The sequence below is a fragment of the Equus przewalskii genome, chromosome 4 (assembly GCF_037783145.1).
Source record: "Equus przewalskii isolate Varuska chromosome 4, EquPr2, whole genome shotgun sequence".
NCBI lineage: Eukaryota > Metazoa > Chordata > Mammalia > Perissodactyla > Equidae > Equus > Equus przewalskii.
Window position 1 is genome coordinate 49,822,316 of NC_091834.1, and position 72,089 is coordinate 49,894,404.

Genomic DNA, 72,089 nt, shown 5'->3' on the forward strand with positions numbered 1-72,089 from the left:
ATTATAGATGTCTCAGTGAATTTAAGTCCTGAAGGACCAAAACTAGGAAAAAATACATATACACGTATATTTTTGGGATATACATATATCCCAAGAAAGTCTCAAGGAAAAAAGCCAATGGAGTGAGTCCTTTTAGGAGAGGCAGAAGAAAAGACTCATTACAGGTCTAAAGGGCACAGAGGAAGACACAAACAGAAATGGAGACAAGAGTGAGAAGCCAGGCTGAAACCAGAGAAAAGGAAGCAAAGTCAGGAAATAGTAATGGATCTGAAGAGCCTTGGTGTCCTAATGGTGGCTGGGCATGTGGGCTCGTTTAAAGGTGAAAAGTCTCTTGGCTTCACAGATGCAACAACAAATATTTCTAAAAGAAAGATGATAAAAAGGATTATTTTATTCCTCTAGAAAGTATGAGGTCAGGGAACACAGAGCAAATTTTCCAAATCTGCTCAAAATCTTGACAGACATAGAGTTATGCCTGCCAATCCATTTCCACTTATAGAATTAGCCACAGTGCATCTAATTATTACTATCATAAAAAATGTAACAATAGGAAAATATAAAATTGAAGTGAAAACTATTCATTTCAGTTATAACAAAGGCATCATTCAAACTCATGGACATTCTTTAGAACTAGAGATTTATAATATCTAGATACTTATTGAATATGCAATTGCTTCTTCTGTGTTATTTGCCCAACAGAACCAAACTAAAATGTGTTTAGAACAACATTATCTGAGTAAAATTAACGATAGGAAAATTCCTTGAGGCAATTTTGACAGCTGCTTGTCATATCATGAATACCCATCTTTCAAAAAACAGGAAACAACATTAAATATACTTAACTAGTATGATTTGGTCTTCTCAACAATGTGAAGTATGAGTGAAATTTGCCTATGTGTGTATCAACTGGGGTTCAGAACAGGAAACAGAATAAGCTCCAGGTACTATCATTAATACAGGGAATTAAAAGCTTACAAAATAATTAGAAAGGATAGAGATAGAAGCTCTAGGCTGGGCATCCAGGAATGTTTCCAGAACACTGTAGAACTGACCTATTAAGGGAATTATTTCTGCTTCAGTCAGAAAGGTGAGGAATCCGTAAGTCACTATGGAATTTGCTGAGTTAAAAACATACTACGGTAGCCACAAGTAAGGGATCAGGGAACCCTCACTGCTGCCCCTGCAACAGCCTCTCAAAACCCACGAAACTAGAACTGGGATGCTAGAACCTACCACACAAAAATCGTGTCTTCACAATCCCGGCTATTAGCAGAAAACAAGGCAAGCAGCAGGAAGATGACCTCCACTTGACTTCTGCCTTCCAAATCTCAGCAAAAGCGTCTAATTGGCTGCACCTAATTTGCATCGGCAACTTTAATTGCACCAAAATCTGGGAAATGCAGTTTTTAGCTTTCAGCCTCTGAGGTACAGAATTGCACACTATAAAGTGGGGAATGGTTGCCAATTGGCCGTATCCACCATACTCTGATTCAAAGACTTTAGAATTTCTTATCCAAGGTCACAGAGCCAGCGAGTGCTAGAGCAACAAACTTGAATTCAAAGATTTTGGCCACTTGCCCAGTGCTCTTTCCACTACATCAGTCTACAGCACTGATTACTCTCTGAAGACATTTGCCAAAGGAGACATATTTTCAAATCTTGTGCTAATTATATTTTTCACTGAAGCATTAATTCAGGCATCTGTGAATATTGTTACCTTTTAGTCTTATGTCAAATCTAGTTCTTCTTCCAAACTCAGACTTAATCTTATTTTACAGTACTTACAGTTAAACCAACACTGCAAGGGTTTAATACCTTTGAGTATTTTTCTCAGCAGGCTTGCTGCTTAATCCATTTAATGTCAGAACAACACAAACCTTCTTATTAAAATGGGGGAAAGGACATTATTAGAGACTAATGGCTTTCTTTCTGCTGGGTAAAACCTGCCAATATGACAATATTTGTACCTTATCCTTTTTTTAATTTGTGTTTTCTACTAACCATTCAAGAAAAATATTTAAAAAGGAAAGATTTGGGATGTAAAATCCTCTCGCATGTTAATCATACATAAAAGAAAAATAGAAGATGAACGTTCTCTTAGAAAAATCTCTGTAAATTTGTACTTCAACACTAAAATTAAAAACATGGATATGCAAGTGATATATCTGGATAAATTAAAAAATTTTAATGCATCAGTAATATCTCATTAATATCAATTAAATCATAGCTTTCATCCCAAATTCTTTTTAAAGCAATTTTAGGAAAATATTTTTATATGTACATTTAATGATTTAAGTACGCAAATTCTTTATCTATACATTAAAAGAATATAAATTATTAGATACATGTCTACTTAGACTTCTCAACAATACTATGTAAAAATTAAAAGAAGGGGTTAAATTCATGTTATTGCATACAAAATTCACTTCTTGCCAAAGTTAACATTTAACTCTGAGCTGTTCAAGAATACCCAAAAGAGTCAAAGTTTGCATTTTAGATCTTTCATACACCTTCCAAATACAATGAAAGCACTCTAGCAGAATTCAGACTGCTGTTTTTACTAATATAGGTGTATGCTGACATTTTTTTGGTGGTGGCGGTGGTGGTGATTTGCTTCAAAGAATCACAAAAAGTTGGCATAAATCTGAGCACTCACAAAATCTTAGTTTAATAAGTATGGGAAAAGTAAAATATCTAATAAATATTTGAAAACCCTGGTTTCTGAAGAGTTTAGATAAAGATTGTTTTCATTATAATATAATCTGGTTGGTATTCCTTTAAATACTGATGTACTCCAAAATAATTATTTGATTTCCATGCTTTTTTTTCAGACACACATTTGCTTTATGCGATTCTTTCTTTACAGACTCAGACAACCAAAACAGATTCAACCCAAAGCAGGGACTGAAAGAATGTAAGAGATTTGTCCAAAAACTGGGAATCAATTGAATCCTTCTAACCCATTTCCATCAGGACTCCTTGCCTCTGTAAAGGCAGACGGGAAGTCGATCTGTCTTCAGGCAGGAAAACAACTCAACTGAAGTTTAACATTTTACAAGAGAAATTCTTCCACCCTGCCTTAGGAGGGAAGGGTGGAGAACCTGCCATTACACAGGACACTCCACCCTCAGCGACATCCCCTTGATTAATTATGTAACCAGATCTGTTTCGTCCTTATCAATTTACCAATCAGGTAATCGCAGCTTTTCCTGACGCTTGAGGAGAGTCCTAAGGCACTTACTTAGTACACTTGTTTTGCACAGCATTAATGTGACAAGATTTAACTTGGGGTGCAAGTTAATATTTTTCCCAAAAGATTTTTAAAAAGCTATTGTTTTAGCATGAAAGCCTTACAGATATAAATCCTGACTACTGATGCTTCATAAAGTCTTACATAAGTCAGGGAGTATATGAAAAAAGTGGATAAAGAGGAAACTTCAAATTTATAGTATAAGAACAAGTCAAACTATTAGCATTTTAATCTGTATAACCGAGTGGTGAATACAGCAAAAATGAATAATTTGTGGTTAGCACAAACCAGCTGAATTCTTGAAATGCACAGCTATTCTTCAGCCCACAATGCACAGAAATTCTTCAGCCCACAAATGCTGCAAAATAGGCATTTGGACCTCTAAGTTTGTTCTCAAACTGGAGAAGCGCAGAAATTTCATTTGAATCTTCTTTCACTTACTTCCATCTGTTTCCTGGAATATCAAGGCTTAGAGCAAGTTCTAAAGCTTTATCTTACATAAGAGCTGGGTGATTAATATATCAATCGTGGCCTCACCTGTCACTGAAATAGTTATCAGGCTTCAAGTAATTATTTTGTCTCTAAATTCTAAACTTGAGGGTAAATGGTTATTTGCTTTTGCTCTTATTCTTTTCCCTTTTTATCATGAAAATTGTCAACATATGGAAAAGCTGCAAGCATTTTACAACAAATACCTGCATACCTTTCATAAGTGTGTGTGTATGTACATATATTGTTTTTCTTATTTATTTATTTATTTTTGCTAGACTATTCTTAAGTAAGTTGCAGACACCAGGATATTTCATGCTTAAATGTTGCAGGATGCACTTCTTGAGAATAAGGATCCTCTACATAACCACAACATAACTATTACTTTTAAAAATCCTGACGCCAGGCCACCACCAATATCAACTAAATCAAAATCTGGAAGAGGATGCCAGGCATCAGTTTTTAAAAACTCCCAGGTGATTCAATGTACAACAAAGTTGACAACCACTGTTTACAGATGGATTAAATTCAAGCTAAACATTTTCAAGAAAGAAAAAATTGTCTTTGTTTCTTAATATGCATAGGAATGTGCTAGTCTTTTGGTTTAGCAGATCTAAATTATAGATTTCAGGTCAGAGCATTACAATAATTTATATTTCCTTAAGTTTTTCTTATCATGTTAAATACTTTTAAAATATTTCTTTAATATAAATGTATTTGATCTTCATTTCAGTTTCTTCTATTATAATTTGAAATGCATAAAATACGTAGTTATATAAATTCCAAATATATTTATCTCTTAAGCTAAATGACTTTAAACAAAAAATACCTATACATATGTTATTTCATAAAATGTTTATTAAATCAGATACGAATCCTAGCATATGAAACATAAAGCTTCTTCATAATCTTTCCCACAAATTTCACATTTATAAGTATAAAATTTCCAGCAAGCAAAAATCAAAATCTAAACCTAATACATGTTAATATTTTGACAGATAACATTCTTGAATTTGTTAAAAATCTTGATGTTTCTTACAACAAAGCATTATCCCTAAGTAAATAAAAATAATTTTTACTCATAACAAATTATTCCTTCATTTTATTGTAGTTTCCTTCTCAGTATTCAGACTAGCATTAGCTTAAAGGGTATTTCCAGAATTCTTCAACACCTATTAATTACCTTTATTTTTGTCTTCTGACTCTTACACTGTTGTAGAATATCCAAGCAAGGAAAGAAGGCATTAAGCGTTTAGAAACAGCCCTTAGATATTTATGTCCGTTCTTTAGTGTCAGAGTCAAAGCAAGCGATGCATAAACTGATTATTTTTAAGAAATGAATCAAACCAGTTCAAAGTGAGATAAATTACATATTTTGACTGGAATAGAAGTCACAAGACCTGAATTCTAGGCTATAATGAGCAGGCCTCTTTCTCTCCCTGGGCCTCAGGTGTCGCCTCTGTTAATGAAGGGTAGCTATGCTAAAGATTCCCAGACTTTCCCAGTTCTTGGTATTATTAGTGTCTCGGTAATTTTTTCATGTAGTCGCAGGCTAAAAGAAACACCTAACAATTCCATTTATTAAGTAGTTAGGTCCAAACGTATCATGTATGTCTGTCCTTACAACTTAGTAGCTATCTAAAAAAAATAATTCACATACATTTTTTAAAAAATTATATCATTCTTAATGGGATGTGTATGTCTGTCGGGCACTTTACACCTTCTCAAACCTCACTTCCTTTCCCACACTCATTTTACCATGGTCCTTGTGTTTTATAATAGCAACTTACAAAAACCCAGCCTCAGGAAGATAAGATGCCATCAAAAGGAACAAGTATAATTTAATGTGGAAGTTCTTAACTACCTGGAGCTAGTGGTTTGCATGGTGTCCAAATGATGTCACTGTGTTGACCTTGAAAATGTAAATATCCCATGTTGGTGCCCCTTTGAGTTTGTTGGGGTGCCCTTGGGGTGCCTCAGTACACAGTTTGTGAAGCATGGGCTATGTGATCTAAGATATTTGATATAACTATAATGTGTGATCTAAGTTGTAGAAGCAGAGTATGACTGAAATAGATCATTCTGAAGGCCTACAGTAAGGAGCTGCAGGATTGAAGAGGAGGCAAAAATTGTGATAAATGTTCTGTCTGCATGGAATGCACCTCCTTCCCTACTTTACTGACAAAATGCCTACCTATGCCGCAGAATTCAGATGGAGCTTCTTCAGGGCAACCTCTCCTAACCAAGTCAAATTCACCTACCACACATTCTCAGAGTACACATTTCATAGTACTGATTACAGCTGCAATTAGACATCTAGTTGTACAGCTACTTGATTAATTCTTGTCTCTCTCACTAGAATGTAAATCCTAAGAGGCTAGGAATATGTCTGATATCACAACTGTATCTCACAGTGTCTGGTATATTATAGGAGTTAAAACCTCACAGAATAAAATGAATGAAGGCATGTACTGTAACAGAATAGGGTACCACTCAGTTTAGTTATTTTCCTTTATTCTAAAACAGCTATTATTTATAATAGCATTCCTTAAACGTACTTCTTTGTCTCATAATATTTAGCAAGAAAAAGGAACCCATAGACATATAGTTGCATCAGAAAGTCATCTCACCTCAACTAAATAAAAGGATAATGGTGCTTTGGATAAGGCAGTCAAATACTCATAAACATTTATAGGGAAATTAATTGTTATAAGAAAAAATCATGTTATTACATAAAAATTGCTCAGAGAAATTTTAAAAATTTTAGTGATGGCCACAAACCACACTTTGAGAACCATGTTCTACAGTGGTGCTATTAGAACAGAAAGTGATAGTTTCTAGGAAGCAGCACCTCATTCTTTTTTCTTCTTTTTTTGGTAATGGCATTATACTAGAAAGACTGATTTTATTGACATACTAAGCAAAAATTTCAAGGGAAGTGCATGGTGTCACTATTAAAATAAAACGAATTCTGAAAATCTTATTGATATTCTATTCTAATCTTGGTACACCAAGATCAATTACTAAACTAATTCTAATATAGTATAGCATGATAAGATTTCTGGATTATGAAAACACTCCTAAAGTAAAAAACAAAATAAGGGTACGGAAGTAGGACAAAATAAGATAGAGAATGATTGTACCAAATAACCAAAAACCTTAAAAAGGTGGACATTTTTTTAAAACACTAAATTAAGATTGATTCATGCAATTCAGTACATTTAGTATATCCCTTTTCTGAAAAGGAACTTTAAGCTACAGAATCAATAAATTATGTTTTGACATGCATTTTTCATCCTTAAAGTTCCTATGCTAGGAGGAAATTATTTCTTTAGACTTTATACATTTTAGATAGAATGGCTATGAATAAGAATACAGAGATGAAGAAATCAAGGAGAAAGTATGACAGAGACTACGGTTAACTCTGTGCCCCTGGAATTGCTAATTCATGAACAGCGAACTCCCCGCCATGCACCGTCTTCTTTGGGAGCTTGCTCCATCCTTTGCCTTAAACTGAAAACTGGCTCTCCCTGAGGCTGTTATCTCCCATACGGTACCTAATTATTTTTTCTCATCATACATCCAAGATATAGGGTTAATGTCCACCTAGTTCCCTGTTGCCACATCCTGCATCACTTTTACTTTATAGTCTTATAAAATTACAATAAAACAAAAACCATCAACCACAAAACACATCTGCTCCTTCGTCAGTCTTGCTACCCTCCTCATCACATCTTCATCTTTCTGATCCAAAAGTACCCCAGCCCACTCCATCTCACCCACCATCATCTCTTCCTCCAGCTTCTGTAGAGCAATACTCCTCAAACTTCACGTACATTTGAATCACCTGGGAGATCATGTTAAATTCAGATTCTGACTCAGTAAGGATACCAGAGGTTCTGCATTTCCTATCACTTCCATGAGAAGCTGTGGACCACTTTGAAGAGGAAAGCACTACAGGAGTTCTTTCTGCTATTATCTAATCTAATAATCCTAATTCCCCCTTTCTTCTTTGGCACTCATTCCCTCCTGCCTTTACTATTTTTAATTAGTATCTATTGTTCCTTTACTATTCTTTGTCTTTCTTACGCGGTCTCAAGCTCTCCCTCGTCTCTCAACTGCTTAAGTATCCTTCATTAAAAACCAAACCAAACCAAACCCTAATTTAACCCTTTACTCCCCCTAGCTACCATTCTAGGTCTCTCCCTTTCACAGCCAAACTTTTAAAGAAAGAACTGTCTGTGCTTGCTGATGTCATTTCTTCATCTCCAATTCAATGCTGTACCCACTTCAATCTGACTTGCAGGGCCACCAGCCCACCAACATAGCGTTCACTAGAGTCACCGATGACCTCGTGTTGAGAAGCCAAAAAAGACGTTTTCAGTTCTCATCTCATTTGAACCTCTCAACAACATTCACTACTGTGAACCACTCCCAACACTCTTCCTCTTTGGCCTCCATAACACGATAGTTCCTTTACTTTCCTGTGATCATTCTAGCAACTCTTTTCATTCAGTTTTATGGGACCATCATCTTCTATCCAGCAATTAGATATTACATATTGAAGTTCTTTGGGGCCCACTCCTTCTTTTCTAGTATATATTCGCACCCTACAACCTCCACATTCTCATCACCTAAATGCAAATGACTTCTGAATTTATATCTCCAGTTTATACATCCTCTTTGAGTTACAAGTATATTCATGGCCTACTTGACATCTTCTCTTAGCTATCTCAAATGTGCTTCAACCATTAGAGATCCAAAGCTAACTTAATATTTTCCCACCAGTACATGCCATTATCACATAGCCAGATACATAGTTCAGAACACTATTATTGTGTTTTTGACACATCCTCTTCCCTCACTGTCATAAATCTACTCCATCTTCCAAGATGCCCCAAATATCTATGGAATCTATCAATTTTCTCCATCTCCACCATCACCTCCATCCTAGTGTCAATAATTGTCATCTCTTGGCTGGGCTACTGCAAATGGTTTCCTAGAGTATTACTTCCACCCATTCCACCCTGCTCCTCCTTCTTTAATCTGTTCTACATCCTGCAGATACAGTGATATTTTTGAAACACACATTTGATCATTTGTACCTTTCTCCCCCGCTCATATTGAACTTGTTTTAGTCCCTCATACCTGCCAGGGTCCTTCCCACTAAAGGGACATTGCTTGTACCCTTTCATTGGCTTGGAGTGCTCTTCCCCTGCTTTCTCCCAAGTAACCCTACTTTATCCTTCAGACCTCAGCTCAATCACCATCTATCTTTGCCTCAATGACAAGGTCAAGTTTATCTACTACCAGATTATACTGAGTCATGTACTTCTCCATTATAGTATTCCCTGAAAGCACACGACATTTCTGGGTTTGTTCTTTTACTATTTTTGGTGAGGAAGACTGGCCCTGAGCTAACATCCGTTGCCAAGCTTCCTCTTTTTGCTTGAGGAAGATTGTCCCTTAGCTAACATCTGTACCAATCTCCCTCTGTTTTATATGTGGGACACCACCACATCATGGCTTGACAAGTGGTGTATAGGTCTGTGCCCCGGATCTAAACCCGTGAACCCTGAGCCACTGAAGCAGAGTGAGCAAACTTAACCACTATGCCACCAGGAATGCCTGGACATTTCTGTTTTTGTTCACCATTGTCCCCTCAGTCCTAGAACAATTCCTGTTACATAGGGGTTACCCTCAAATCTCTCGATTGAATTAATGTGTGGAGGGGATAATATCAGTTTAGGAATCCCACATGGTATGGCATCTGAGCTAGGCACTCTCTCTCTGCTATTATTGAAGAATAAAGTGGAGGGAGATGAATTAGGGATATTGCAGAGAACAAAATTTAATAGTATTTCTTGGCTCCCGCCTGGGGAAGTAGTGGTTAAGATCCTGTGCTCTGCTTTGGCGGCCAGGGCTCACTGGTTCAGATCACAGGCGTGGACTTAACACCACTGACCAAGCCACACTGTGGCAGCATCCCACATAAAATAAAGGAAGACTGGCACAGATGTTAGCTGAAGGCCAGTCTTTCACACCTCATCTCTCCCCTCCGCCCCCCATTTAATAGTTTTTGCTGGAATAGTTAGAAAATTTGGAATATTTAGAATTTGGAATATTTCCATTCTGGAAAATTTAGAATTTGGAATTAGAAATTAGAAATTAAAATTACAAATATTTCTAATTTGGAATATTTAGAATATTTGGAAAATTTAATAGCATTTGCTGGAATATTTAGACATAAGTATCAGACAAGTTGAACATGATTCATAGGTTGATGTGGAGAATGGTAGAGCCAATGACAAAGGTTCAGCTAAAGAAAATGATGAGTTTAATTTATTGATGCGCCGAAGTGGAGGTAACAAATTTACCAGGTGGAAACAGCTTGAAGTCATTTTAAAACGTTGGAATGGGTATGGTGTGAGATGTCATCCAGATATCTTAATCTGGACGCCCTTCTGCTCCTGAAAAGCAGACATTCTCCTCTGTGTTCACTATCTTGGTTAACAGCACAGAATTCTTGTCAGAAATCTTGAAGCCGTTTGAGATTGCTCTCTCTTCCCCTATTTTCTTATCCTTTTCTATCATCATCTGAATCTTCTCTCTTCTCTCCATCCCCACTGCCACTTCCCGGGGCTTTTGCCCGGACTATTTCACCAACTGCTGAACTACTCTCTCTGCATCCACTACTGCTCTCCTGTAATCGTTTGCCCTTTCCTCCTAGAGTGACTTTTCCAAGAAACCAGAACGTCATTTTTCCCGCTAAGTATCTTTAAAAGGTTTCCAATGCCTACAGAATAAAATCCAAACTCTTTATCAAGGCTCTATGATTTGATCATAGAATTCCAGAACTTCACTTCTATCTCCTCTGTCCAACCATACCAAACTACTTATCCCCAAATGCCACGTGCTTCCCTTCTTCCTTGCTTCTTTCCTTTCAACCTTATTGAAATAACAAAGTTATTCTGGCTAAGGAAGAGATATATTGTTTAGGATGGAGACAAGAAAAAAAAGCGCCAAGGAAACTCCTAGCCTTCTAACTCAGATGTGGCCTCCTGAAGCCTTCCCCTCTAGGAAAATTGAGAGTCCCACTGGTTATCCGCCAGCTCACTGCAATCCTTAGCCAAAGGTTAGCTGAGTCACTGACTCTCACATAGGTGAAGTTAAGCTCACTATCCGGCATGTCTATCCTTGAGATAATCTAGCTACAAAACGTTTGGCCACAAGACGTAACCTGTTGTCACACCTCTTTCCGGGCTGCAAACGTGGCCACGGAACGCTACTCCACGACCTCAAGAAGATGGCTACTGGGGGGTGTCGTTACGTCTTACGTAACCACGTGCACGGAGGGTGGGGCCCTCAAGGGAGACGGAGTGGAAGGGCGGGGCCAATCGGGAGGGGCGGGGCCACGAGGGGCTGGGCGGGGCCGGAGAGGGGTCGGGGGCGCTGCTGCTATTCAGCCGGTGCGCGCGGCGGCGGGAGGCAACGCCGTGCGGGTGCACTCGACGCTCCATCCCGGGAGCGTGCCCAGGACCACTGGCGCAGACCAGGGGCAGCTGCGTAGCAGAGCGGAAGCTGGTGGCACCGGGAGTGGCGGCCGGAGTCCGAGCACCGCGGGCGGGAAGCACCCAGGATCGGGGAAGCCCCAGGAGCAGCGCGGCGGCGCCTCCCTTACCCAAGGGGCCGCGGCGACGGTCACGGGGCGCGGCGGCACCGCGCGCGACCCAGGCCGGCATTCCAAACAGGCTCCTCCTCCGCCCGGGCCGCCTCACCTGTGGGCAGCGCCGCGCCGCCTCCGCCGGTGTAGAGGGCACCTGCGCCGCCTCGCGCCCCGGTATCCGCCCCTCGCCCTCCGGCGCCAGGCCCGGGCGGCTCACCTGGGCGCGCGGGGTTGCGGGAGCCAAGGCGCGCGGGGCGCGGCGTCTTCGCCACCGCCCGGGGAGGACGCAGGTGGAGCGGCGGGAGCGGCTTCGTGGAACTCGGCGCCGGCCGCCGCCGTCCGAGTCGCCGCCGGGTCCCGGGGACTGGGCCGTCCGCACCCGCGCCCGGGGAGGAGCCGCCGCCGGTCGGGCACCATGAACAGCAGCAGCGCCAACATCACCTACGCCAGTCGCAAGCGGCGGAAGCCAGTGCAGAAAACGTGAGTGGCGGGAGCGCGTCCTCGGCGAGGGGTGGGCGCGCGGGTGCCGGGGGCGGCCGCCCTCCGACCCCAAATCCCCGCGGGCTGGGGATTAGGTCCGTTCCGGACACAGCCCGTGGAATCGAGATTTGGAGGCCGGTTGAGAGACCCAGGCCTTGGCTTTTCCCTTTTTGAATTATTGCATTTTAAAAATTGTCCCGCCTGTCCCCAGCGCACACGCACCCTCTGACACCCCCACCCATTTGCTGCTCTCTTCTCTCTGCTGTGGTCCTAATTTGTTGACAGCTCTGGTCGGCTATGTGGGGCTGGTGGATTACTTAACCTAAGTCCGGCTTGAAATCCCTTTCCACTTTTAATATCCTCATCGGTTAGGTTAGAGGACGGTCATAATTCTCGTTCCCGGTAGGGCGAGATGTTTTAAAGAGCTGAACACGTGCTGTGTGCAGAAAGGGGCTGGGTGCCTCTGAAGGTATTTTTTGGGCCAGTGCACCTGGTTTTCCGTTGGGCTCTTATTTACTTATTTGGCAATAATTTTGTAGCGCTCAATGTGACCATATTGGTAAAATGTAGAGAGATGGTATCAGGTGTGAGTGAGTATAATGGACAGGATACAGTGGGGGATTTGTGTTTTCAGCCACCTTTGTAGGGAGCTTTCGTTTCATTTTTGGGGTAGTGTTAGGGTGTGTAAAATACAAGATTTGGAACTGGAATTATTGAAACAGACGTTTCCTTCTAAGCATCTTTCTCTAATTTGCTTTTCCCCTGCTGCAAAGTTTTGTCAATTCTAATAGAACGATGACAAACTTAGATTTTTTGTTTGTTTTGGTGAGCTATTTGTGTGAGATGGCAAATAACTGTAAAATAATTTTTTTTTCAGAAAAAAATCCGTGCTTGAGACAGGTTCACTTTTGTTGAGTTGGCTGTATTCATGTGTTTATTCCTATTACTTTACTTCCCATTTTTCAGATTTTCCTAAACAATTTTAAGAACATGTTAAAGGTTTGGTCAGAGCAAGTCAGAAGTATGCATTTTGCTTAAAACTTAGGTCACTAATCCAAACCAGAAAAATAACAGTTTAAGATTTCTATTTAAAATCAGTAACTTGGTTTAAAAGTTTCATTATTCCGGAGCTTTCATTTCCTTTTAGAATTTCAGTGATCACAGTTCTTCAGAACTAGGCTTGGCATTAACAGAGGATATTCATCTATAAATAGACTGATTAAAATTTGGAAGTCTTAGCCTGCAGTGTGGCTGACATTAGGAATACTGCCGAGTCAGCAATTTTCTGTCTTGGCTGTTCTGTGACATTGGTTTACAATACATGCATTTTGTAGAGTGGTTTCTTATATAAAAATGTATTTGCCTAATTTGACTTTAACCTTGATGGTTATTTAACATTGAGAGGCATTACAAATGCCTGTTCTATGTAATTACTAAAACAATAGCATAATACATAATAGAGGTATCATGGGTTTTATGTGTGTGGTCAGAAAACTTGAAGATCTCCCTGATGGATTTTTAAGTTAGTGGGTTTCAGTCAGTGTTGCAAAAGGACCTTAGGTGACTTTTTTAAGAAAAATCAAAAACCTTAATTTTTTATTCATTATAAAGTTTATTTTTGGCTCCTAGTTAACCTTTTATTAAAGATCTTCCCTTTAAACGTATTACATTTTCTTTTTAGGTAACATGTACCTTTTATTATTTCATCTTAACATCTTAATATACTTCCTAAGACTTTAACATATTGTATTTAATAATCTCTTGTACTACAATATAACTAAAACATTTCCCACATTTACCCTCATTTTGTTTTTTTTAGTTAGTATAGACGTTTATCAGATCTTTATTGAGCACCATGCATTACTTCTAATCATATAAATGCATTAAAATGTCACTACATTGCTCCATAAGAAACGCTTAGTGCTGGCATTTACAGAATCATGTGGAATTGTTTATCAATTGTTTTTACCCAAATGAAAAATAGTTAACTTTATAAACAGTTAATCAAAGTTCATTTTAGGAATGTGACCATTAAACTCAATATTAAGTTGAATATGAACTTTTTAGCTAAATTACAGCTTGGAGCTAATGGGGTCTAAAATATGCCAACGTTGTCAGAAAAATACATCTTGTTTAGGCTAAAAATGCTATTGAGATCTATTTAACTTTGACCCCTTAGATGATAGCCATTTTATTTCCTGAAAGAGAAAATATATTGTAGCATAATTATGTGACTGTTAGTAAGATGGCCATTTGAATATACAATTCCATAAAATTTTGGAATCAAGAAGATGACAATTTTAACCTGAAGTTCTTCCAATCGTCAGTTGAATTATATTAAACAAGATAAACTCCCCCTAGTGGCAAGTCTGACATTGAAAATTATCGTATTAGTAGGAAATACATTCTAAATGTGTTAGATTTTATCCCACTAAAGTATCTTGTACCTAGTAGATACTCAGTAAATGTTTCCTTTTTCTTTTTGGAGTAATGAAAGTTAGGAAATTTAAGGATCTGAAGCAACCTTGCATCCGGTACATGTTCTTAAAGAAATTTTCAAAGATACCCTTAGGAATAGATTCTGCTATAATTTTCCTTAAAATGTTGTTCTGTACTTAATAACCTTGATCAAAAATAAAAACAAAACAAAATAAATTTTGTGTGTGTGTGTGAGGAACATTCGTCCTGAGCTAACATATATTGCCAATCCTCCTCTTTTTTCTTCTTGAGGAAAATTAGCCCTGAGCTAACATCTGTGCCAGTCTTCCTCTGCTTTGTATGTAGAATGCCTCCACAGCATGGCTGATGAGTGGAGCAGATCTGCACCTGGCATCCGAACCCCGGCCCGCTGAAACTGAGCACTCAGAACTTTTAACCACTTGGCCACGGGGCTGGCCCCCAAAATACTTTTTACTTAAGTCCTGGTTTTATTTTACTTTCTTTGGAGATGAAAGCATTTTTGTTCATTTGTTTAGTTATCTTGTCTCTTGAAGATAGGTATAGCAGTACTTCAATTTACCGTATTTCTGGAATGTTAGTACTGAATGTTGGCAAATAGTAGGTTTTGAGTAAATGACATTTACACTTGAAAAATTACGTCAGCAATAGTGGTGATCAAGCCAGCAGCCATCATGAAGTGTCAGAACTGGAAATAACTTCCCAACCTTAGCTGATCCTTTTTACTTTGTTAACATACTCATAACATTAATATAATATAAAAGCGTTGTCTTCTTTTCTGTATTTTCTAAATTGTTGTTCATTCTATTTAAACCTCATGAATCTCATTTTATTCTACTACGTAGAATAATGTTTCACTGAAAATGTTTCACTGAAAATGTTTCATATAAATATACTGTGATATTTTCTAAATAGCTTCTAAAATACGCTAAGTTTTTTCAGTTAGATAATTATTTCTCCACCATCATTTTTCTTCAAATAGCTTTACTTAAATAGTTTATACCTAGTGACTATCTTAGAGGCTCTTACGAATTGGAACTATGAAATAAGTCAAAGTGTTTAGTTATGGGTAACATTTATAAAAAATAAATGGCAGGGGCTGGCCCCGTGGCCGAGTGGTTAAGTTCGCGCGCTCCGCTGCAGGCGGCCCAGTGTTTCGTTGGTTCCAATCCTGGGCGCGGACATGGCAACGCTCATCAGACCACGCTGAGGCAGCGTCCCATATGCCACAACTGGAAGAACCCACAGCGAAGAATACACAACTATGTACCGGGGGGCTTTGGGGAGAAAAAGGAAAAAATAAAATCTTTAAAAAAAAATAAAAAAATAAAAAAAAAATAAATGGCAGCAGTAGGTCTAAACTAAAAGGTGAAGTCTACTTCCCTTGCTTTTGCAGACCTGAGCAAGTGATTGACCAGTAAAGCAGGACAGTCAGCACTTACACTGACACTCTCACAGCTAAAATTAGCAGTGCAAAAGCATTTTATAAATTATGAGGACTGCTAATGATAGAAATGAAACAGAGACACAAATTCTAGTCTTTAAATAATTTTTGTCTGTGATTATCACAGACAGTCAATTCTCCTGTGAAACAGTAAGAGGCAGTATATGATTATGTTCTCAATTACGGGTATGGCTGAAATATGCTACTCCACTGGCAAATAAACTTACATCCCACATGCTTATTGATGGATATAATTAAGCAATTACTTGGAAATAAGTACCATGCAAATCTTTAACAATGGTAACTTTCTACTTCCACACTGCTTTTACAATTTACTTTTTTGCATAGTGGTTTAATATAAAAGAACTACTGTTTATTAGTACTCACTGTGCTACAAGCATGCACAGTACCCTACATACATCATCATTTTATTTCATTTTTATAATCGTGGTATGAAAAGGTATTGTTTCAGTTTTCTAGATAGGGACCTGAGGTTCAGATTCACTTGTCAGGTAGTAGATGAAAAAGCTGAGTTTGAATATCGGGTTGCAGGTCTTTGGCTCCAAAGCTTATGTTCTTAACCAGCTCCACGGTACTGCTCAGGTGATGAAGTTCAGTGATGCATATGGCACACCCATATTCTAGGCAGTTCTTTCCTGTCCACTGTTTCTTCTCAAATGGTTAGTGTTCTGAAATAAATTATTTACCATTTCCCATGCATGATTTGTGCTTGCCTATCTGCATACTTGCATTGGCGCCCTTTCCTCCGAGAGTCTTTTCCTCCCTCTGATTGATTTGCTACATATGTCGCCTCCTTTAAAACATTGTTTTCAATGGCTGTGTAGTCCTCTATTCTGTTAATGTTCCACAATTTATTTCGCTATTTTTCTTTTGGGGAAAATTCTGTTATTTCCAGCCTTTTAATATGTTAACTAGTATTTCAGAGAATACCCTTGAGATATATGAATTTCTATGCAAGTTATTAGTTATTTCTGTAGGAAAAATTCTGTAAGTAGAATTTTGGGGTCCAAAGGTAACTTTTAAGGTTGAGTCAAATATTATGCTCTGGAGCATAGTGTCACATTACTCTACAAAAAATTTACATTCCTATTGGTAGCCTGTAGGAGTGCCTATGTCTTTGCATTTTTGCTTTAAAAATATTGTCAGTTTCATAGGCAAGAAAGATGGGGTAGATAATTGAACTTACATGTTGGGATTGTGTGTGGGTGTGCGTGTGTATGTGTGTGTTGTATTAGTAACAGTGTGTGTGCACGCAGACTTTTCTGCTCGAGGTGTCCTTTACATTTTGATTTGCTTTGTCATATATCTTTCAGTTTGCTCTTTTCCCCTTTTTTGATTGAAATATTGTTTTGAAAAGTATTCCTATTAAATACACATGCACATGAAAAAAGTCAATAATATATGTATAATGCTGTCTTAAGTTCAGTGTATTAGGCGTTATCTGTTGGCGTGTTATTTTGATAGCTAAGGTTATTAGCACTATTTCATCTCTCCTTCACCTTTCTTTATCCTCCCAATATAATTTTATCACAATTTTGGATTAAATCCGTTTTCGGTGTTGCATCTATAACTGTAAATATTGTTTACTGCTAAGCAAAGTAATACACTACTGATAACATTTCCTTCTGTGATGTCATTGGTTTCTTTTCTACCAATTTTTCATCTTCATATTATTTATATCTGAGTTTAGCTGTCTCTTAAATTTATTGGAGACAGACTTTGTGTTTCTGTCTCTTTGTTTTCCTTGTTTTTCATGATTTTCGGGAAGAGAAGGGTAGTTGCAAAAAACTACGTACTCTGCCATCATGAGACCAGAAGCGCCTTACCTGTCTTTTAAGACCTGATTTAGATGCCACATCGCCCTGAAATCTTGCCCCATTTCTCTACCTGTCCATGAGCTCTGACTTTCATGACTTTTATGGCACATACGTTATTGAACAAAACATTATGTTTGATTTTGCCTTTTTATAGAATGTATCTCCTCCTAAGTAAGAAAGATAAGCTCTTTAAAGATAGATTTATGTTTTATTTGTCTCTGTAGCAACCAGAGCTTCAAAGTCTGTGCACATAGTAGGTATGTGAGAATTATCTACTAATTTAACAGTTAAGTACCACTTAAAATTTTAATGTTTTCATGATTTTGATATACTAGATATATTTTATGTGAGTTTCAAGGGAAATACTAAAAAAAAAGGTGTACGTTCATAGAAGAAAAGGAAAAAAACGAACATTCTTAATGATTTTTTTTAGGATTTTGGAAGTAACAGTGCTTTCTAGGACATATTTCATGTTCCAGGTTTTCACTGTTAAAGTCTTGTGCTAGAGACTATGTGCTTTTTATACCTTAATAGCTTCTCCTTAGGAGTAGCAAAAAGAAGGGAAAAACCCATCACAGCTGTAGAGTGGCAGCAGGAGAGTGGTCGCCGGAGAATTCTAACTCATTAAAAGTGACTTTTAGCCAAAATTCTCAGAAGTTTTTGTAGATGTTTTTTGCCTCATATAAGGAAATAAAATATCCAGCTGGATTCAGCCTAACAATGATATTTGACTTTGTGTCACAGATCACTTCTCCATTATTACATTAAGCATGTAATTTATGACTGTAAGCATTCAACATTTGTATTCAGAGATAAATAAGTACACACTGAAGCTGCCGTGGGAGGGAAATGAAGAATGAGTGGGTTTAAGAGTTGGGCTTAATTGGGTGTAGTTGGTATGATAGATTTACTGAGGAATACTTCAATTTCCTAGTTGTTGGATTGAGAGTAGTACCATAGTAGATGCAGAGAAGGGAGTGCCCAAATTCTGGAAAATATGAATGAGAGGACATCCAGGTACAGAGCCTGGAAATAAAGATAAACAAGTAGACTGAAGCTGTGGGAGTAGATTAAATCGCTGAGAGGAAAAAGCTGATACAGCAAACGCAGTACTGTGATAGGTAATCTCTGTTAGAAAATGTCACTTTAATCTCATAGGGTTACTGAAACTGTATGTATCTTTGCATGTCATTTGAGGTTTTATGATAAATGTCATATAAAAATATAAACATTTACAATTACAGTAATTTATGATTAAACTAGGTGGTTAAATTTTCCACTTTGTTTCAAACACTGGGCACAAGTGGTGAGCCTAACAGACATTTTAGATTGGGATATTAAAAAGCCTTTAAGATAGCATTCAGACTGGCATTGGACACGCTGTTGGGCCTGTCACCACCAGTACTCACAGCATGCCGGGCTCCTAAAACACAAATATGGCCTGCAGTCAGCTAGAGTCTTGATTTCACAACAATTTTGATTTACAGGTTGGGACAAGATTTTTGAGGTTTAGGTTTAAAAAACTAATAAATTGTTCCTTTGCTTGATGAACAGCTATGGTGTCTCATTTCGGCCGATGTTTGAACACCAGATCTCCAAAATCCAATCTTACAGGGATGTTTGTTTATATTTCAAGTGTAGCCTTCTATTTAAAGCAATTTTTGTCAGTATATTTTGTCATAAACTTAAAGTTAATACAAAAGTAAAAGTATTAGCATAACCCAAGTCAAGTGTGATTGATGTAGGGTTACTCTCTATTTTTTAATTATTCTGTGTATCTTCAATATGTGTGGCTAAGTAGGAAACATTTTCACAAAATATTCTAAATATTTCTCACAAAATCAGTGAAAAAGTGTGTTAAATCTATTACTTTAACAACAGTGGATTTGAAACACCAAGTCCAGTGGGGACTTCTCCGCCCTGACCTTACTTAATTCTCTGTGCATTTGACTTTATTTTGTGGTCTCCAAAATATTCTACCCTGGTTCTTGTCTGTCTTATCATTCCTCCCCTCGCCTCTTCCTCAACCTTGTATCTAAATGTTGGTATCATTGAGGTCTGTCCTCAAGTCTCTTTTTCTCTTAGTTTGGTGTACCTTCCTCTAGGAAATGTCATTGTTATCCTAAGCTACAAACTCCAGTTATTTGCGCCCTCTTCTCACTCAATGTTTTCGTCTCCCTTACTTCCTATACCTAGTCAGTCAGCAAGTCAGTTCAGTTCAGTGAACATTTGAGTCTGGCTATGTACCGGACTTTGCAATAGGCACAAATGCAATGTTTAAGTATCTCAAGCCAGGCCTTACTTACTATTCTTACATCGTTTCCGTTGGTCAGCTCCAGTCATTTCTTTTCTGAATACTCCTAAGCAGTAGACGTTAATCGAGAGTCCACTCTGTGTCAAGTACTATGCTGAGCACTGGGGATACAAAAATACTTGTTTACGTAGTAATAAGAGCAACAGACAAATATAAGCTTATAGGTTACATAACACTTGACTTAGGAAATTTGATCTCATGCTAAATATTCCATAGTGTGCGCAATAATACATTAGAGCTGTGGACAAGTGTCCATTGTGTAAAGAAACAGTCTCTTCTAGTGCAGGGTTGAATACTGCTGAAAGCCAGCACAAGATAGGCAGCAACACCACGTGGAAGAATACCTTTAAGCTTCTTTCTCATACTGTTACTGTTACTTCTCTCTGTGTCATGTCAGCTTGTATTGCTTCAGTGTTTGTGTTCCTCTCTTCTCCCCAGTGTTTTGTAATCATTACTGGAGAGCTACCAAGAGTGCAAGACTGGATTTCATTTTCAATTTATGGGAAATGCTATCTGCACAGAATATTCCTTAATGGAATGGTTGTATAAGACATTTACATTAAATGCGTAAGATACAGATGTATATGGAGAGGTATCCTTTGTGAGTAGGCCAGGGAGGACTTTAAACAGTGTTCTAGGGGCCGGCCCCGTGGCCGAGTGGTTAAGTTCACGCTCTTCGCTTCGGTGGCCCAGGGTTTCGCCTGTTCAAGTCCTGGGCGCGGACGTGGCACTGCTCAGCAAGCTATGTTGAGGCGGCATCCCACATGCCACAACTGGAAGGACCCACAACTAAAAATACACAACTATGTATCGGGGGCCTTTGGGAGAAAGAGGAAAAATAAACTCTTTAAAAAAAAAAAACTGATCTAATTAAGCAGGACTTTGTAGCTGGTGAGACAGAACAAGAGATTCTGGGGAGTAACGTGTGAAAGCACCACAGTACTTATTGGTAACTAAGTAATCTGTTCACTCTGGAGTATAATGGACAAGGAAGGCTTTAGCTGGAGGAAATGAGGCCAGAGGAGTAGTTAGGGGCTGTAGAAAGATCAAGAAGGATTTTGTTTGCTAGGCTAGACAAAGTGGACTGTGTGGAGCTACTGAAAGGTTTGAATCAGAGGAATGACATGGATTTATATTTTAGAAAGAACTGCTGGCATCATTGATGTCTGCCCTGTGTTCCATCCTCTCCATCACCAGAGTCAGCTTAGTAAAACACAACACTGGTCATGTAAACCCGAGCTAGAAGCTTAAGATGACTCTTAGATACGAAAGTCCGACTTTACACTGTTTCTGGGAGGAAACTTGCTGTTTCCTCCGGCTTGAACATTTTTTCATCAGACACCCACATGGCTCACTCCTGCATCGTATTCATGTCTCTGCTGAAACATCACATCAGAGAGACCTCTGCAGGCTATCAAAACCAGCAGCCTCGTCACTCCTTAGTTTCTTATCTTGCTTTATTTTTCTTCTTAACACTTACCAGCCTGAAAAGGTATCTGTTTGTTTATTTATTGATTGCTTTCTTTCTTTATGTATCCTCCCGCTGGAATATAAGCTTCCTAAGAACAGGAGCCTTTAGTGTGTTTTCTTCAGTGCTAAGTGTTCTGTGCTTGGCACCTGGCCGGTGCTCAAGATTTGTTAAGACAGTGTGGCCCCAACCAGCTTCCCCCTTCTCCTGTCTCTTGCCACATGTGCCTCACGCTTCACACAGGGGACTTCCCACAGTTCCCCATTCCTTCGTCATGCCTCCTCCTGAAATCCTGTTCATCTTTCAGGACCCATCTCAGATATCACCTTTTGTCTAAAAATCTTTTTTCAAGCAGTTGCTCGCTGTACTTAGCTCTCATAACCCTTTTTGAATATTTAGGAGGAGTGTTTTCTTGGACTGCCCAGGACATGATAGGGGCAAATAACTATTTGTGTTAACAAGTGGTTAATCAGTGGAGAATTATTCAATGAGGGAGCCTTGCATTATAGGTAAAAGGTGAAATTCAGTTGATTAATTGTAGAAATGTAGTCATTAGGAGTAACTTGAATTTGATTGTAAATGGAATATGATTAGGGGAAGATAGCTGGAGGAACAGTCACCAATGTCTGTTACGTGTGCAGGTATGCCAACAGTCTGGAGAAAGTGTCTACTGACTTATTTTGTATATATGCTACTTTACCAATTTATTACCCCTACTTTTTGCAGAAATAACGTGAACTGTAATAAAAAAAATAGAAATAGACAACTTCTGAAGAAATGACTTGGTAGGGACAGCGTAAAAATCATGCTAAAATTTCATATTTGCTTTTTATCATCTTTTTGCATAAAGTATTACCTTTCCACATATAACGTTGGAAACGTAAATTATCTAGAAATGTTTTGCTAGAGTCAAATTAATATCACCGTGCTCAAGCCAATTTCTGCTTGTTAAGATACTGTAATTTACAGTGTCAAAAATGTCTTTGTCTTCTCAATAAAACTGGGGAAAAAAATGTCTTCATCATAAGAATACTCCAGATAATTCTTTATTTTTATGGCAAAAGAAAAGTTGCAGAGGCATGATCTAAAAATTACTTCGTTTTTTTTTAATATCTTTATTTATATTTCAGCATGGGTGTCTGAAGAGCTGTAATTTTACTTTAAATAATAAGTTCTGCTCTGAAATCCTGGCTACTGCCTTTATGCGAAGTCCAGTTGCTCACTTCTGAACTCAAGTTCTGTTCCTAACCATAAATATCTTTTCTCCCAGATGAAAGTCATGCTAAATGTTGGAGTTTCACTGAATTTTCTGAAACAAACAACTGTGAAAGCTAATAGTCAAGTAGAATTACTGACTAGTCATAAAAGCAAAATTTGCCAGGAATCACTAGTTAACCTCTAGTCAGTCAACAAGTGTAAAGAACTAAAGTCAAATTTTTTCTTCTTTAATATTGGAGGACCTCACTGGCTGGTGGGAGGATCATCTGGAGGTGCCAGAAGGGCTTTGAGAAGTCGTCACTGACAGGTTGAAAGTTAAATATAGGAAGCTGGGGATGATGGAGATAAGCTTTTTATTTAGAGTCGCTCTTATTTATCTGTAACATAAATGATTCCAAGATGCTTCTTGTGTGAAGACAGCAAAGGAAGCATAATTGTCACATAATTTATTGCAGATTTCGTTTTTTTCTTCCCCTAACAATGGCTGTGTTTGAGGGGGAAAAAAAGAGTCCTGGTAGACTTTTAATTGGGAGTCACTACACCACAAATGGATGAAGTAAATGAAGTATGAAGTCTATACGACGTGCACTGCATTTTCCCATGATGACTTCCTAAGCTTTTAATAAAACATTTTAAAGAATTTTATGCATTCCCTTGTTTTTCTTAAGATATAAACCAAGCATTTTGAAGGGATTTATGTAAACTTCAAGTAGATTTTAGATGTTTGTTTTATTAGAGAAATATTTGAGATGTTGTAATGCAATAGAAATTTTTGCTTTATATATTTTAAAGTATTTCCTGGTGTTTTTTTGTTTTTCAGCGTCAAGCCAGTCCCAGCTGAAGGAATCAAGTCCAATCCTTCTAAGCGGCATAGAGACCGACTTAACACGGAGTTGGACCGTTTGGCCAGCCTTCTGCCTTTTCCACAAGATGTTATTAATAAGCTGGACAAACTTTCAGTTCTTAGGCTCAGTGTCAGTTACCTAAGAGCCAAGAGCTTCTTTGATGGTAAGACAGAAGGGTTTAATTTTTCCGTAATCGCCTACAAAATACTTAGGTTGAATATGGCTGTTTCTGCTTCTGTGTTGAAAACTGCAAAAATCAGCCATATGTGAAAAAGTTTTTTTTATTGCTGTGTGGTAAAACTTAAGTGGCAAAGCCAAAGTTTTAATATTTCCAAAAATCAGTTTTCCACAGTCATTCATCAAACAGCTGCTGCCGCTTTAATGGTATGTGGTGTCATTCTTTGAAAGTCTTCTGTTTGGAAGTTATGCTCAGAGTAAGTATGTCAGTTTCCAGTTCCATTTCTTCAAATTCAGTTTTTTAAAGTCTCTCTTTTTATGGAAAGAATAAACCACATTAACTGCTATGATATTTTTTACTGGGTTTCCATCAATATGTTTTTATAGATGTCATTTCATTTATCCTTCAAAATTATATATACTTCTACAGCTTTATATTAACTGTATATTTACTCCAGGAAAATGTAATTAAAAATCTTTTTTGCACTGGAAAGAGCATTTCATTAGAATTTCAGTAAAATTGGATTTCAGTCTCCATTGTACCACTGACAAACTATTTGACTTTAACCAAACCAGTGAACGTCTCTGTAGTACCTCATTCACTCAGCTGTAAAGTCAGGCATTTGAGCTAGGTGATATTTGTTACCTTTTAATCATACTGTATTTCATAGTCATAAAGTACTTTAAATGGAAGTTTTTATTTGAAAATAATGTTTCGTTGTGTCTTCTCATGTAAAATAATTCCTCAGTGTCTCTTGTTTATCTGTTTATATGTCAGAAATAGATTTTTTCAGGAAATGATCAGTCTTTTAAATATATCATGTTATTTTACAAACACTAGTAAAGGATTAATAATAAAATCTCAGTGGCCTGTATCAGTGCTAATGTGCCTACAAATCACATAGAGATCTTGTTAAGAAGAAAGGGGTTTAGGTATGGCGAGATTTTGCATTTCTGACAAGCTCTCAGGTGCTGCTGATACTGCTATCCTAGACGCATTGACAGATACTTGAGTTTGTAATTTGTGTTTAGAGTATTGCGAAACAGTTTTTTCCCTTTAGGTTTATATTTAGATGGTTTGACGTGTTTAGTCTGAGCATCTTTTTATTTATTTGTTTGTTTGATTGCTCTATGTTCTTTATTTTGGATAAAAGCTGTATTGTTTAACAATTGTGATCTGAGTAATATCCACTGATTTGAGGATAATAATTTCAGGGAAGATTTTTGTTTAAAGGTTCATAGTAGACACTTAAATTTTCTCTGCTCTATATAAAAAGTCTTTGAATTTTCACTTTTCATCTATTCTAGACCCATCATCATCAAGATGAGTTATGTGATGATATTCGGTGGTGTGTCTGTATCAGCTGTATAGTCAATTTGTGAGAGAGCTGGAGCTAGACCCGAAATTTCCAGATTCCCTATATTGTTTTTCCTGACCATATGTCAATTACTTCTCTTTTCTAGGAACCATTTATATCTAACAAAACCCTGTGGACTTTTCTCTAGATGTGTGGTTCTCAAATGTAGTCCCCAGACAGGCAGCATTAGGGATCACCTGGGGACTTGTTAGAAATGCCGGATCATGGAGCGCACCATAGACTGACGGAATTATCAACTCTGGTGGTGGGGCTGGATGCATGTTGACGTTTGCGAGCCCCTGTTGTAGATTGTAACCTCGAGGCCGCTCCCATCTTCATGGAATGCTGTCCTGATCCTCAGCATTTATTCACATGCTGTGCTTACTGCTTGATGCCATGATAGTGGGGGTTCCATGACATGTAAGATGTGGTCTCTGGCCTTAGAGAATTTGCAGTCTAGAAGCCAAGGAGGCATTCCTTGACTCTGGTAAAGATGTATTGACGGAGTCATTTTGCCTTTTCATTTCCTGCTCATTTATAATGGACAATCAAGCTAGATAGATGTGTTAAAAAGAGAAAAAATGTATAGGTTACTCCTGTTTAGAGGTAGTGGAGCCGAACTGAAGCTGCTTAGAGAGTAGCCAGTGTGTCACTTAAGTACTAATTACTACTTTCTAGGCAGTGTGTGCGTATGTCTGTACATATGTGTGCATATATGCACACACATTAATATATGTATATTTAGTGTATACATTTATATATGTGTGTGTGTTTCATGATTAGACGTGTGTGTCCTGTTCAATTCCTCAGATACAGGAAATTCCAAAGTCTGCCTGATAAAGAATGTCGTAGTTTAGTGGGGCTCATCATGCAGTTCTCACTAGTTAGCAAGTATTTTCTTAGCTCTTCATTAAAGAGTTCGTCTGTTTTTTATTCTGGTTCAGTGTATTTGACAGTAGGATCTGATTACCCTATTTGTGTCATTCCTTCATCAATTATGCTATCTTTAGTTTTAGGTCCTTTGGATTACTGATTTTAAAGTTCAGTGTACGTCGGAATAACCTAGAAAGCTTGTTAAAATGCACATTCTAGGACATGCCCCTTTTATGCTGATTCTGTGTAGGTTCTGTGTAGAACCTGGGAATCTATATTTTCATTAAGCATCCAAGGTGAGTCTGAGGCAGTGATTTAACCTGGCCTTGATTATGCCCTGATTACTTTTGAAAAAAAAGTTTTCTTTGCCTTCAGAAAGACAAATCCAAATGTACAAAATTGTAGGGCGACTGTAAATGTGTTTGCTTGGGTTTCAGTGGAGTGCGCACCCTAAGCAGTTTCTTAAGTTGTTCAGTACAGGAGCAGGGATGGAAGGTGAGGGAAATAATCAGTAAAAAAGCTCCCAAAGTCTTCTCCAGACCACCAGGGGTCTAGGAGACAAAGTAATATTTTGAGAGGACACAGAGAATAACATTTTCAAGATAATCCTTATGATCTGAACAAATAGCAAATGCCAACAAGGAGACATGGAGCATGCCCACAGTGAGTAGGATTTTGTGTGCAGTTCAAACCACTCTCACACTGTTAGGGAAACAGTATAGCGAGGTGAAGGGAAGCTCTGAGTGAATAACAGGATGCAAACAGGGGGTGTGTGAATTCCTGCGGAAAGAACAATATAAACGAGTAATCATACAATCTTGTTAGAAAGGAAACTCAAGTTTTACTGTAACAATAGATATTTTTCCAAGAAAATACATCTATTTATTGCAAGTTTAAATAATCCAATTTGGATGGATGTTCCTAAACTTTGGAGCCATGACTATATGCTATGACTGTCTGAAAAGCAACACTCAAGTGCAGTATTAATATTTACCCATTTCTAATTAATCAAAACATTCTAAAATATAACTTTGAAATACTTCAGCGAGACTTAGTAATTTTTCAGTTATGGTAAAGTTAGAAGCAGTTTCTTTGACACTATTAAATTGAAATTATAATAAATTTTGTAATTCAAGATTGTGCTTTATTCTAAACACAGCAGGTGCTAAATTCACAAAGAAAAAGAGGGAGAAAAAAGGTTTCTGTCCTCTGATAGCTCAAGGTCTGGTGTCTCAAACTGACAAATACAGTATGCACAATCCTTTAAAAATGTGCATATTAAATATTTATAATGGAACATTTAGGGGACATTTTCAAGAGAAGTAAAAAGATTAGAAGATTTGTTAGTTATTAATTTTGGTTTCAACTAAAGAAATAATCGAAGGAATCTAATTCTAGTGTTTAATCCTTGAAAACTGTTGAATTGTAGAATATTCTAGACAATAAAACTCAGAGAATTGTTTTTCATTTTGTACTCTGTTTATGCTACAGACGAAGTAATGATTATAAAAATTTTCATTTTCATAATCTTTTTTTTTGCTGAGGAAGATTTTCCCTGAGTTAACATCTATTGCCAACCTTCCTCTTTTTGCTTGAGGAAGATTCGCCCTGAACTAACATCTGTGCCAGTCTTCCTCTGTGTTTTTGTATGTGGGTCACCAACACAGCATAGCCACCAACAAGTGGTGTAGTTCTGTGCCCAGTATTCGAACCTGGGCCGCTGATGCAGAGCACACCAAACTTAACCACTAGGCCACAGGGCAGGCCCCCATAATCCTTTATTTTTTTCGCTGCACTTAAACATACCATATCTTATCTGTTTCTCTCACTAGAATGGAAACTCCTTGAGAATAGTGTGTTTAATGCTGTACCTTAAACACTTAGAATAAATAATGCCTGCCCCATAGTAGACATTCAGTAAATATTTACTAACTTAATTTCACTAACTTATATCTGAAAAACAATGTAAAATTCATGTTGAAATTCTAGATTATGTGTTTTGAAATATGTTACTAGGGTTTGGTTTAAGGTTTTAATATTTTGGTATTTCTTTCTGTTAATAGCCAGTTACAATTATTGGTTCTTTCAATTATTTTATTCTCTATCTGTAAATATACAGATGCAAGAAATATTTGTTTTGTGGAATTTTAGCATTAAGAAATTTTTCACATGGTCTCTAATTGGCTGACTCATTCAGTGAAACGTGTAGAAGTATTTAAGGATTCAAATGTCAAACCTGTATCATCCTTTTTGAACCAATTGCTATTGACAGTACCCTTTCTCGGTGCTTTCGGTATTGCCCTTTGTGTTCCTCAGCCATACTCTTTGCTCTTTCCCTTGGCTTTACATTTATTATCCTGTTCCTGGGCCACTGGTCGTCTTCTTCTTTGCGGGATGTTCCTTTTGTGCTTCTCAGCAGTCTGGCGATCTTGGTACATTTTTTTGTCAGTGTAGATGGGATGCACAAATAGGACTCTGGGTTAAAAAAAATCACTCCCTTTGTGAATTTGATAGATTAAAAATTTCAAAATAAGATGATACTTTATTTTACATTTCTGCATAATGAACACATTTAGACATATTTTGTGACTAATAACAATGTACTAGTAATAATAGATTATTGAAGATAGTAGAGACTGTTTAAGTGCAGTTTCCACCGTAACATTGCTCTTCTGTGTTACCTTCTCTTCCCGGCTTGCTTTTGTTTTGTGAAGACTTCTCTAATCTGTATCTTTGAAGTATTTCTGTAGAGTCTTTTCTGTTTTTAGAAAATAACAAAAATACAGAATTGCTATTTTCTAATATTGGCAATTAAACGTGGTGTAAAGGGCAGTTTTTGCCTTTCAGGATAGATTAAAAGAAACTAGAAGGGAGCCTGAGGACAGCTAAATGCTCAGGTGGAGCTGTGGCCTGACAAGGCCATGTGCACGTCGTCCCTGAGATACAGACCGAATGCCTAAAGGCTTTAACATTTCATTCAAACTTTTTCACCAAATCCCAGAATGTAAGATTAAACTGTCCTCTTATAATTTAAAAAAGGAGTAGAATGTTAACCACTAAATGAGTATTAAACTCAAATAGCACATTACCTCTGAGATGGAAAATATTTAATAAGTTTAAGTAACTTAATGACTAGGATCAATAATAGTTTCTTAAGGGAGACTAGGATTTGAGTGGTTACCACTCAGACTTTGAAATTGGTTGGTGTTAAGGGAAAAGATTGTTTCCTCTTATATTGTGTGAGTTGATGCCAGGATCAAACAGTGGACAGTGGACTTGTTGACCAATCTGAGTCAGTATGGTAATGTTTTATTCTTAGTAAGAGCAATTTCAGCATATTAAAAAACGAATTAGATTTCGTTATCAGTTTTTAAAATGCTCATCATCATGTAAGTATTATGTTTAAATTATTCTACTTTTTGACAGCAATCCCCAAAATTAAAAATTCGAGAAGGACTAATTCATGTAGTCTGTGGAGATATAAATCTCTAATGAGGTATAAAAGGTCAAAAAGTTTTCTTTCTATGAGACGATAGTAGGGGTCAGTGGCATGTAGTATGTGTTAATTCAATAAAATGTTCATAGTACATATTGCAGCATTAAAATATAATCATTAACTGAAATCTTTTACATCCTCTTATATCTGAATCATTCTTTTTTTTTTATTCTTTATAATGTTTTTATAATTGAGATGTATAAATTTAATTTGTGGAAAGGAAAACTTAGAAACAAGAAAAAGATGATTTTGTCTAGGTTACGTTACGCCTGACAGAAGTGAGTTTGGAGATCTGAATTTCTAATTCCAAAGTCCTGCATTTGCAGCTGTCATAGGTTATTTCTGGTTATTTTAAAAACTAGGTGATAGAGGAGAAAATCTGAGTCTTGTCATTATACATGCTTAAAATAATCACCATTTTATAAAGCATGTAGTAGTATTTACATATTGGAATATTTTAAATTCACGAAGCCTGAAAACACTATGAGAGGAGAGGATAACAGTTAACTTACATTATGTGGTGATCTAATATTTATTATACATCGTTGTTTACCATGGATATTTGTTGACTTTATTTTAAATTAAAAATTGTGTGTGCTCTTTTCTTAGTCTTCCTTGTGTAGATACTTTTAACAGTTCATTTCCAGTTCATTAGGTTTTCGAAAGAGAGCTATTGTGTTTATTCATCTTCAGCTTGTGTTTCTCTGAATTTCAATCCTGTTTTTGTATCTGTGTAACAAAAACATTATCTTGAAAGACAAATATATACGCCAAAAATGAGCTTGAACAAGCAGTAAAAATGAATTAAATAAAAAGCTCTCTAAGGGTTGTTTTATAAAGTGTAATGGGTTTGTATATATATGTGCTTTTTTCATTCATGGAATTTGTATATTAATTACATCTGCTTTGCTATAATTTTTAAATTACTGTTGCCAAGTAATTTTTAAAATTTTTGCTATCACAGGATTGCAGCAAATGTGATTTCTTTATTCTAGAAATATCCAAAGTAGGTTTGTTTGCCTGAAAGATCAGCATGTTTGAAATCACCAAATACGTAGTGTTGAGTTTCATTTACCCGTGGTGTTATCCATCTTGGACTGTAATTTAGCTGTGTATTTTTTTCCCAGAATTCTCATTCTAAGACATGAAACTCTAAACATTCATGATACTTTCCATAACTAAAACTATAAAATTTAGTGATTCTTTTCAATTTTAATTTATGGTCTTTATGTAATCAAATCCATACAAATTGAAACATGGATGAATAAAAAGGATAGTAGAATATTCTTACTGAGTCAGGTTGAAGTGATACTCAAATCTTGGCTCTTACTATTTAATAATATGATCTCTTTGGATCAGAAATTTAATCTCTCTTGTCCTCAGATAGTCTAACTTAGAGTATAAGATCCATTAGATTCTGTGAATAAATCTAATACTCTGTGATATTTTACATAGGACACATTCATCTCTGAGTGTTTTTGTTTGCTTTGACAAGTATTGTAAAAGAGTGACAAATACATATCAGAGGTTCAAACTGAACCTAAACTCATTACATCCTTTGTTATGTGATTTGCTTCTTTCCTGTTTTCTTTTCTTTTTTATCTTGTTCAAAGATTGGCACCCGGGCTAACAACTGTTGCCAATCTTTTTTTCCCCCCTACTTTTTCTCCCCAAATCTCCCCAGTACATGGTTGTATATTTTAGTTGTGGGTCCTTCTAGTTCTGGTATCTGGGACGCTGCCTCAGCCTGGCCTAATGAGCGGTGCCATGTCCACACCCAGGATTCGAACCAGTGAAACCCTGGACTGCCGAAGCAGAGCATGCGAACTTAACCACTGAGCCACAGGGCTGGCCCCATTTTCTTTTAAATTTACTGCATTAATGGATTTTCTCTTTGATCATTACCTAGTGTTATATGACTCTGGGATCTTTAATTTCTTGGCCATGAATAGGTCCAGTTGGTCATAAGTTTATGCCTTTATATTTCTTTTTCTAAGGAAGATTACCACTGGCTTAATAGAATCATGCGCCACATAATGATATTTCAGTCAAAGATGGACCGCATATATATACAACGGTGGCCCCGTAAGATTAGTACCATATAGCCTAGGGATGTAGCAGGCTGTACCATCTAGGTTTGTGTAAGTACACTCTATGATGTTCGAACAACAATGAAATTACCAAACAATGCATTTCTCAGAACATCTCCCCACTGTTAAGCGACACGTGACTACACTAAAGCCAGCTAACTTTTAGCAGTTTATTTTTTTTTTTCCCAAATACAGATTTTAAATGTATGTAGTTGAATTATTTGATTTTTTTGTGAGGCTTTGTGATCTGGTTAATGGAAATATACAACATCTTCTTCTTATAGTGTTTTAGAAACTATATTAAGATATAAAATTAATCACTTTAAGGTCTGTAATGAAACATAATTACATTACTGCTAGTCATTTTTATTTAGTGATCATATTTATGTGTTATTTTAAATCTCGTTCTTACGGCCTTTTGACTTTTTGATCAACCATTTTTAATCAGTAGCTCAAATTCATTTATTTGTTCATAGCTGGAGATGTAGATTTTGGAGTCATTATAATGTAGTTGGAATAATATTTTAAACCGTGAAAGTGAGTAAACTACTCCGTGGGAGAGCATGTGGAAGAAGAGAGAAAATACCAAAGATGAGGTGTTTTAAGGATGGGTGGAGGTGGAGGAAAGCCAGCCTGTATGTGTGTGGAATATGAACCTGTGCCTCCGTAATAATAAGTTGGCTTAAAGGTGCCTTCTTTTGTGGTTTCAAGTTGTTAAATTAGAGGATCAAAGAGAAAATTGCATGTGAAAGTGTAAACTAAACTGAAATTACAGTCCATACAGAAAAATACTAAGATGAGGTAATTTCTGGTCCTTGGTTGTCTAGCATAAAGCCATTCAGGTGTCAGCAGCGGGAGGCTGAGAAGGGAGACAAGCAATCACATGGGATCAACTTCATGAACCTAAAATTGCCTGTATTGAATTCTTCTTTCTTCAGCCTTAAATTTGCCCACATGATGTGGGGGTACCTTTTAAGGTCAGTTTTACAGAATATTCTGTGTCAACTGGATTCTTGATAAGGTCTAGTTTCAAGTTTCTCGTCCTTGTGTTATGGAAGCAGCATTCCCTCTCTTGATCTTAGTGTGGGAGGGAGAGCGTGTCATGTAATGAAAGCCCCAGCAGGCAGGAGACATGGAGGCAGTTCAGTTAACTAATCTTGTGGCTTTAAATAAGACCTTTAACCTCGCTGTTCCACAGTCATCTTCTTCTCAGCATGGATGATACGAAGGCTTGTCTGCCTGGTGTTTTAAATCTGTAGTGGATTTATCCTAAAAATAAGATTTGTGAAGTAAATTTTATAATTAGAATTATATAGATTGTCATTGTTTCTTGCAGAATACTGATATTTTGTTTTAATGGAGAACTTTGTTGTTTTTGAATATGCGTAGGTCTCTTTAGGGACCTGGTCTTAATATCATTTGAGAATCCCTTTGTAGAATTAATTTTGTATTTCAATTTAGAGATGGAAATTTGCTAATAAACTCTTTTTAGCCTTTTGGTGTAGTATGTAATAATTTATTTCCCCATATTGTTTTCTTTTTCAGAAGTGGCACACTCAAATCTAGACACATGGTTCAGGGGAAAGTGACGTAGCTTGCTTTGGTGAGGATATAAACTGGACAGTGTGCTACTATATAGAGAGAATTTTTCTTTATTGTCCTGTGTTTCAGTCTTAGATCATATGCCTCTGTTTTCATTTTTATAAAATTGGGATTAGAGTTATTTCCTGAAGACATTCCTTTTAATAAGTGCACTCTTTAAGCAGAGAAATGGTAGTTTTAGAAAATATGAGGGAATGAGATCCAGAACATTTGTAAGTTATTTCCTAAATCCTGATTCCGTAAGTCACTAGTTCTGAAAATGTGGCACCGGTCCTCAGCATCACTTGGGAACTTGTTAGCAATGCAAACTGTGGGGCCCCCTCCTGGACCTGCTGAATCAGAAATTTTAGATGGTGGGGTCCAGCACTGTTTTGAATAGCCTTCCAGGTGATTTTAATGTCTATGAAAGTTTAAGAATCACTGCTCTAATTGACTGAATTCTACTGCTTAGAATGCAGGTTGAGTTCCCCTCTTGTATATGTGGAAAGCTAAATGCAGCTCATTCCACTGCAAAGGTAAATTAACTGCTCTCGTTGGTTCCATTCATTCAGAAGAGATCTAACATAATAGTTACAGTAGAATTGCGTATAACTAAATGTAAAACTGGAAAGATGTTAAGTGACATCTTTGGAAGTCAGTTTCCACAAAGTTGACAGTAGGAATAGGTCTAACTTTTAAATACTTTTTCAGCTTTAGAATGATGTTTTTTAGATTTGCTAAAAAGACAGTAACCCCTAGTTATACAAAGTACATTCGTTCATAAAGATATAAACTAACACTTGCATTTTAAAAAAATGAATTTACTTTTATTCTGCCTTGGTAATTAGACTTTTCTAGGCAAAAAATAATAATCTGTCAATATCCTCTGAGGGAACTGAACTGTGTAGGCCTCATCTTTGTCTCTTAGAAACTTAGAATATAACATAGTTTTCTTAATTTCTGTTTCTTCCGTCTTTCCCTCAAAAGAACACTTCATTTACAAAAAGAAAACCTTGTACTGAAGTGAAATATCTACCTTTTACCCTGAAGTATGTAGAAGAAACTCTCTTTAGGTACAATTACTATCTTATTTGGAAATTTTTTGTAAATACTCATGCATACCAGACTAAACCAAACTGGAGATATTTTCATTATATTTAAGAAATGCTGCATTACTTAACCCTTTCTAGTTTATAAAAGTTTATGGAGTTGGTTGAATTTTATAAGTGATAGCTTTTCTCTCTTATTCTTATATCAATGTGGGAATGGAATTTAACTTTTCCTGCCAGAAGTAACAAAAAGGATAATAAATATTATTATAAAATAAATTGAATTAATATCAACAATTAGAGATTTAAAAGATTTATGCTTTTCCCTGGCAAGACATTTATCATGCCATCTTTTTATTTAAGTACAAACTATAGTAACAAAACACAAAATATAGTTTACCGCATGCCAGTATTTCTTGCTCATGAATTTCTCCCTTGAACAATTCAGAGCGTGTTTTTTGGAGAGGAAATATCTGGCTTGTGGGGAGGTGGAAGTCTGAGCTTAGGTGTATTAGGAAGGAAGTCGCCCTATTAGGAAACATGGATATGGTTAAATGCATGTGGTAATAAGACTTGAATCAGTAGGTAATGTGACAATTTGATAATGCTGTGATAGGTTTGTACTCTAAATTCCATCATCAATTAGATTAAATTATTCCTTGTATAATTGCTTCAGTGATCTCTCAGTGAGGAAATAGTTGAAATATTTTGATGGTTTATTTTAATATTCCACTGACAGCTCAAAGTCACTTGCTTAGACTTTGGAAGGTGTGGTGATCCTGCAGATGGGGAAGATTTTAACAAATGTCTGTTCAGTACAGCAAAATGCTTCCCAAGTAGCAGAATTGGCTCGTGACTTATTTTCAGATGTCACATTTTGTTTCTATGAACTGCTATGTCTTTAATTCCAGTAGTGTAATGTTCAAAGTGTCCTGTATATCTGATTATGCATATAATTTTCATAAGAATTTACAATTTTGAAGTCTTTCCAAATCTAGGTTGTATAGTTGTCATAGCAGTGCTGTTAGATACTCACTAATGCTCCCTGTTGAGAGATGAGAAAATGCTTAATCATCCCTGGTGTGCACTTTTACTGTCAGCTTTCTGTAATGGGTTGGAGGTGTGTGAACTCAGCATAGAGCCCATTGTCTGTCTTGTTGACTGTCAGTTATAGATGCGAAGCGTTATGCAGATACTCTGCATGTTATTTTAGCCCTCACTAGAATTTGTGTCCAGAGGTATCATGGTCCTCATTTAAAGATGAGGAAACTGAAGGTCACAGGTGGTTAGCCTAGGGGGAGCTCTCTGGTAGGTGGTTGGTAGTTGCTCACACACTTAGGGTCAGGCTGCCAGGGTTTTTATCACACAAAGCTGCATACCTTGGGCTACCTACCACACAAAGCTCTGTGACCTTGGGAAAGTTTGTTAACCTCCGTAAGTCTTAGTTTCCTAATATATTGAAAGGACAATCATGGCAGTCTCCTAGGACTGTTAAGAAGATTAAATAAGATATAATACATGGAAGCTGCTTGCCATACAGTGTGTGCTCAGTACGTATCACATGTTATTGCTAAGGAAATTAAGACCACTCAGATGGTAGGAAGTAGCACTGATGACAGTACCCTACGTTATCTTCTTACTCTTCTATTGCTTTCTAATCAAGGCAAGAAATGTATATGTGAAAGTGAGTAGTAGTAATTAACATCTTCTAGCAATTTTACAAAGGGAGAGGGGGTCTGTGTGAGATCAAGAAATAGAGGACAAACTTGGTGGAAGGGCAAAAATTACATAGTTTGGATCAAGAGGCCAGGACATAAAATAAGTTTTCTAAAAAGGCACATTAGTATTCTTTTTAGATGAGAATGGGAAAGGAGTGCATCCTTCCTAGACTCATCTTTGCACAATATTCACATAAGTCTTTTGCTGATTGTTAACCTTAAACATGAGAGCAACAGAAATATGTTTACTTTTGGTAGAATTCTCCGGTGATCCTTCCCGAAAACGCATTGTTACTTTACTACTTGAGCAGGAGTTGTGTTGTTAAATATGTCCTTCCCACATTTAGAATTCTAAGTGTTGTTGTTTAGAAAGCGTTTGTTCTTTTTATTTTTGCTCCCTTTCAAGTTCCTGTAATATTTTAATTAAATCCCATTCTGGTACTTAATATTTTTGACATTCTTTTCCAGTTCTTCATTTCCACAGCTTATATTCCCAACTTAAAGGCAGAGTCTGTCTAATGTCTAATTACATTGGCTCATATCCCCAGTACAAGACCAGAAAAAATTGTGAGTTACTCTGAGATGAATGGTCTCTTTCATTTCTTATTCAGCTTCTCAGGGGTCCAGTAACTCTAGTTGGAACTGACATCAATCCCATTGATGAAAAATTAATTTTAAAAGATTCCTAATAAGATAATGTAGACATTTTAAATTTGACACTTAATATTTATACACTTTTAGGATTACTTTACTTTCATAATCTTAAGGGCTTTGATTTTGTTGTTTTCTTTTTAAAAGCAAATCTTATTGATATTTGGTATAACTCTTAAATTGTGCCTTATACTGGAGCTTAGGAAAAGTAGCAAAGTGTAGTTAACCCTGACATTGTGAGGTTTTAATGCATTCAGACAAGCTTGGCCATTAGAAAGCAAGCAGCACCAACGAAATGTACAGAATAGAAAGGGAGAAAAGCTCTTTCTCTCTTCTACCTTTCAACAAGAAAAGATTAAGCATTTCCTTTGGTCTTGATTAACTGTTAGGTCAATTAATTTACCTCAGATTATTTTATGGCCTAGGGAAATCTGTTCTCTGGCCTTTTGAAATTATTCTATTCAGAGGCTGAGTTTTGAGCCTCTTCTTTCAAAGAGGCATGTTTAAGTTCTGCAAAGGCAAGAACTTGGCAGTAAGATTCCAGTGTGACACATGCACTGACGATTTACCAGAAAATATACTTCTAACATGAAAATGTTGTATATGTGACGCTTTGCTCAAACCGAGAGAAAATCTGGATTTTAGTAAATCTCCAGTTTTTCACTGAGCCGGATGATCTTTCTCACACAAAAATCGAATGAAATAAATCTTAAAAGGAATCTCAAAGTCACTTTCATTTAATGGTTTCTTTTAAATATCAGGGGTTAAAAAGAGATCAGAAAAATGGAAGATAGTGTAATTCTATCTCAAAGGTTATACTTTGTAACAAGGCAGACCATGAGCTCTGGGAAAGAGTGCTACTAATTAAAGCTACCATTTAGTGAACTACTCCTGAGCTGCTGTATGCCAGGAACTTCACATATGTTCTCAGGATTCTTCTCAACAACCCTGCAGGATGGCTTTTTGTTGGTTGGTGGTTTTTTCAGTTACCACTTCATGTGTTAGGAGACAAGCTCAAAGAGCTCACACGTTTACTAAATGGCAGAGCTGAGATTTGAACTCAGTGCTGTGAGATGCCAGTAATCACGTGCTTTTAAGTGAGATAATCTTTGAGAGTGCTTGGAAAAATTCTAAGTAAGTAAATGGTAGCTATTATTATTTCTTTTCAGCTATGTTGCCTCTCAGACTACAGATATACACCCACACCCCCACACACACGTGATGAGGGAGGGAGATAGGAAGGCAGGGGAGGAGAAGAGAGAGAGCATTACAGCATGCTGCCTCCATCCAGTAGGAAGCATCCCACCGTGCAGCCGGACTTTCCTTCGTATATGTAATCCACAAGCAGTTAGAAGGTAATAATGAAAGAGAAGTCACTTTGCAAGATGTAATACCTGAGAACAAACACAAAAATGAATGTGCAAATCATTTCAGTGCACACCTTTAAAACACTGTAGCGACACAAAAAATACAGACTTGAGCAAATGGAAAAACACATGTTCTTGAACAGTGATTCAACAGCATAAAGATATTAATTCTCCATGAGTTGATTTATAAATTTTACATGAACCTAATAACAACACTAATAGTTTTTTACCCTAAAACTAGACAAAGGATTCTAAACTGAAAGGAAATACATCTCTTAGTAAGGCATACGGTTGATTCTTTCTCCTCATCACCACTAGTTCACTGATGTTTAGATAAATAATGTATAGATATTAAAATCATTTTTAGGGGCTGGCCCCATGGCTGAGTGGTTAAAGTTCTGCATGCTCCCTTTCAGTGGCCTGGGTTCTCAGGTTCAGATCCCGGTGTGGACATACTCCACTCTTCAGTCATGCTGTGGAGACAGCCTACATACAAAGTAGAGGAAGATTGGCACGGATGTTAGCTCAGAGTGAATCTTCCTCACCAAAAGAAAAAAAAAAACCCGCAACTTTTTCATAGGTTAAGTTCTGAGGAAGCTTATTCTCTTACATAAGTAGATAGGAATGGGAGGAGTGTTTATAGCAGCGCCATGCAATTCTTTGAAACTTGTAAGTTATGTGCCAAAAATCATATAGTGAATTCATCAAAAATTATTTTTAAGAATCTGCCAGCTGACTTGGGAAACCACTCATTGACAAAAGATTATCTACTTAGTCATTATAGTACCAGTAGACACCAGTATTTCAAATTGTCTGTTTGTTTGGTGTATAGAGGTTTTCCATTATAGCCCTTTGAAATTCCTTATTAAAAACTACCTACTGTATCATTGTTTCCCCTTTTTTCCATAGTTGCATTAAAATCCTCCCCAGCTGACAGAAATGGAGTCCAGGATAACTGTAGAACAAAATTCAGAGAAGGCCTGAACTTGCAAGAAGGAGAATTCTTATTACAGGTAAGTTTTAGTAAATATAATTTCATATAATAAGGGGAATTGTAAATGGGAAATTAATTAATCAGTCTTTTAATTATTTCCAGTTTATTTAGAACTTACCCAATGTTTCATGCCGCTTTCATCTGAACTGCAATGGTGGTGTTAATGCTGGTACACCAAAAAATGGAATTTTATGAAGTAGATTAGTTAAAAGTCTAGTTATCAGTTTCTCTGTTGTATTTCTTTAAATAGCAAAAACTCCTAGATTATTTTAAAAGTTTTCATTTAAGACATTGGATTTATATTTACTTTTTCAGTAATATAGCTCTATTAAAGTAGTTAATTATATTTATTTAATAGTTTGAAAGTCTTAACCTGAATTTTATTTTTTTCAACGTGTTCTCGTAACTGCATTGTCCTTTAGCTGCCATGTGTGACTTATCAACATGCTGCAGATTTTCTCAGCAATTGTAAGCCCTATTTTTATGCTTTAGAACTTGGAGGGTTTGTAGTAGACTTGTCTAAAAATATTGTAAATCTTCTTTTACTCTATTTCTTTCTCTTAGAACTAATATGATGCTTGATTCTCAGTTAAAATTCTCGGGTACTTATTTTGTTGAAGAAGGATGCAATGAAGATATGTGCTGTTGCTATTATGTTATAATTTTCAATTCCACCCAGTTAACTGAGTGAAGAACTTAGTTCTTAGAACCATTTGTCAAAAAGTAGCCACAAGTTTTAGTAACTCCATTAGTCCATTCAATAAATGCTTAAGTGTAACCTAACAATTTATAACATTTTTTATTATAATTTTGTAACTGTGTTCCAATTCCTGATAGTGAAAATTAACTTTTGCTTCCATTATGTTAAACAAATTAAATATATTCAAGCATGAGTCCTTCTTCTGCCCTCGGCTGAGGATCTTTATATATTAGCTGAAACATAAAGACTTCATATTCAGGTCATAGTAAAACATTCTAATAATTGCCACTTAATGTGACTAAACACACATCTTGGGATATGTAGTAAAGTAGTAAATAAATTCTTTATTTCAAGTGAAAATAGACAAATATGGAATTTTTGACACTCAGTTAACTGGTTTAAATTATGGGCCAGTGGTTTTTATTTTTCTCAGAGTATTTAGACAAATTGTAAACATAACCTATTTCAAGAACACAGAATAAGAATAATACTAATGCCAAACTAGTGTCATTTTAATTATCTGAAAATTAGAAACATTTATGTATTTAAAATAAATGCACCTGTTATGAATTATATTGGGTACCATTTGTAGATGACTCTGCAATAGGCAGCATCACATACAATATGGTTTGCTCAGGACCATGTTTTTCTGTTGTCGCTTATGAAGCAGATGACCGAAAGCATTGCAGACATGAAAAAATGGCATATTTCATTATATATAGTTGCCATAATGGCATCTTACTCTATAATTTTAGCATGTGGTTATCAACCAATTACCCCTAAGATGCAGAGGATATTTCCAGAGATAGAGCATACCACTTGGCTTGAAACTTTTGATGAGAAATCTTTTCCTTTGGTTTTAACAAAGGACACACCTGAAGAAACTGTTACAAAATATTTTATTAAAAATTTAAAAAATTTACTCTCTAGATTAGCTTAAATTTACTATTTTATAATAAAAATGACGTTTTGTATCTTTATTATTTCCTTCAAATGCTTATTTTTATATATTTAAACATGTCTGCTGCTGTTTAATGCTGTGCTTATTAAAATCGGCAGCTTCATTTTTGAGTTAATAGCAGTTGAAATTGTAAATAACAGTATCAATGGCAGTTTACTTCTTATAACAAATAGTAAGTCAGCCTCAACATGATTTCAGCTAGGTAGGGCAAATCTTTGTGACTAAGACTAAACAGTGATAATCTTTTATTAATATGTAATCACCATGTTAATTTCTCTGTTAATTTACTGAGATAATACAGTATAAGTAATAACCTTGTTCCACATGGTATGTAAGATCATTTGAGATATACATAAAATTGGTATGCATATATTCTTTGGAAAGGCTTTTTGTTTTATTTCTGACAATTAACATTTGTCTGGAAGGGTTTGATATTGTGCCTTAAATTATCTTTGTGTCTTCTGGCATAATGAGCTTATTGGAAAGCACTAAATCCGCTTCACTGTTTGAAAAAGCTTGGTACTCTACAAAGTCATATGCATGTAATCAGTGGATACTGTTCTCTAGAAAGAATGTGTTTTCAGGGTGAAACAATACAAAAATAGGAAAATACTATTACTGCCAACTAAAATTTAAGACTATTCCATTTTGGAAGTGTTAATCATTAACGTATAAGTTCCTGGCGAGTCACCCGCATTCTTCTTGCTGGGGAAATTGCCGGGTAATATGAGGTGTGATCTCTGAAATCAAGCGCCTTAGAGCCCAGTTGTGATTGGAAGAGTTGCAGTCCCGCAGCAGTTGGTGAGCAATATGCATAAAGGCAGCAGATCATGATAGTTAGGTGGGCAGCCTTCAGAGCCAGCCTGAGGCTACCTCCTGGCTCAGCTTTTTCTTACCTGTGTGACTTTGGACAAGTTACTATACAGTTCATTTCCTCAGATTCCTTGATTGTAAAACTGGAAATGGCACCTACCCCCTCAAAGGATTGTTTGGGAAATTAAAACACTTGAATACATAAAAATATGTAGAAATGTAGCCATTAAATAGTAGGTGCTATTTGTTGTTTTTGTATTGCAGTTCTCAGAAGTATAGACAAAGGATCTTGAAGGTGAAAGGGATTAGAGTGAAAAGGAAGACAGTCGCTGTATTTCATTTACCTCATCTAATAATGAGAGTGTCTGTTAGACTGTGTGAGCATCGATAGCACAGGGGCAATATCTTGTTAATTCCTGAATCCCAGTATTTAGTATGGGTCCTGTTTGGTACGTGATAGTTTACTTAAACTGTTGACTAAACTAATTGCTGTCATTTTTAGACTTCTTTATAGTTCACAAAGCACAGATGTGGAAATCTTTATTTGCTCCTTTCCACAACCTTACATTATAGTAATGGTGCTTTACACTAGTTAAGTGCCAACTCTGTGCCAGGCACTGAGTTAGATGAGACATAGTTATGATATCCACCTGATAAAGTGCCTGTTTTTCAAATGATAACACTAAAGCTTGAAGGGGTAAATAACTTAACCAAAGCTACACAGCTGGTAAGAGACTGAGATAGGAATCTAGTCCAAATCTGTCAAACTCCCAGCTGTATTGTTCTTATACTAGAAGGTACCATGTCTCCTTTTACTTGAAGAAGAGAGTCTCAGAAGGGTTTAGTCATGATCACATAGCAAAGAATAGATCAAGTACTGAGTTGAACTCAAGCAGAAAATAGTGAGGGCCTACAGAATTAAAATATGTGATAACAATACATGTTTCAAGTGATCTAAATACTTTTGTTATCTAAGAACAGAGAGAGATTAACATTGGATTTGAATAACCACTAAAAGAATAGAAGAAGAGAGTTTAACTTCCAAACTGAAAGAAGGAAAGAAAAAGAAATAAAAAATAATTGGCCCAAAGCAGGCAAAATGGAAAGAAAAAGAAGTACGGATGGAACAAATAGAAATAGGACATATAAAATGATAGCTTTAAACCTAAATATATCAGTAATTTTATTAAATTTAAATGGACTACATTTGTTATATATCGTCTGACTTGTGTATATTTGTATTATGTGTTTATTAGATGTGTTTTATGTATAGTCCATATATGTGTATTTTATCTTCTGATAACAAGTTTATAAATGTTTTATAATACTTTGAGAGTATCAGGTTTCCTGTTTTATCAGTGCTTGAACTGTCTTTGCACAAAGATTTTCTCCTATCAGATTTCTAACGATCTAATAGCATCTTTACACACTATCTTCCTCTAAAAAGCAGTGTGACAGATTATAGTAAGTGATGTTTATAAAGCTTCTGTTTAAAAAACATGTAGAATACATTTAAAACAAAATCTGAAGCATGATGAAGAAACCAATTTTCTATTAAAGTTATTGTGAATTGAGCATTAAATTCAGCAGTGAGCTTTTCCTTAGCCAAATCAAAAGGTGGAAATAGATTCCTCTCACTCCACGGGTAGGTGGGATGTCTGTGCTTATGAGGTATAATTATTTTAATCATTTTAAAGAGAAGATTTTTCAGCAGTGAAAGAAGCACCTTTAACTGAAGTCAATATTTATTAGTGACAGTATGGTTATTTAGTCGCATTACTAATTTTATAACTTTTTCCTTGTAGGCTCTGAATGGCTTTGTGCTGGTTGTCACTACAGATGCTTTGGTCTTTTATGCTTCTTCTACTATACAAGATTACCTAGGGTTTCAGCAGGTAAGTATATTTTCCTTAGCTCATTTTAAATTTTTTTAGGAAATTAAATTTCTACTTTTTATATATCTTATTCTTTAGGGATGCAATTAGTCATTTACATATGTAAAATATCAATTAAAATATATATGCTGTAGAATAAAAATTATGTATTTGCAGCTATATATTTTTATACTATTAATTTACTGGATTATAATTTCCTTAAATGTTGTGTGATGCATGGATATTGTGTTTCTTCTTTCACTTATTAAGGAACTCTTATATATAAGGAACTTTCAGGTAAGGGGCGGATGGGGTTCAGATGCGGGTAGACAAGGGAACATTTGCCATCAAATTAATTATAGATACTGAAGGGCATATGACAGCCATCAAACAAATGAGGTGATATGTAAAGGGACAAGCAAAATACTAAAGCTTATTCCTTTAATTCTGATTTATGTGGATTATGGAAGCTTTCCTGAAGGAAGTGGCAGTTAAGCTAACCTAAAGAAAGTGTAGGATTTAGATGGGTGGACTGTTGTGGAGGGAACACAGGGAGGAAAAGATCTAAGTACTGTCGGCAGTATTCTGGAAGTCCTTAAAGGATGTGAGCCAATCTGGTTTAACATTATTGAGTGGATGGTGAAGAAATGGAGGTAAGGTATTTGGTGTATTTGAGGGATAAGAACATGTGATATGACTTGAGAACAGTTTGTAAGTACATTTGGATGCCAGCTGTTCTTATGTATCCATAGTTCTTAAATTCCAGTGTGCATCGGAATCACCTGAAGAACTTGATAAAACTTCATAAAATCTTTGGGCCTCTTCCTTAGACATTCTGGTTCAGTAGGTGGGAGTGGGGCCCATGAATTTGCATTTCTAACAAGCTCACAAGTGATGCCAAGGCTGCTGATTTGAATAGCACTGTCTACACTGGTATATAGACTGAAGTTTAAACTATGTTATATACACAATGGAAGCCACTAAAGGGTGTTTTTGTTAGGGGAATGTGTGTGCTCCGATCTGTGTTTCAGATGATAACTCTGGCAGTTCTGTCGGGGATGGCAGAGAGGTGGTTTAATGCTAGAAGATTAAGTTCATAGGGAGGTTTAAGTTTAGTTCGCTAAAGTAGTAGAATTTGACTACGGTCACAAAGCCTAACTTTCAGTCTTTTTGAATTTTAAAGAAAATATACTAATATCCATTGAAAAGCCTGTTTGAAAATTAATTACATAACTGTCTTAATCATTATTTGATAGTGTGATTCATAACAACTAAGAAATCAAACAGATTGGCTATTTCTCAATCTATTTTTTTCCTCATATATGCACTTAGCCTGGATGGTCTTTAAGAAACCACTCATATCTGACGTTGGTGTGGTTTAAGGCACAATTTTTTAAAATGCCTAGTTGTGACTCATTAGTGGGTAATGAAATTGATATGGTGGATCACCATCAACCATTCTTTTTAGTTGTTTAGAATGGAATCAAATATACAATATCATCACACACAAAAAATATTTTGTGAAACTTTTTCCGGTTGTGTATATGAATGTGTATGCACACATGTGATGGATGGAAAATGTGTTTCTTAGCCTGAGTTGCAATTAAAAAAGTTAGAAAAATTCTGGTTTGAGGGCTACGAGCTCAGCACTATAGTAAATGCTGAGAGGCAAGGGGTTTGAGGAAAGATTCTGACCTGGTGAAGGCATAATCCCTTACTCTTAGGGAATTTATCAGAAGTAAAAATTTAATGTAAAGGAAATTATTAGAGAACAGTGAAGGAAATACATAATACTATGAAGCCTAGAGAAGTCAAAGACGACTGGATGTTCAGACAAGGTTTTGTGAAGTAAGATTTAAATGCTCAGTAAATGGATAAAAATAAGCAGAACTTACTGTGTTACAATTAAGGAATGGAGAGGTGACATGACCGAAGAGCACTCACATAGGGGAGTAATGGCAAATAATTTTTGGGTCTGTTACAGTGCTGGTCTCTGGCCAGCATTTCCTGTGCTGGATCACTGGAGAGCTTTGCAGTCATTTGATTGCATTCTTCACAACTAACAAGCACCCACTAATCTAGCTAGGTTTTGAAATTACTTTGGTAATCCACAGTTTTTTAAATCATTGCTTTTTAAAAATTTCCCTGTATCTTTTTTCTTTAGTCTGATGTCATACATCAGAGTGTGTATGAACTTATCCATACTGAAGACCGAGCTGAGTTTCAGCGTCAGCTACACTGGGCATTAAGCCCCTCGCAGTGTACAGACTCTGGACAAAGAATTGATGGTAAGAATGTTTAAACAGGTGGCCATGGTGATTTTTTAATATAACTCTGTGAAAAGAGACGAATGACATTTAGGGGCATAGAACTCCACAGTGAAGGCTGGGAAGAAGAGGAAGGACACGAATCTGTAGCTGTAGACCAGAGCCAGGTCACAGAGAGCCTGATGACCGAAGGAATGTTTTGACAGATGACAGCCATCAGTGAACTTCAGGCGAGAGGGTGTCGCCATACTCAGTAATATATTTTATAAAAATAACTCTTATACTGTTGTGAAAGATGGGAAAGAGTGTATAAGGTTGATACTGGAGTGTGTATAAATTGTTCTGTATTTAAAATGCACCAAATAAAAAAGCAAACTAGCATGGGCAAGTAAAAAATACGTTTGCATGCATGTAGTATTTTCAGATGTCTGTGAAAGTGTTAAAAAGAAAAAAACACATTAGAAAATATGGAAATTGTTGATAGTGATAGCTCAGTAGAAATAAAAACAAACTGAGTAGGTAAAAATTCTATGTAGTACAAGTGATATTCAGTGTTTTAGGTTCTTTTCATTAGCTCCTTTTCTGAAAACGACTGTTTTTTTGTATTCAGAACACGGGCTCCAGTTTAGAAATTAGCATAGATTTCTGCTATTTTAAACACTTAATTTTATAGCCAAATGGAAAGTAAATTTGTGTTGCTATTATTTCTGCAGAAGCTAATGGCCTCCCACAGCCAGCAGTCTATTACAACCCAGAGCAGCTTCCTCCAGAAAACTCTTCTTTTATGGAGCGGTGCTTTGTCTGCCGACTAAGGTGTCTGCTGGATAACTCATCTGGTTTTCTGGTAAGGTGCAAAATCTTAGGATACTGGAATTTACTATTAAGTTTTAGAAAATAAAAAAGAAAAGTGAAACCAATTTCCTTTGGTTATATTTGTGTTTGGTTTTAAAAATCTACTTTATCAAATAATTTGATAAAGGAAAGTAACTTTTTAAAAATCATTATCTCAGGTTTTATAATATCTTCCATAACTCAAAATCTCTATCCTTTAGGATGCAGTAATGAAGACGGAGTGAAATAACATGGAATCTTGTATTTGGCCTATTTTTAAGACTTGTTAGGTATAAGACAGAGAACTATGTAGCCTTGCTTTAGCAGCAGAAGCTTACCCTCTGGATTTAATGCCTGCTAGATGGAAAAGTGATCATGGCCTTTTCCACAAGGCTAGAATAACTGCCAAATAGAGAAATGATTGTATATTCATGATTGCAGAATCGTCTGGTTTGAGATGCTGCTACGTAGTCTGAACACCTGAGTAGTATAACCAGGGAGCAACTTAGACAGGATACTTAAGAGTGGAGATGGTCCATCCTCTCGACTGTCTGTATCCTTAAAATAGTGCACTCCATCAGGCACAGGAGAAGAGAATACAAAGCATGTTGCATATTAATTTTATAAATTATCAGGAATTTTAAAACAGATAATCAAATCTTAAATTAAACAATAGCAAACAATGATTTTTGTTGGTTTATTCCTGAAGGTAATTTTGCTGACCCAGAGTTAGGATTGTGCTTTGAGATAGTTTTGCTAGTACCAATGATCAATTAGTATGTATTTCTGTGATGGAATTTCTTTGTGTAATTGAGTCTTTTCTTCCTTGTGCTGCTATTATATTGATGTCAGATTTATCCCTTGGCGTGGTTAATACTGTTTTAAGCAACTAAATTGATCATGTTCGTATTTAAATTGTCTTTGTTTCTTGTATTCTAAAATTATTCTTTATTTTTACTTTAATAGAGTTCTGCATTCTTTTCATGATTTCATGATTCATTTTAGTGTTTTAATAAAATTGTATGTTTTCTCTGTATAAAAGGTTACCATGAGTTATGAAATACACTGTGAGCTATAAAATATGGCTCATAGTACACTTGAAAATTAATGTATACTTGATGACTTTATCACCATTCATTCATTCAGGAAATATGTATTGAGTGCCCAGTGTGCCCGGAGCTGTGCTGGGTGTGAATGATAGGGCAGTTAATTGCAGGCTCCTAAAATGATATAGGTATTCTCGTTGTGACCATTAAAAAAGCAAGGAGTGGTCCTCATACTCCTTTTCGAGATGGCTTCAGTGGACTTCCTTTGTAGAAAGGAATGGAACTAGGATTTGTCAGCCTCAGGAGCTTTTATGGAATGATCAAGAACACTGGAAATGACATAAATGAGCCTTTTAAAAAGGAACAATTTTAAAGTGTTAGTTTTAATAAACTGTTTTTGGTTTTTTAAGGCAATGAATTTCCAAGGGAGGTTAAAGTATCTTCATGGACAAAACAAGAAAGGGAAAGATGGATCAATACTTCCACCTCAGTTGGCTTTGTTTGCAATAGCTACTCCACTTCAGCCACCATCCATCCTTGAAATTCGGACCAAAAATTTCATCTTTAGAACCAAACACAAACTAGACTTTACACCTATTGGTTGTGATGCCAAGTAAGTAACACTTCTTCAGTTTAATTTCATCAAATGTGTGTTGTGTTGCAGTAAGTCTCTCTTAGCATGTAAAACATATAGTGTAGATTATAATATTGTTTATTATCATATTAGCTATTATTCCTACTCTTTTTTTTTTTTTAAAGATTTTTTTATTTTTTCCTTTTTCTCCCCAAAGCCCCCCGGTACGTAGTTGTGTATTCTTCGTTGTGGGTTCTTCTAGTTGTGGCATGTGGGATGCTGCCTCAGCATGGTCTGGTGAGCAGTGCCATGTCCGTGCCCAGGATTCGAACTAACGAAACACTGGGCCGCCTGCAGCGGAGCGCGCGAACGTAACCACTCGGCCACGGGGCCAGCCCCATTATTCCTACTCTTTTAATGTAGCCTTTTAAAATAAAATAATTTCATCAGACTCACAAATCATCTTATTTTGTAATGTTTCACAATACTTGCCACGATTTCTGTATCATAAAGATGATATGCTTATATTAGTAAGATTTGGTTTCCTGATGCCATTTATTGTTGGTTTGTTTTACATTTTTAAATTGTACAAACTTTGTTTGATTTTTAGCCCTAGAAGTTTAGTAACTTTCAGAAAATTATGAAGTAGACTGTGATATTAGCATTTGTATCATATCAAAACATACCATTGCTTTTCTCCTTTCTAATATGGAAATGCAGGCAGGTTTGCATTACCCGGTCCTCAAAATGGAGTACAAGCTTTCTAGATTTTTATTAAATATTTTGTTTTACCTACATAATCTACTCTATTAAATTCCTCTTTAGCCATACTAATTTACATGGTCTTCATTCAGGAGAAGAAAATAGTGTAAAACTGAAATTTGCAACCATAAGCAAAAGAGAGCAATTACATAAAAGTGGTTAATTATTTCTACCTGCTGATGTGAAATTCTGAATGTCAAGTAAAATAGCACAGAAAATAGCATTTAACCAGTGAATTTATATTGGTTACTACATTTATGAAAGATTTTCATTTCATTCTTATTTTACTTGTTTTTTTTAAACAGAGGAACCATTATTTTAGGCTATACTGAAGCAGAGCTGTGCATGAGAGGATCAGGATACCAGTTCGTTCATGCTGCTGATATGCTTTATTGCGCTGAGTACCATCTCCGGAGTAAGTTGTAGTTCCTGAAGAATGTGTCTGTAACAACAGCATATACTCTAGTACATGTTTCAGATTATTACATAATGTTCTGTGTCTAAGGAAACTATTTGGATAAACTTCTACTCAGCATCATACATTATGATTAATCTGTGTTACAAACTTTATTCATTAACGGCTCTACAGCTGCCACAGAGAAATATATAGTAGTTTAATTACTGGGAAAATGAGTGTTTTTGTCTTATGTTTTGCTCAGGAGGTTTTTAATGGCATCATGATTGACTCATAAATCTGTGTTAATCTGGATTATACTTTAAAATTGTGTAGTAAAATATTAAGCTATAGGAAATATTCCCTTTTTAAAATGAAAATGATTTTTCTTTTCTCCCCAAACTCTATACTCTTTGTACTTTCATGTGTTACTAGAATTGTCTGACTGACTTAATGTTCCCACCTTTTAAATAATAAATTGTCTGAAATAGGAAAAAATAATTCTAAAGAACTATTTCTATGCATATTAATATACTGTGTTTAAAAGTTGTCAAGATATCGATTATCTTTGGTGATGAATGAAATACATTCAGAAATATGTCAGAGGGGCTTTGTTTCAGAGATTTTCTTGAATACGTTGATTTGGGGTTTGATAATTTAATTTTTTATTTTATTTTAGTGATTAAGACTGGAGAGAGTGGCATGACAGTGTTCAGGCTTCTTACCAAAGAAAATCGATGGGCCTGGGTCCAATCTAACGCACGCTTAGTTTATAAAAACGGAAGACCAGATTATATCATTGCAACTCAGAGACCTCTAACGTAAGCACAAAGACAGAATGTTTCATGTTTTTGTTTTTTCTTTTAATAACAGTTTGTTTTATAAATCCTCTTACGTGAAAACTTAAAAATACAATCTAAGAGAATTTACTCTGGAAATAAAACTTGAAAAGTTAAAGTAATATCTATAAGAAAGAAGAAAGCATAGGTGAAGGCCATTGAGAAGATGGGATTGACAAACTTTATCGAAGAACTAAATATGTAGAGCTACGGTGAGACAGTAATCAAGGAAGATCCGGGGTTTATCCTGGGTGTATGAAGGAGAGATGAAAAGCTAATCCCATCTGTAAAATAAAATAAAAATAGAACAGTGCTTTGTTTGGCCTGTGTTTTCTAAGCAAGCAGTGACTTTTAAGTTTCCTATATATTCTGGAAATTACTATTTTGTCAAATATTTGTGTTGCAAATGTTTTCTCTACTCTGGAGAATTGACTTTTGTGTGTGGCTTGATATAAGGATCAACATTAATCTTTTTTCCCTTATGTGTATATGCAGTTGACCAGTAACATTTATGGAAAAGGCCTTTTCCCCACTGCACTGCATGTTGGTCGGGGAATTGATCTGTGGTTCTGTTTTTGGACTCACGTATGTTCCATGGGTCTAGTTGTCTATTTTTACACCAACAGCACATTGTCTTAATTACTCTATCTTTATAATAAGTCTTAAGATCTGAGTGTATGCCTCCCATTTTATTTGTTTAAGATTTTTGTTGTTCTCCTTCAAGATGGTCTTGGCTCTTCTTTGTTGTTGTTACATGCTGTCAAGTCTGCTCTGACTCCTGGAAACGCCATGAAAGAGTGATGTCCACAATGTCCCGTCCTCAATAGTCCTACTCAGCCTCAGTCAGCTTCTGTAGACTCATGCCTATGGCCTTTTCTTCCTGTCAGTTAGCCTGCTTCACTGTCCAGCTTTCACACCCATACATAGTAATTGGGAATACCAGGGTGTGGATAATCTTGGCCTTAGTCTCTGATGGCACTTCCTTACACTTGATGATCTTTCTTAATTCTTCCATTGCTGCCCTTCCAAGTCTCAGTGTTCTCTTGATTTCTTGGCTGCAGTCTCCATTTAAATTGATGCCTGAACCAAAGTAAACAAAATCTTTGAGAATTTCAATGTCTTTGTTGTCTTTACCCTTTATATTTCCATATACATTTTAGAAACCAGTTGTCAATTCCCACTAGAAAATTGTTGGGATTTTGAATGGGATTACATTTTGGGAGAATTAACATCTTTATAATATTGAATCTTTCAATCCGTGAACATGGTGATTGTATATATACACTTACGTGCATATACATATGGGTACATGGGTATGTATATATCTATGTCTTTATCTCAATAATGGGTTGTAGTTTTCTTACCTGAGTCTTGTACAGCTTTTATTAATTTTATTCTTAGATATTTGATGTTTTGTGATGCTGTTTTAAATGGTGTATATATTTTGTAATTTCTAACTGTTCATTGCTATTATATAGAAATAGTTGATTTTTTAATATTAACTTGTATCCAATGACCTTACAAGATTCACTTATTAATTCTAATAAGGTGACTGTATTCTTCAAGATTTTTTACTACATACCGTGTTGATTGCAAATAATTTTTTAAATTTTAATCTTTACACATTTTAGAGGGTTTTGTTTTATTTTCCCCTATTGCTCTGGCTAGGCCCTCAGTACAATGAAATAGAAATAATGATATCACATTTCATCTTTGTCTTATTCCCACCTTAAGGGGAATGGCTTTAATATTTTACCATTAAGTATGATGTTTGTAGTAGTGTTTTGTTTTTTGTTATTTTCATAAATACTGGGGTTTTTTTTAAGATTTAAAAGGTTCCCTTCTCTCTGGTTTACTAAATGTTTGATCATAAATGGGTATTGAATTTTATCAAATACTTCCTCTGCATACATTGACATCATGATGATTTTTCTCCTTTATCGTCTTATTTTCTTTTTACTGTATAAGATCTGTAGTGATGTTCTTTTAAGAAACATTTCCTGATGTTAGAAATCTGTGCCCTCTCTCTTCATATTGCTAGAAGGCCATTAATGTGATTAGTTTTCTCACAGATCCAACTTTTGGTTTGTTGATTTTTCCTGTTGTACATTTGTTTTCCATTTCATTTATGTCTGCTCATTATTTTCTTCCTTCTACTCTGTTTGGGTATAATTTGATATTTTCTCAACTTTTTCTTTTTTTAACATATCAAAATCTAAAAAAATATATTTTTAAGCTACTAATTTCCCTTTCAGAACAACTTTAACTACAACCTTCATGTTTTAATATGTTTTATTTTTATCATTCACGTGAAAATATTTGCTAATTTTGATTTTTTAATTCATGAATTATTTAGAAACATAGTGTTACTGTACTTTTTGATGTTAGGGATTTTTCTAGTTGTCTTTTTGTTACTGACTTTTAGCTTAATTCCACTGAAGTTAGAGAACGTTCTGAATAATTTTAGTCCTTTGAAATTTATGGTAGCTTATTTATGATCTAACATATGGTCAGTGTTGGTAAAATATCCCGTGTGCTTTTGTCAAGAATGTATGTTCTCCGTATGCTGTGCTTTATATATCAGTGGTCTAGTTTATCTATTGTGTTGTTTGCAGTTTTGTACATTTATTCTTGTTTTTTTATTTGCTTGTTCTATTCGTTACTAAGAGAGGTGGTTTTATCTTCTTATTACTAAGAAGGCAAGGCATCTTTTTATATTGTTCTAGGACATGTTTCTTCTGTGAACTGCCAGTTCATGTTGTTTGCCTGTTTTTCTATTGAGTCGTTTGCCTCTCTCTTCAATTCATTGAACTTCTTTATCTATTATGGATATTAAGTTATATATATATGAAATTATAAATATATGTATTAGAAATATTTTCTCCATGTCTTGATTTATGAATTCTTTTCACAATACAAAAATGTTTAATTTTTATATTGTCAATTATGCCAATCTTTTCCTTTATAGCTTCTGGGTTTTATGTTTTTTTGAGACACGCCTCTCCCACTCAGATTCCTAAATTCTCTTACAGTTCGTTTCTGTTATTTAGGTCTTTATTCCAGAAAGAATTTATTTTTCTGCAGGACATCAGGGATGTAAACTGAGCATGGAATGACTGTACAAAATTTTTGGACAGATTCTAAATCATTTACATTTGTTTGTCTGAAAAAAAGTTTTATAGCACCAGTCATCAGAAAAATTTGTCAAAATAGTGTATTTCTTTAATATTTAAAAATTTTTGATAAAACTCTTTTTAATGTATGCAAACTTTTTCTTATACACAATTTTAGAGATGAGGAAGGAGCAGAGCATTTACGAAAACGAAGTTTGAAGTTGCCTTTTATGTTTGCCACTGGAGAAGCTGTGTTGTATGAGCTAGCCAGCCCTTTTCCTCCCGTGATGGATCCCTTACCACTAAGAAGTAAAAATGGTGCTAGTGGAAGAGATTCTGCAACCAAATCAACTCTAAATCAGGATTCTCTCAATCCCAGTTCCATCCTGGGTGCCATGATGCAACAAGATGAGTCTGTTTATCTTTATCCTGCTGCAAGTAGTGTACCTTTCGAAAGAAATTTTTTTAATGAATCTATGAATGAATGCAATAATTGGCAAAACAATATTGCACCAATGGGAAATGATAATATCCTGAAACGTGAGCAAATTGGTCAGGCTCAGGAAATGAACCCGACACTCTCTGGAGGTCATGCAGAGCTCTTTCAAGATAATAAAAATAGTGACTTGTACAGCATTATGAAACACCTAGGCATTGATTTTGAAGATATCAGACACATGCAGCAGAATGAGGAATTTTTCAGAACTGACTTTTCTGGAGAGGAGGACTTGAGAGACATTGACATAACAGATGAAATCCTGACATACGTCCAAGATTCTTTAAATAAGTCTACCTTAGTGTGTCCAGGTTACCAACAGCAACAATCCATGGCTCTGAACTCAAGCTGTATGGTACAGGAGCAGCTACAGTTAGAACAGCAGCAGCAGCTACAGCACCATCAAAAGCACACAGCAGTGGAGCAGCAGCAGCAACTGTGTCAGAAAATAAAGCACATGCAAGTTAATGGCATGTTTGCAAATTGGAACTCTAACCAATCTGTGCCTTTCAGTTGTCCTCAGCAAGACCTACAACAGTATAATGTCTTTTCAGACTTAACCGGGAGCAATCAAGAGTTTGCCTACAAACCTGAGATTGATGCTATGCCTTATACACAGAACTTTATTCCCTGTCCTCAGTCTGTATTACCACAACATTCCGAGGGTACGCAGTTAGACTTTCCCATGGGGAATTTTGAATCATCCCCATACCCTACTACTTCTTCTAATTTAGAAGATTTTGTTCCATGTTTACAAGTTCCTGAAAACCAAAAGCATGGACTAAATCCACAGTCAGCTGTAGTAACTCCTCAGACATGTTATGCCGGGGCCGTGTCCATGTACTCAGATGTGGTGCACGTGCCTCAGGTCCAGTACGGTCCAGCACTGCCAGGCCCACAGGCATTTTTAAACAAGGTAAGGGTTCCATCAACTTGAATAAACCCTGTCAGTCTGTCTTCTTACATTGTAAATAGACATGAGTTACAAATTTTTTATGCTAGTGAGTGATTTTATTATCTGCAGTGTACCTGTTAGAGAGCATTTCTAATTGTCTGTGACTCCTGCCTTTTTTTTAATATATAAAGCCAGTATTTTTCCAGGCTGTTATTAATTCAAGTATATCATGAAAGCAACATGAATATGTCCTTCAGTTACCAGGTGAAATTAGTGAAGTGTATTGTTTAGCATAGAGACTTTGGTTTATGGTTGATTCTTTAAAATGTTATGGCCTTTTAAAAATTCGGACTTCAGAAATATATTTGAATTTTTACAAATAATTTCTTCAAAGCTCAGTTGTTTTGTGTGTAGTTTGTCCTTGATGTCCAGAATTCAGTCCTCGGCTGGTCACTGTCCTCTGGCAGTCCTTCCATGTTATCTCCCAGATCCTCATTTTATCTTTTAAGGTGGAAGTTTTTTTCTGTCATTGTTTTTTTTCTTCTTCTTCTCCCCAGAGCACCCCCAGCACATAGTTGTATATCTTAATTGTAGGCCCTTCTAGTTGTATTACGTGGGACGCCACCTCAGCATGGCCTGATGAGTGGTGCTAGGTCCGCGCCCAGCATCCGAACCAGTGAAACCCTGGGCCATTGAAGCAAAGCGTGCAGACTTAACCACTCGGCCACGGAGTCGGCCCCTTTTCTGGCATTCTGAAAAAAAGATACCTCAGCTGGCTTTCCATCATAGGACTCAAGTTTGATATTGTATTTTTATTGTTTAAACATGTCATCAGAACCCTTCTAGCAGCAAGCATATTTTAACAAAATCTAGCAAAAAGAATCACTTAAAAAAATTAACAGTGATGATATTTGCTGTCTATGACCACTCATGAATATATCATGTTTCATTTATGCTTTTCCATTAGAAGATATTTAGTTCATTTTAAAGTATATTTTAATTTTGAAGAAAATCCTGGCTATAATTCATTGTTATCTGTTTACTGTGTATTAGAGGATAGTAATTTAAAAATCTTACTTGAGTCTTTATCCTTAATTGTTTTTGTCTGGCTTTTTTCATATCATTCGGTTTGTCTGATTGTATATGAGCTTTTTAATAGAAAATGGCAGAGAAGAGTTTTCTTATCCTCATTCTTGACATCCTTCAATTATGTTAAAATTTAATATTCATTTACAGTCTGTCTTACAACATTGCATGAAGTAAGCATGGGTAGGTAACCTAACATATATACTCTTGAGGAAAGGAAATTGTAGAGAAGTTAATTAAGTAAAGTTACATTTTGAACGGGGCTTGCATTAGCACATGAGTTCTTTACAGTGTTTTTTCCCCTGCTACTTTGTATTATTTCTTTATGAATAATAAGATAAGGTAATAATTAGAATTACACTCTAATTCTGTAGACCTGTGTATTCCCTCAGGGTAGGCAGTCCACATGTGCCTCCCGAGCACTTGAAATGTAGCTAGTCCCAATTCAGATGTGCTGTAAGTGTAAAATACACACCAGTTTTGAAGGCTTAATTTGAAAAAAAGCGAAATTTTTTTTATTGATTTCATGTTGAAATGATAAATTTTGGCTATATTAGGTTAAGTAAAATATATTATTAAAATTAATTTAACTTGTACTTTTTAATGTGGCTACTAGAAAAAGTAAAATTACATGTGTGGCTCACGTTACATTTCTATTGAACAGCACTGCTCTAGACAATATATTTAAAGAGAATTGCTGGCATGCATTGTGTTATGATTGATGAGAGTAATTTATTTAAAACCTGCTATTCTCTGGGCAAATAATATTACCTTCCATTTAAAGACTTGACAAAGTTGCCATTCATTGTGGAATTTGAAGTTAAAAACATGCCAGATGAGATTTTTTAAATGTTTTATTATTTAATGGCTTAAGATATTTGAAAGATTCATTCTAATAAATTGCATTCCTATTTTTGTTTTCAGTTTCAGAATGGAGGAGTTTTAAATGAAACCTATCCAGCTGAATTGAATAACACTCAGACTGCCACACATCTTCAGCCCCTTCATCATCCGTCAGAAGCCACACCTTTCCCCGATTTGACATCTGGTGGATTCCTGTAATTCTAAGCCCAATTTTCACCTTGTTTTTTGTATTAAATTAGTTTGCAAAAGATTACAGAGTAATAAAACTGTCGATGTTGGACATCAGCAAGTTCACATGGAGGCATTGATGAATGTGTTCACTGTTATTCCAAACCAAATTTTAATGTTTTTTGAAAAGGAGTTAAAAACATAATGTCAAAATTACGTATACTACAGTTGTTAAAATAGAAAGTGTGCTGCCACAGAGGAGTGGGATACCGTCTGCATTTGACGTTCTTCTGAGCACCGCAAAATATACAGAGCTGATTCAGGGAAGTTTTATGACTCTTCTAAATAAGAAAACTCAATACAGTTTTCTCTATGGGAGTTTCTGTCATAATAAAAATGAAATACTTTGAGTTGTTAATTTCTGAATTCTTAGTCCTCCAAATACAAAGTTACGAAACTAAACTATCTCCTTATATTTTCAGCTTCTGCTTTTATCTCAGATGTTAAAATAAGTAGTTTGGTGCTTTTGTAAAAAGGTAATCTCAATACTTTCCTCTTCCATTGTTAATGTAAGTGCCTCACAGTTTTTCCTACCTATAACACTGTAGGATGTATATTTTATATGAAATATACTTTTCCTTTTTTAAATTAATAACATTCTGCACACAAATATTATTTGTATTTCTTAAATTCAGTCATTTTTATTAATCCAAGCATGTTTTAACTGCACTCACCCACTTTCTTCAGGTAAAGGACAAATAATGATTGAAAAGGTAATTATTTATTACATCTAGTTGCTTCTAGACTTTAAGTGTTTCCATGTGCCTTATTTTGAAAAACTTTGAAAGTATAAAATGTCTTTCCAAATTATTTCTTAATTATTATATAAATATTAAGACAACAGCACTAAAATTTCAACAGTGTTTTTGGAAGAGAGAGACCACTATTTCCCTTTCCTGAAGTCTCCATCATGATAGTTGAATGTTACAGTGTGAAAACTCTGCCATGAAAGGCAGCTTACCAACTTGCAATGAAGAGAAGCAGCTTTGTTTCTGGTCTTTAAACAAAGCACCGATTTCAGTGTCGATAAATTCTTTAAAAACTGTTTTAGATCTATTATCTTTTAAGATATAGTATGTTGACTTTATAAATTTCACTTAGTAGAGTGGAAACTGTTTTTCTCATATTTGAGGAGTGTTAAGATTGAATATAGCAGTGTTTGGTGGAAAGTATTGTTATGAGTGAAATGAATGGTGCATTGTATAGTTTATAATGAACAAAATTATTTGTAAAATATTTTCAATTTTTTGTTTAAAAATAGTCCATACCTTATATATGCACGTAAATAATTTGTTTGGGTTTTACATACTTTTATCAGTCTTTCTAAGAAGTCAAATAATGAGTCCAACTGCTTTTAAGTGATACTAAGAAAAAGAGAACCATGCATTCTCTTAATTTCAAACATTAGGTTGTTTTCATAATAGAATGACCTTTATTATCAGTAAGGCAAATTAATCACTGTCCTCAGGTGATTTAAAAGGAAAGTGCCACCGGCTGTCATTCTTTCATTCAAATATGAGGTCTGAGGGCACAGACACGTTTTGCATGCATTATATAAAAACTTGATGGGATCCCAAACTGAGATGTAGTATTAAAATACATTTGTCATTTCTTTTCTTTTTTTTAGTAAATTAATGTATATAAAAGTGACTTCAGACAAAATATGTCAGTTCTCTGCATTTTTAGTCAAAATATTAAATCTGTAGAATCAATTTAAGTATTGGAGAAAACAAATTTGTCTAAAACATTTCATAATTTGTTTCCAGCATGAGGTGTCACTAGATATTTAGACCAGTATCTAGATTAATATACCATTTTTACATTTAAACCTTTCATTAAAAGTCTTCATATAAACCATTTTTTTAAGTCTTTCCCACAGGTTATTGGATGAATTGTTTAGTGTAAAAATAGGCTTTTTAAATTGTGAATATGATGACAATCAATTATACACTTATTATAAAATTAAAAATTTTTAAGCAATATTGTATATTTTTATCTATATAAAAGAAGTAAATTTATCTAAGAATAATAAAATCACATTAAACCAAATACACCTTTGTCTGTATTGCTAAGTGCCAAACAAAGACAGCTTTGCGTACTGCTGTATTGAGAGATTGATTCTTAGATGATGTGCACTTCTAAAGCTATGGCTGTGTCTGTTTTGAACTTTCCCTGTACCAGGTGATTCTTACAGTATCTGAAGATCTACCAGTATTCTGATGTATTATGAAGCTCTCCATCATTACTATGCACAAACCCAATGTTTTTTTAGTATTACTAAATTTTTGGTAAATGTTTTCATGGCTTTTCGCTTTCTTTCAAAATGTTACATATGCCATGCGTACATTTTTGTTTAAAATATGACTCATCCTTATTATCAAACAAAATTGTATACAATAATATATGGTAATAAAATAATCACCAAGTATGAATAATATGTTTTAATGTAAATTCTTCTTTATGGTCCTGTAAAGGAAATTAGTATTTGTGGTATAGTATTTTAGCTATTTTACTTTAAGGCAATGTGTAATATTTAAGGACATGTTAAGTCAGTAATTCAGAAACTTCTTATAAAGTTCTTCCTCTGGATATTTTGGCCGTTACTTGAATATAAAAAACACTTCCAATAGCTTCATAGATAAAATGCTTCTGAAATGGACTGTTAAACCTTGTGTTTTCAGTGTTGTAATGATGTTAGTATCTCAGATTAAAATCAAAATTCCATTTCCATAGATAACATTTTAAGAATATTTATTAGGAATTTTGAAAACAACCATTAGTTATAGTTTGTGCTTAGATTAGAAAAATTATTGCCCAAACCTATGCTCTCTCTCTAACAAGTATGACATGTTAAGCCTTTGGCGTTAAATTCATCACTGCTAGACACTCACCAAGAATTGTGCAATTAAAATTGTTGAAGAAGGATTCCTGAGAAAAACAAAGTTTCATTCTAGTAGCAAGTATTTTCACATTAATTTTATGTTTATCCTTACAATCATTAGATATTTTTCTCAACCCAATAGAAACATAGCAAGTTAGCATCATACTTAGTTCTGAACATTTTGGAAAGACCGTCTTGCGTCTAAAATGCACATAAAATATGTAATTTTAACTATTTGATCTGAAAACAAGTAAAAATCCAGATAATTGTATTTCTGATCTCTGCTTTCACTCAGTCAAATGGCTTCTGTCACCATGAATGACTTCAGCTTGCCCTCTTTTCACCAAGCCTGCCCAACACTGACCCAGGGATGTTAGCTACTCACAGGACTAGGTAATACCTCTCTAATTCTTCTCCCAGTGTGTACACAGGACCTTGCTTCCAGTTTTACTAAGAAAATTGAGACCATCAAAAACCCAGAACACATCCTAAGTGCATCCGTACTTCAACAGTACCACTATCGTTGGTCTCAGGCTCACCTCGAATGTGAGGAGGTGAGTTTCCCCGAACTCCAAGAATAACATCCTTCCTTTCCAGTTCTGCACTTGGCTTCTCCGTCCCCCTTCTCCAGAGTCTTTTCTCTCGTCCTCCATAGGCTTCACTGTGTGAAGGTTTCTCTCCATCCTGTAAAAAACTTACTTGATCCTGCATCCCTTTTCTTATTAAATTACTTCCTTTCTCTAAAACAATTTTTGATTTCCTGAAATCTGGCTTTGTTTTCCACTCTTCTGTTATACTGCTTTGTGGAAGTTCTCTTTACTCCCTTCTTAACCATAGGCTGATTCTCTGTGGCCCTACAACCAAATTGATTGCACCCTCAGTGAACTTTTTACTGCCCATAGCTTGCATGATATTAGTTGTCCTGCACCCTTCACTTTCCATTTTTAGCTTTTTTCTTCTCCTCCCACCTGTCCACAGGCTTAGTTCTCACCATTTGTGGTTCTTTCTCTACATACTGTCCCCTTGGAAGGTCATCCCTTTACAACTACTACACCTTTAAGATGAATCCCCTCAAAACCTTTTATCTCGCCTCTAAAGAGAGGTGAGTTAAAAAGACACCTTATCTCTGACATTTGTACAGCATCCTTTCCTTTTGGGAGCAGCATAGAAAAGCTAAGCACACAGTCTCTCGAGTCAGACTCCTGGCTTCAACACATAGAAGATGAATCATTGGGAAGGTTTCGTACTCTAAGCCTGAGTTTCCTTTTCTACAAAATAAGGATAATGGTAATACCTGCCTTACTGGGTCGTTGGAGGATTCAATAAATAATCTATGTACAAACACTTAGTTCCCAATGGCCAAAAGTTGAACAATTTGAGTAACAAAATAAATAATGATAGCATTGAATCACAAACGAAATAGGAAAATAAATATGCATGGGCCCATCCTGATGTAAATAAATAATTGAATAAATAAATGAGGGAGAAGGGGCAAATACTTGTAGATACTACACCCTCCAACAGATGGAGGTTAATACTCCTCCCCTTCAGTGTGGGCTGCGCTCGGTGACTTGCTTCCAAAGAATAGAGTACGGAGAGGGAAAACATAATTTCATGTTGTGGAAATCTGGCAAGCACTACTTTAACTGAGTGCTCAAGGTTAACGTCACCAATAATAATCACGATAGTATGTCCTCCTGATAGGATGCTATGACAAGCACACCTCAGCTCTAGTATCCTGACAAACACGTAACCCCAGTCTAACATGAGAAAAATATCAGACAAACCCAAATTAAGGGGCATTTCACAAAATTCCTGCAAGTACTCTTTAAAGCGTCAAGGTCATGAAAAACAGACCAAGACATTGTTACAGATCAGAAGAGGCTAAGGAGACATGGGATTCTGGGTTGCATCCTGCCATAGAAAAAGGGCATTAGTGGAAAAACTGCAGAAATCCAAATAAAGTTTAGTTTAATAATATTGTACCAATGTTACTTTCCTAGTTTTGACCAATGGACCATGGTTACGTAAGACATTAATGTTACAGGAACATGAAGGGAATAAATGAACTCTATATCTTTACAACTTTTATGTAAATCTACAACTATTCCAAAAGTTTATTTACAATCATTTTTATATTAAAAAATACATAATTTGTTGATTGCCACATAGCAAGTACTCAATAAATGTCTGCCATTACTATTTCTCTGTGATATCTAAACAATCTCTTTTCAGTCAGAGGCAAATCTGTACATTGACACCAACCCTCCTCATTCTGTTTCTGTTGATTTGATGAATAGCTTGGTTTTTAGTCACCAGTTCAATGTTCCTTTCCACTTTGTTCTCCTGACATCATTCTTTTCAAAGCCTTTCTAGCCTTGTTTCCATAGCTCCTATACATTAACTATAATAACCTATTTTTCCATTCCAGTTAAGTACAGCTAACCCTCAGACTGAGCATTTGTAATTGCCTGACTTCTGTCAACTTGAAATTTCCTCTTCTAATCACAGCCTCTTCTTTCCACTTTCCCAATCCTTTCTCCTTTGTTCAGCTAGCTCTTCACCTTTGTTAGGATCTCCAGAACCTTGGTGCATGTTGTTCTTTTTCAGGCCACTAGCCTGGACCTCAGTATTAGGATTTCAGCAATATTTTTGCTTTTATTCTGGAGTTGCTCAGTTCCTTATTGGTAACTGCCACTCTAAGCCATAGCCTTGCCAAAACTTTCTTTTCTTAATAAGCAGTCTTGCTAGAAAAAGTGGCAAAACTGAAATAATTAACCTCACCTCAAACTTTTACCATGTTTATGGCAGAGACTGACAATTACCTACACCAATATCATTTTCCTTTCCTTTTTATTAAGTGAACCCTAACTTTTCTCTGGTCACGCTGAGGATAAAAAGACTGTGTTTTCCAGCCGCCTTTGTGGATAGGCGTGGCTAATGTATGTTCTGGCCAAATATATGAGAGCAAAACTTGTGTGTGGTACTTCCAGGAAGGCTGCTTAAAGAGACCTAATGTATCTGGGAGGAGCCTTTTTTTTTGCCTTTCTGCTTTTCCTCACATGCCAGCACATGTGGATGTGGTGGATAGAGCTCCAGCAGCTATCTTGAACCATGAAGACAGAGGCCATAAACTAGGATGATGAAGCAAAAATAGGATGGCCCAGGGTCCCTCATGACTTGGAGCCACCAAACTAACCCTTATCTGCCTACCTCTAGATTTCTTTTATGTAAGAGGTCAGTGGACTTCTGTTCTCGTTAACCCATCTTTCTCATCTCCACCCACCACCACCCCTGGAGTATCCTCATCTCACTCTGCAATGACATTATCTCCAACTTGACTGAAACTGTCTAACATCATCTTCAGTTTTCTACTTTTTGACTTTTATGGTTTTTTCTCTCAGTTATCCTCTCAGATTTTTCTTAGTTCTGTCTTTTTCCTGCATCTTCAGTCATTGAATGCAATGGTTTCTTCAGCATACAAGCACAATCCATTCTCCTCTAAGGAAAATAAATCAAACTACCACTTCAGATTTTTTCTTCTTTTTCCTTTCTTTTTCTTTTGTTGTTATACATCTGAATAGAGCAGTTGGCTAACACTTGCTCTCTTTACTTCCTTACTGACCTCTTATTTTTTAAACCTTCACAGTCTGCATTTAACTATTACCAATTTTATGTGGACAAACATTCTATTAAGTCAAGAAATCTACCTTCCTTGATACTTTCTTACCCTGGTTTCTGTAACATTGTACTCTCCTAATTATTTTCCTGATTTCCAATTATTCTTGGTCCCTCACCTTCTGTAACACTAAAGATGGACTTTTTTAAAGGTTCTGTGTCCTCTTTCCTTCCCTCTCTGTACCTGTCTCTCCTAATAGTCTCACCTAATCATATTATTGTGTGTAACTCAGTATGCAGCCTAATCTCTCATCTGAGTTCCCTGCCCAGATTTTCAATGGTATATTTTATACAACACGTAGTATAGTACATTTGTTAAAATAAAAAATACTAGCACTTAAATTGTCCTTCAGCAAAACTGAGTGGATAATTTTCCCTCCTGAATCTAGTGATTTTCCTATCAATTTTGTTAACGCCCCATCCCCATGCTTCCAGTAGCCCAAACCCCAATGCCCACATCTGTCCCTCTCTGTCACCCCAGTAGTCAGTGCCACGGGACAGTGGAATCATTTGCTTCCACACTTACAATCCGAGACACTTTAGGCTGAAGTTATATTTAGGAACTCAGCTAGAATGATCTACCAACTCACAGCAAGAAAAGGCAGACTAAGGGAGAAAAAGACTTCTTAGTGGAGACAGGAGAGGCGCTTGTAGGAATGACCTGGTTATAGGGATTGAGATTTAGAACTGAGACTGAAATCTGTGTTTCAGAATTAGGTTACAAATTCTGACTAAGTATTCTCAAGCGTATTAATTTCCATGGTCTTTGAAGGTACTTCCCTTCCTTCTTAGCGAATCAGCTGACATGTGGAATATCCAGACTAGCTATCTTTGAATATTGAGTGAGTCACCGCACTTCAAGAAGAGTGGAAAAGTTCACCTTCTTGTCAAGAACTGTGAAGGGTTTGAGATTTTACCCTACAGTCAAGCTAACGAGTTAGCAGTCGCAGTTTCATGGATACTGGCAAAAAGACATAAGACTCCTGGGTCAGAGGCAAAGGGTGGTTTATTCCCTACAACAATCAGCAGTAGCCAGAGTGTCAGCATCTGCACTGGTTCCCCACAAGGCAAGGCAAACATCTTCACATACAGGCGTAGGAAAGGAACCCTGAACTTACGGAACCCAAATCTTTTATAATGGGCGGTGTACATGCTTGACATTTTGCTCTGAAGGGAGAGACTGTGTCTTCTAAGGCTGTTCACTATACAAACATCCTTGAAACGATTGTTCAGGACCAAAGCAGTCAGTGCGCCTTCTTGCAAAATGTGCAAAAACCCAAGAGAGCCATGGAGAATTGTCTCCAGCACTTATGACTGGTTCTGCTTGCTCTTTCAAATAAAATTTTCATCCTTCCTTTCTTGACTGCCACCCTGTTCTTGGCTGAAGAGACAACAATTATTTGAGAGTGATGATAGCATGGCAAACCTGAAAAAGTCTCTATCCCCAGATTACATTATTCTGACTCTCCAGGGAAATAGCTCTCAAACTCTAACTCTAACACTCTGGTGCAAGCCCTTGTAAAAGTCAATATGCCCTGATGTTTAAGAGTTCCCGGAGTACAGTGGGTTTGAAGTCTGGTTCTATTCCCTTGCTAGATGTGGGATCTGGGGAGCTTATTTAACCTTTCTGTGCCTTAATTCCCTCCTCTGTACAAAGAATATAATGACTCTACCTTGTAAGATCTTTATGAGAGCCAAATGAGATTATGTGTACAAAGTACTCAGCACAGTGAAGTGGCACACAATAATGTGTTAAAGAATTGTTAGCTCTTATTATTTTTGGAGTCCGTATTAGTGTGAAGGTCAAGCTGGTACAATGAAGAGACCAAAAACTGTATTTTTTCAGAAATAGACATTTGTCTAAAGTAAATGGGCTCTGCTCCACAAAGCCACCCAGGCTGGCGGGGCAACTCTTCCGTCTTCAATATGCTTCTGACCCTGCCTTTTCCAACTAGGAGGAAGGAAAGGAAAGAACATGTCCAGGACAAGGATCTTTGAGTGAATAAGTCAGAAGTTGCACACATCATTTCTGCTTAACATTCTATACCCATGAACTTAATCTCATGGTCACAGTTGGCTGCAACCATCTGTGCAGTCGTAATTCTATTTCCATGGAAAGAGAAGAAACAGGTTTTAGTGGATAACTTAAAGGGCCTAATAAAAAATAAATAGCACCTTCCTTTTCCATTTGAATTTTGAAGCTATTGAGAAATAAGAAAAAAAGTATAAACAGAAAAAAACACATCATCACTTTAGAAACCATAACTTAGCACAAGAGTCAAATGAGAGTTGCTCAGTCCACTCCCCAGTCTCCAATCTAGACGTGAGAACAGAATATTCTGGGATATTTTGAGTGGGCAGTCAGCCTACTTTTCCATGTAACTGCCTCTTAGAGCTCAAGATAGAGAAAAAAGGAAAAAGAGACCAAATTCCTCATGGCCAAGACAATTAATAGATTTGCTTTGCATATTTGAGGAATGTGGACAGATGCTGTCACCCACCTGGCCTTTCTACCCTGGGGAGAATTAAGGAAAAAAGCAAGAGGCTAGGAGTGCTCATCTTTCCTCATGGAAACCTGAGCAAAAGGAAAAAGATTTTTCTGTCCAAAACGTGACCACCACTATCATCATCATCATCAACATTATTGTTATTACAAAGCAACCCAATTTGCTGAAAACTTCTGTTAACAACCATTTCCATTGTCCATTATTTTGTTCAATGGCATCTATGAGATGCAGAACTAAGTCAGATTTAGACTTAGAAAACAATTTGTCTCTCTGGCAAAGTATTTTAATTTATTTCATTCGCCTCTTTGCACCGCCAGGAAGCACAGAATCCAGTTTTGTACTTCGATGCAACAGCATCCCTCTGCCTTTATTTCAAGCAGTTATTTGTGCTTCTGCCTTAGTACTATTCCTATCTCATTTGTTACTTCCCTCCTGATTTCATCACCTTTTTTTTTCAAGTTTTCACACAAGTTGCCACAAATTCTTTTAAGGTAGGATATAAATTATCCTTATAAAGACACAGTCACTAATTGCAATGAGGTGGAGAAAATATTGAAGAGAAATATGCTGTGAGTGATTTCAAATAAAATGTTGGCCAATTAAACTTAGGAGCATTTACAGGAGATAGAGTGGCTCAGTATAGAAGCAACACCTTAAGATAAAGAAATGATGCCTATGAACAATGGTTTCAATCCTGTCTGCCTTTCCAGAAGCAATGACATTTTTCCATGATCATTCTCTTTGACATTACTAACTTAAAATTATTTGCAATGTCCATGAAATTCTTTGCTTTTTGGCCCCTTTAATATTCCCAATCATAGTTGTCTTACATCCTCTACTATCTCATCCTTCATATTGTTTGTTCTCCTCGCTGGACCAGAGTAAACCAAAGGAGCCCAGAGTGGAAACACTTGTGAGAGTTCATGTGGGGATACATGTGAAACACCTCCTTAACACTCCTATAAATAAGTGGGTGAGACTGTGGGAAGGTCGTCAGTCCTTTCTTTTGTAGGTGAGGTCACGTTGAAACTTGAGTCATTACTGCCAATTCTCATAGGCTGATAGGAAAACTCAAGCTACACACTTAGAGATGAGGAAATTGAGGCCAAAGAGGCAAAGTGGTCTGTTCAGGTCACACAGGCAGTAGTGGAGACAGAATCTAGGCTCTGCACCTCTGAATTAAGAGTGCTTTCAGAGTACATCCTCTAACAGCCACCGTACAGGTGCTTTGCTGTGTTGCTTAATCTAGGTTATCTCATTGACTCACTATATCCCCATGAGGTAAATATATCTATCCCAATTTTACACATGATGAAACTATATTTTAAGAAGAAATCAAAATGATGGTTGTGCTAAACAGAATAATGGCCTCCCAAAGATGTTCATATTCTAATCCCCAGATTAGATAGTAAAAGTGTCTTCACAAGTGTTGTTAAGGTAAGGAGCTTGACATGGGAAGCTTATCCTTGATTATGTCAGCAGGCCCAATGTAATCATGAGAGTCCTTATAAGAGGAAGGCAGGAGGGTCAGAGTCAGAGAAGGGGATGTGATAACAGAAGAAAAGATCACAGAGAAAGAAAGAGAAAGAGAAATTGAAATTGACTTGAGGATGCTGTGCTGCTAGCCTTGAAGATGGAGGGCCACAGGCCAAGGAATCCAGCCTCTAGAAGCTAGAAAAGACAAGGAAACCCATTCTCCCCTAGTGCTTTCAGAAGGAATGCAGCCCTGCTGACCTTGATTTTAGGACTTCTGACCTCCAGGAAGATAATCAATCTGTGTTGTTTTAAGCAACTAAGTTTGTGATAATTTGTTACAGAAGCAACAGGAAACTAATATAGTGGTTATAGATTTTAAGAAGGCAAAGGAGGCTTTTGGGAAGAAAACAACTACTCTTCTATTATAACCATTTCTAAAGAAGAATAAAAGAGCTGTTCTCTGTACCTCTCCCTGGCCATTCTGTGAGGGAGGACCAGGAAGTTCTGGTAGTATTCCCCAACCTTCCTCTCCACCCTCAGATACATCTGGGTGTGCAAAAACCCTGCACTTTATGAGGATGATAGTGGTGCCTGATGGGCTCCAGCCTTGCCTTGGCATTGCAAAGAAATGTGGAAGAGCACAGCCAACTCACAGTTTCATTACAGCTTTGCCTTTTCCAGATGTTTAGCTCATGCAGAAGCCAGGAAATACATTGCTTACAGCCCCACATGTGTTTTTGAAGAGGGATCCTGATAAATGTGTCTGGTCTTTGAAAATAACCTTAAAAATTGGCCTTATTCCTAGGAGAAAAATGGCTTTACTGCAGTAAGTTAGACGTTACACAAACAATGTCAGTTCTACATCTTCAAGTGTTTGTTCTGTGCTTAAAATTAACAAAGCTATTTTGAGGATGCTTTTTACAGCTCTGCATCTAAGGTGCTTGTGTATGAAAGAAAATAACGTTTTTACCTTTACCATGATGTCCTCACCTCGTAGCATCTAAGAAAAGACCATTAAAAGAGAATAAGTGACCCAAAACTGTCAGAAAAGCTCTTCTTTTCTGAATACAGTACAGTATACATTTGTGCAGTGCTTTATTTGCACAGCAATTTCACATCCATTACTGAAATTGATTCTGACTAGTGCACTATAAGGTGAGTTTTTATGGAAAAGGAAGAATCCAAGAAGATTGTTCAACACCACATGGGTAGTAACTTGTGACATCAAAGATTGTACTCAAGTCATCTGACTTCCAACTTCAAATTTTTTTAGTATTTCAGGATGATCTTCAGTAGGATACAAGAGTTGAATCATTGGTTTAACTACACGCATCAAGCAGTTACAATTTCCCTTGAATTTCAGATGCTAAGCTGTGGGTTAATCCTCAGATAGTAAGGTGGAATTTCTACTGTGGAATCTATTGAAGAATTAGTATTCCTACAGTAGAGAAAATTGAGGCCAGAATGAAAGATAATTAATGCTTGTTCTACCTAAAGTGCCCCTCATTTGTCCAGTAAGCTAATAAACTAGATTTAAAAATGATTTGGTCATTTGACGGACCAATCTTTCAGGAGGCTTCTCTCCTTGATTTAAGTAGATGTGAAATTAAATGTCTCCCACTGAACATTGATATCACCTAAGATATTCAAGATGGCTCTTTGCTCTCGATAGAATTTCATCTTTCCTGGAAAATTAATGTGTGCCTGTACAAAAGCTATTTACAAAATTTATTCTTACATTTGTGTATGTATCAAAGAAAAGTCCTTAATGGCAAATTAGACATTTAAAAAGTTATGAAAATATTTCAGTTTAAAACAAAAGTATGAGCACGCTTAGATAATAGACTCCCATGATTTCTTGAATTCACAAACTATAGCACTTCAACAATCACTTAAAAATTAAGTTACCAGATTCTACAGTATAGAAAGGAATTTTGACTTCCGAATATCTTCCATGTTCTAGACATTCAATATAGAAATTTTCACTAGCCTTTTGGAGTTTTGAGGAAGCCATACTTCCATTTTATTTTTGGTTGGAGTAAATATACCAGAAGCCTATGCAAGAGCTTTGAGTTAATGTCTACTGTTTTGTTTCCTAGAACGTTCTTCATGATGACATTTTAAAAGTGACTTTAATCTTAGTAGCACATTGAGTCAATGTCTTCAGAAACTACAAAATGTTTTTCAATTTTCTTATAGAATATTAGTCACACAAGATATTAACATGTGGATTTGATGATTAAATAAGTTCGGGAAACACTAGGCAAAGAAAGTTGATCAGACTTTTTTACTACAGGTCTCTAATATGCTACTGTGCATTGTACTTTTCTAAGAGATGGAACTGGTATTGGCAATATTTTCCAAACTTATTTGACACTGGAACCATTTTCAGAGCTCATCACATGACATTAGCATTCCAAGGAAAATATTTTGAGAAAATCTGAACTATTGTAAAAGATCCCAGGTTCTTCTCTTATATTGTTGGTATGGCTCAGAGTCCTTGCTTATAGATACGATTTGGAATACCTATGATGTGCCTATTCACATTGAATTTATCTGCCATTTCTCTGCCTAAGCACACAGATTCCCCAAACTAGCTTTTCATTATTAGAAGAGTTTAATGTTATTTCCACACCTGAAGGACTCACTGTATGGCTTCTTCTCTATATCACATGTAAACATATTCTAAATTTTTCTTTTGATCAGGCTTGACCATCAAAAAAACTCTTTGTAGTTTAGCCGTACTATTTTGACCATCTGAAGAAAGTGTTTCACTGAGTTTTATTTTGGTGTTTTTGATCTTACTTTTTGTTGAGAGGTACTAGAAAAAGCAGTCATGAGATATATTATGGCATTTACTGTAGAGATTGTATTTAAGTCCCTTAGAAAAGATCCATATGTTTTTCTTAGTGTTAAGAACTAGGAAATCATGTTTTCTCCTCATCAAACTGTAATTGAGTCTCTTTTTATTTTGGACACCATTTATTTTACTTTAAAGCTTAAACCCAAATAAGGGCACAACTAGAGCAATGATTTATGTCCTTACAGCCTGCAAATTTGTGTTGTGCATATTTTCACCTTTCTCTAACTTCCATTACCCTCCTACTCCAATTTTTATTTTCTCTGCTTTTATTTTGCAGTTATTTTTCTCTTCGTGCTGTACTCTTTTATATGTTGTTATTTTAATCAAATTCATTTTTCCTTTTTGGAATGATTTGAAAAAATAGCAAAACAAAGAATGTAAAAAAAAAGAAGGAAGAAAAATAATTCTGGTCCCAACTCTGATTACTAGAAGCTGTGTTGCCAGATATAACTGATGCTGAGAGCATTTAACATTCATAGTTCCATTTGGAGTACACATCAACAAGTTCATGGTAGCTGATTTTTTTTCTGATTTTATAATAGCGCCAATGTACACATTAGAGGATGTAGATTCTTCAATCCTCTTTAGTTGCTTCAGTTAAAAATCCATGAGTGCTTAAAGGTTTGACATAAGCTGTCAAGATAGTTATGAATGGGGAGGTTGATCAAGATGGCAACATAGGAGGCTCCTGAATTCCCCTCCTCCCATGTACACACCTAATCTATGGCTACACAGAGCAATTACCTCCAAAAGAAATCCAGAAACTAGCCAGTAACTCTTACACATCAGGCAAATGAGAAAACACCCACATCAAACTGGGTAGGAAAGACTGAGATACTCTCACTATAAACTTTACCCCCGGCACAGTACCATGCAATTGGGAGGGAACTCCTAACTCCCAACATCTCCCTGAGGAGCAAAAGGTTTTGCTTTGCTCCAATATTTAGTACCTCAACTTTTAAGACTCCCAACTAAGGGATAGGCCCCCAAAACATTGAGCTCTGAAAGCCAACAAGGCTTGCGTCCATGAGACCCACAAGACTACAGCAAACAAAGGAGCCGTTAACAGGGATGCAAGCACTTGTCATAGGGCTACCCTCCCAGGGCTCAGTGCAGAGGGAGCATGCAAAATCTCCCATCTCCCAGTCTATCCCTGAAAGGGGTCCATCTATATACTTTGAAAGCTGCTACTGAGGGTCAGGCTTCTAATTTAGCACACACATAGGGGCTGGCTGCAATCCTTCTTGCAGACTGGGGAAAACAACAGACACCTCTCCCACTGACTCCCTAGAGCCTGCTCTAAGTCACCAGTATCTTCCTGGAAGGAGCTTGTACACAGGTCTATGTCCCAGGTTTTTGCAGCTGCTTTCCATGGGGCAAGTCCCCAGTATACCTAGCTCTGATAGCCAATGGAGCTTCCATTCACAAGTCCCACAATACTGTAGAAATCCAAAAAGAAGTTCTTAATGGACACAGGAGCACCACCCTGCAGCTGAACACCCAAGCCTACTACAGAGGAAGCAGGGGAAAATGTCAACCTCCCAGTTTCTCCCTGAAAGGGACTTAACTACATATATAGCTAGCTGCTGCCTGAGGGTCCAGCTTCCATTTAGTCTGCCTTTAGTTGCTGAATATGATCCTCCCCTTTGAAATATTGACAGGTCTTGGAACCCTCAGCTACTGGGAGTCACTAAGAACAAAGAAGTTATCTTGGACAATCACAAAGGCTTGAGAGAAAACAAGGAACTCAGGTTGGGCTGATTGATGAGGTTCATCTCCCACACAAGACTACTTTGTTAAGACTGGGAAAGGTGGCTGTTTTATCTAATGCGCAAAAACCAATACAGAGTATCAAGGAAAATGAAGAAACAGAAATATGTTGCAAACAAAAAAACAAAGTAAATCTCCAGAAACAGATCTTAATGAAATGGATATACATAATTTACCTGATAGAGATTTCAAAATAATGTTCATAAAGATACTCACCAAGGTCAAGAGAGCAATGCATGAACAAAGTGAGAATTTCAACAAAGAAATAGAAAATATTAAAAAGCATCAAACAGAAATCATAAAGCTGAAGAACACAATAACTGAACTGAAAAATTCAATAGAGGAGTT

General features: G+C 36.3%; 1 protein-coding gene across 1 annotated transcript; it reads left to right on the forward strand.

Annotated features, from left to right (window-relative positions):
* The first annotated feature begins 11,749 nt into the window (after positions 1-11,749).
* On the forward strand, positions 11,750-58,998 carry AHR (aryl hydrocarbon receptor). Its single transcript, XM_070615836.1, has 11 exons — positions 11,750-11,885; positions 23,445-23,632; positions 38,739-38,842; positions 43,103-43,192; positions 45,336-45,459; positions 46,152-46,282; positions 47,726-47,928; positions 48,957-49,066; positions 49,725-49,866; positions 53,176-54,409; positions 56,399-58,998. Exons 1-11 carry the CDS (start codon positions 11,821-11,823, stop codon positions 56,534-56,536), a joined length of 2,529 nt encoding a protein of 842 aa, XP_070471937.1. The 5' UTR covers positions 11,750-11,820; the 3' UTR covers positions 56,537-58,998.
* Positions 58,999-72,089: the final 13,091 nt, after the last annotated feature.

Coding starts and splice junctions, on each gene's coding strand:
- AHR (XM_070615836.1), top strand. CDS start 11,821: ATGAACAGCAGCAGCGCCAACATCACCTACGCCAGTCGCAAGCGGCGG. Junction 38,843..43,102: donor AAGGAGAATTCTTATTACAG/GTAAGTTTTAGT, acceptor TTTTCCTTGTAG/GCTCTGAATGGCTTTGTGCT. Junction 54,410..56,398: donor CACAGGCATTTTTAAACAAG/GTAAGGGTTCCA, acceptor TTTTGTTTTCAG/TTTCAGAATGGAGGAGTTTT.